Below are 71342 nucleotides of genomic sequence, written 5' to 3' on the forward strand. Positions count from 1 at the left end.
CTGAGCTTTCCTTAGTCTTCAAAATGGTCTTGTGAGAAGCGCCAGGAAACCTCCTTCCTCAGAAGAACTTGAAGCTTGGCCAGAAGTCCATTTGTGCAGAACACCCCAACTTGTTACAGGGTTGGGTCCTCACTGGCCAAGCTCAATTCTTAACAGGTGAGCTAGTTCGACCCTTCATAACAGGGCAAGGCTTCATGCTTGTGCCTTTCACAGGGAAGTCTGAGCTTGGTCCTTACACCTGTCATTTAGCTCATTCAAAAAGGTGGGTGGTTTTTCCCCCTCTTCTTGAAAGGCTTGCAACTTGGCTTTCCTGGATGTTAGGGTAAAATCTCCCCAGTCCAAAAGCCCAGAAATCTTATGGGGTCACTTACTACACCCTGATCTCTCAATCTATCATCCTAATGCCCTCAGGGGGAACCGCGGAGATGAGGGAAGGTTAATGTGTGTGCAGAGTCTTGCTCCAATTCTCCTGTTGATACAGTCTCCAGCAAGTCATAAACCTGCTAAACTATGTTTTTATCACCAGTGAGGTGGAAGTAAAATGAGGCTCTCATAGTGTTGGTGGTGGGTTAGTAGAGGTAAGTCACGGTAGGCATGGAGTGCGGCACCTGATATCACATGAACACTTTATAGTTACTGTCTGTTATGGGTCAGCAAAAGCTCTGAAATCCTGTGCTTGTCAAAACCATTTGGAAGTAAAATCCTGTCCTCGCACATGGCTGTAGTGAGATTTTATTAATCCCAGGCAATATGAATGTATACATGTTTCGCTGTGGGAATGTTAGTGGAGTGGTCATACTCTGGATGTTGCTGGGGTCATAATGGGATATATTGAACATATACCATATCTGTTCTCTAAAATATACAGGTTTTGGAATTCCCAGTCTCTGGAGGGAGTTGAGGGTGAGGGGAAAGAATATGATGAAAATATATGGTATATAAAAAATTGAATAAAAAAAAGCATAGTGGCATGCCCCCCCAAGTGAGTTCCAAGGGAGTATCTATCAACTCAAGAGCTCTGAGAGCCCAAAACTCTCAAAGTATGGATTCTTTCTTATCTTCTTAAGGAATTATAGATGCTACTTAAGGGCAGAATGAAGTCTACGGAAATAGTCATCTCTTGTTCCTTGCCTCTTCTAATCATTAGGGGGATTTCTATAGTGGCTCAGTCCTGAGTGAGAAAACCTTTAAGAACTATTTCAATTCCCCAGTTGCAGTAATGGGTAACACCCTTGCTAGTTGTTTTTTTGTTTTTGTTTGTTTGTTTTGTCCAGCATTTTGTGAGGCCAGGCTTGGGACAGAGGGAACAGAACAACTGTGCACCCCCAAGAAATCTGTGTTGTCTTTGAAGATTCAAGAAATGGAAACCTTAAAGTAGTAACATGTTAGGAGGTCAGACTAGCTAAGGATAGCACATATTAGAACACGCAGTTAATTTTCAAGGGAGTAACCAAGACGGTGGCTCCACAGGCATTCAGAAAAGGGATCCCAAGTGTCAGGAAGGTAGTGTAAGGCCAGATAACTCCTAGTAGAGCCCCCAGGAATGAGTGAATGAGAAAGGAGAGAAGAGGGAGCCTGGGGAGATGGCTCACCCAGTGAAGCTTGCTTTACAAGCAGGAGGACCTGAGTTTGATTCCCAGATTCCATGTAAGTAAAAAGCTGGACTTAGTGGTGTGCTTCTGAAATCCCAGTGCTGGAGAGGCAGAGAGAGGCGGAGCCTTGGGGCACAATGACGGGCATCCAGTCCAGCCTGCTTAGCAAGGTCCCTGCTAATGAGAGACCCTAACTCACAAAGAGAACAAGGTGAATAACACCCGAAGTTATTCTCTGGCCTCCACATGCATGCACACACTTGTTCTTCCCTACACTTGTGTGCATTTGCACACACACACACACACACACACACACACACACACACACACACAGAGAGAATAAAAGGAGAGAAGAGAAACTAAGGATGGAGTAGAGCAAGAAGTAGGACTTTGAATTTTCATTCCCCATCTATTTACTAGGTGACTTGGACAACTTTGCTGACTGTTTTTATTTTCTCACTTAAAATACATTTATTTTTATTTTCTCTGTGTGAATGTTTTGTCTACTAGTATGTATGTGCACCATGTGTGTTTCTGGTGCTAGCAAAAGTCAAAACATCCCCTGGAGCTGGAGTTACAGATGGGTGTGAATTGCTATGTGGGTGCTGAGAACCGAACCTGTGTCCTCTGCAAGAACAACAAATGCTTTTTACCACTGAGCCATTTTTCCAGCCTCTATTTCCCATTTGTATCATGGAGATGGTTATATATCTAACCAACCATGATTATTATGAGTACTAGAATGTTCTCTTATTTATTTGTTTGTTTATTTAATTATTTATTTATTTTCAGTAGCCACAGTCCTTGGAAATTTGGCTATAGAATCTCAATTCTTACTGAGTCCACACTGCCGGTGAACCACAGCTGGGCACTTTGCAGACTGGTTTAAAGCTACATACTCAAAAACTGTATAAGTCAGGGAGACAAACAGCCATTTAAGCATCAAAAAAAAGCATACAAATAACTCCTTAAGTCATGACAACACATGAAATGCTTTCCTTCTCAGACCCTTTCATAACTCTACTAAGGCATGTCCTTAGGCCAGCAAAGGAGAGTGGAAGCTGGTCCACTCCTGGGACCTTTATTTTCAGGTCAGAAAGTTTTGTTATGGAGAGAGCTCACTTCGTCTGTTCTTAGAACACTTGGCTTCCATGTAGCACAGCACCACCCCTGGCTAGGTTCTTGTGGTGGGTGATTGTCCTGGTGTCTTGGTTTCCATGTCATTGCCCAGTCTTAGCAGGTCACACAGACAACCAAACTGCATGAACCCTGTATGTCTATGAGGGGAGAGGTGAAAGGGAATAAAAGTCAAAAGGCTATCCTCAGCAGACGTGGAGGGCAAGAGAGACCTAACCCAGAAGGGAAAGTGGAAGAAGTTTCCAGAATGGAATTAGTATTAGAGCCTTCCCCACCAGTGGCGAGTTCAGAAAGAAAAGAGGGAAATGTTCTTAAAGAAAAGAGGGAAATGTTCACAGGAAGAAGGACTCTAACACTGCCATGTCTTACCTGGTCCAGAGGGCTTCCCCAGATTCCTCATCTCAGCCATACATGATCAGGTTCATGCACTGAGAAATACGTATCATCATTAGTTAGAACAAACAGTCTTGGCCCCTCCTCCTAGCCCACCTCCATCCCCTAGGCATTTGGTTTCTTGATGTGGGCTCAGGGTCCCCTTAGTTCCTCCCTGCTGCCCCTTTCAGCTTTCCTTTTAGCCCATCTCAATTCCTCTGTGTGGTAGTTTGAATGTAATTGGCCTCCCATAAGCCTATAGGGATTGGCACTATTAGGAGATGTGGCTTTGTTGGAGTAGGTGTGGCCTTGTTGGAGGAAGTGTGTCACTGTGGGGGCGGGCTTTGAGGTCTCCTTTGCTCAAGCTTTGTTCAGTGTGACACCAAATCTATTTCCTGTTGCCTGCAAGATGTGGGACTCTCAGCTACTTCTCCAGCACCATGTCTGCCTGCATGCCGCCATGTTCCCTGACATGATAATGGACTGAACCTCTGAACTGTAAACCACCACCCCAGTGAAATGTTTTCCTTTATAAGAGCTTCCATGGTCTTGGTGTCTCTTCACAGCAATAGAACCCCTAATTAAGACACCCTATGACTACCAATGAGCTGCAGAATAGCTCTCTATAAGTGACCTCACAGCTATGACACTTGGCTGGGACTCGGGAACCCCACACTGGCTACACTTGGATAAAACCTAAGCGAGCAACAAGAACCAAAGAATGGAACAGTCACCCAACAAAGATGAGACCAGGAATGTACACCACGAAGCACTTCAAATGTCATCACTACAAACGCCTAGATCCCAGGGTGAAACCACAATATGAACAGCCAAGATAAAATGCCTCCTCCAGAAGCCAGCAACCCTATGGCAGTAGGCTCTGAAATAAGCAATTTAGTTAAAGCATGAGACAAAGACTTCAAGATAGCAATCATGAATATGTTCAAAGACCTTAAAGAGGATATGAATGAATGTCTTAATGGAGATCATGAAAAGACAAATAGTTGAATGAAATAATGAAAACTATTGAAGACATGAAAGTTGTAATTGGCATTTTCTTTGGGCTGCCAATCAGCTCCCAAATAAAGACACAGAAACTTATTATTATGAATGCTCAGCCTTAGCTTAGGCTTGTCCCACTAGCTCTTTTCACTTAATTTAACCTGTTTCTATTCATCTATGTTTTGTTTCTGGGTTTTTAACTTTTCTTTCACTCTACATGTCCTACTTTGCTGCTTCCTCCGTGTTTGGTTTGCTGGCCCCTGGTGTCTTCTTGGCATCTTTTTCTTTCTTCTCTTGGCCTCAATTCCTCCTCCTACTTACTCTTCCTGTCTGGAAGTCCTGCCCATACCTCCTCCCTCACTATTGGCCATGCAGCTTTTTTATTAGATCAGTCAGGTGCCTTAGGCAGGCAAGGTAAAACAGCAACACATCTTTACATAATTAAACAAATGCAACAATCTTTACATAGTTAAACAAATATTCTGCAACATAAACAAATGCAACACATCTTTGCATAGTTAAGTAAATATTCCACAACAGAAAGTAGAATTTAACAAAAAGACGGATTTACTAAAGGAAACCCAAACTGAAAAATTAAACCTGGGAATGAAAAAACTTGGTGTCAAACAAAAACCTCTGAGGTAAGATTCACCAACAGATTAAAAGACGTGGAAGAGAGAATTTCAGGGGCTGAAGACAAGGTAGAATAAATAGATAGCTCAGTTATAGAAAATGGTAAGTCTAAAAAAAAAAAAAATCCAGGAAATACGGGACACTGAAAACACAAGAACAATATGTATAAAGGAAGGAGAAGAATCCCATACCAAAGGCACAGAAAGTATTTTTAAGAAAATCATAGAAAAGTTCCCCAATCTAAATAAAGAGATGCCTATCAAGGTATAAGAAGCATACAGAACACCAAGTAGACAGGACCGGAAAAGAAATTCCCTACGGCACACAATAGTCAAAACACTAAGTATACAAAACAAAGTATATATTAAAAGCAAGAGAAAAGACCAACTCACCTATAATGGAAGGCCCATTAGAATACCACCTGACAGGGCTGGAGAGATGGCTCAGAGGTTAAGAGCACTGGCTGCTTTTTCAGAGGTCCTGAGTTCAATTCCTAGCAACCACAGGGTGGCTCACATCTATAGTGAGATCTGGCGCCCCCTTCTGGCCTGCTGGGATACATGCAGACAGAACACTGTAAATAAAATTAAAAAAAAACATACCACCTGACTGACGGACAGAGACCCTGAAAGCCAGAAAGGGCCTGGATAGACGTTCTGTACACTCTAAGAGATAAACCTTGATGACATCTTTTTGTTTTTCAGTTGGTCTTATGATTTATTGACTTAAATTTCACACACAATTCCAAGTGAAATTCACATAACATAAAGCCAATCATTTTGAAATGAGCAGTTCAATGGCATTCAGTATTTCCACAGTATTGGGCAGCCATCACCACCATCTAGTTCCCAAACATTATCAGACAGTAAAACTTCTGTCATTACGTACTTTGTCTCTAATCATACCTCCCTCCGGGCTCTGGGAGCTGCCAATTTATCTTTGATCTTTATGATCTCTTCTGAACATTACATACAAATGGGCTTGTACAATATGTGCAGTTTTTTGTCTCTGGTTTCTTTGGCACGGCATGGCATTATTAATGAGAATGAGTTTATAGTATGCACCAGTACTCCATTCCCCTTCACGGCTGAAAACTGCTCTGTTGTGTGGATATACCACATTTTGGTTATTTCACTGACCTCTTCATGGAAATTTGAACTATGTCTATGTTTGAATACTTAAATAGGATGAGTATACATATTTATGTGCACTCTCCTGGTGACATCTTAAAGATAAATGTTTTCACATGTCCTCATATGTTCCTTCCTTGGATGCTGTAGCTAGCCAGACGTTCTGAAACATACATAAGCAGTCAGGATGCTGCTTTCAGATAGTAGTGAGCCATGAGTCTCCACAAGCAGCTTAGGCTGAAGACTGCATAGCCCTCAAGCCAGGGAACCCACTCCAGCTTTGCTCCAAGCTCTAATAACCTGAGAGGCAGTGTGGTCTGATCGAGAGCCTTCTGGGTTGGAGCAGTACATATTCTGAAGTTTGAGGAACTGAGCTATAACTCTCAGGCTGCAGATTAGGTCTCTAGACCTCAGCTTCCTCCTCCTTCTCAAAGGGGTGGATATTTGCTTTTCTCACAGAGCTGCAAAAGGGCCCAATAACAGTCACATGTATGGGTGTTTCTCAAGAGGCCACCAGATCACACCTTTGTGCTGTGACTGTTAATCTCATTCAGAGTCACACAGGTGGCACTTTCTGACTCTGACTCATGGCAGCAGTCTTTGCTGCTAGTCACCTGGTGTCGATGCATATTTTTGTGGGTGTTGGTAAGTGCAGATCTGCCAGAAGGCCACTGAGGAGCCCATGGAAGTTGGTGGGGATATGAATAATTGGTCCAGAAGGGTAGGGACCAAACAAGGCCTAGGGCCAGGGGCAGGACCGATTGCTGTAGTGGATAAGCTGTGATCCTTTCTCTGTCTTTGCATCACTCCACCAAAGCTCAAAATTCCAGGAGAAGGGCTGACTGATGGGCAGGCTTAACTAGGGAGAGGCAGAGAAGAAGCCTTGGCTGACAGTTCCATCGAGTTACGTATCCAGGAAGAGGTACTGAAATCAGGGGACTGTTTCTCAGAAGGAAACAGTTGCTAGATGCTCCCAATACCTCAGTGGTCCACTGAAGATATGCTCATTGAATTCCCTCTGCAGAAGCAATTGCAGACTGGTACCCTGAGTCTAAGGCACCGGGACCCAATCAGAAGAGAAGAGCCCAAGTTTGAGGACTCATACCTGTGTGTCCTTGTAAGATGTTCTCAGCCTACACTGCCTACCATACTTTAGGTCCAGCAGCTAAGGCCCCTGAAGTCTGAGACTAACTGCATCTAGCAACTAAAAATATCCAGGCCCCAGGGAACCATCGGAGTGAGCTTTTCCGAAGGCAGCCCAAGTTCTTAGTGTAATGCATGTAGGAAATTATTCATCACACCCTGTGTTCAAGCTGTCTTTGCACATCAAAAATAAATAGATGTGAACCAGGGCCCACCCGGCCTCTGCTTTCTTTAACTCTTCATCTCGGAAATAGTTGGTAACCCCCGCTGTCCATGCCCACCAACAGGGGTTGCCCTGCTCTCTGGAAAAACAGGAATTTCTTATCTGATCAACAGGAAATTCTATTTTTACTTGATGTTCATATTAAAAATATCACAGAGAGAGAGGAGAAAGAGAGGAGAGAGAGAGGAGAGGGGTGAGGGGTGAGAAGAGGGAGAGAGAGGAGAAGGAGAGAGAGGAGAGGGAGAGAAAGGAGAGGGGAGAGGAGGGGAGGGGGTAGAAGGGGGAAGAGAGGGGGAGGAGGGGAGAGAGAGGAGAGAGAGGAGAGGGAGAGAGAGGGATCGATCTTCTCTTTTGAAGCCATGCACTGAATTTATCCCTTGCTGGAGAAGCTCTGCCCCTAAACTATTGCTATGAGGGTTTCCTCCCTCTGAGCCTGGCCACTGGTGGCAGGAGAGGCAAAGCACTCGGATACCTCACCTTTGTTTCTTCCTAACTCTGGGTAGCCGTGCTGCTGAGCTCATGAAGGGAACGTAAGGTGATGTCACTTGGGCGGCAGGGTTGGGCTCGGAAAGTGGCTCCGGAGTTTCCCTCGAAGAAAACGAGACAATGCAAAAGGCAGCACTTAACGCTCACGACTTCCCTGGCCAAACTGGGCCCTCATGCGCAGCCACCAGGAGAAAACGCAGGCAGAGATGATTGAGCCCCGACAGCGTGCCTTAACACTGGCTCACACGGGCTAAGCCACTGTGTCTGTACGGTGGACACCCTGCAGGAGTGACCATTGATGACGTCAGCATCCTCCTTCATCTGCAGAAATAGATGCAGAGGTTCCTCATCAAGGTTGGAAGCCAGGTTGACCTTGAACTTCTGATCCTCCGGCTTTTATCTTCTGAGTGCTCAGATGATATCACTCTCTGCAGGGCTGGATATTGAACCCATATGCTAGGCAAAGCTCTTTACCAGCTGAGCCACATCTCTACCCCTTACCCTGGCCTCAGTTCATCTTGATTATAGACTCCCTCTCCCTCCCTCCCTCCCTCCCTCCCTCCCTCCCTCCCTTCCCCTCCCTCTCTTTCCTTCCTTCCTTTCCATCCTTCCCCCCCCCCCCCTCCCTCTCCCCCTCCCTTCCCCCCCCCCTCTCTCTCCTTCCTTCCTTTCCATCCCTTCCCCCTCCCTTCCTCTCCCTCCCCCACTCTGTCTCTCTTGCATTTTGTTCTAGGTCAAAAGCAAAGCTAACAGGTCCAGAGTCTTCTAGGGTGGGCACTACCCGTTCAACGACTGGCAGCCTGCTACAGATCCTGTCTCTTGCAAAGAGCGCCTATGTGTTTACAAGTTCAGCAGCTTTTTGCAAGACTTGACCAGTAGCACAAATCACCCCTGCATTTAGACAGTGGTTAAGAAAATTCCCTCACTGCCCAGCTGGCTACAACCTGCCAGTCACATGACGCGGCTTCTTGCAAGCCTGCTAAGATATCCTTAAGCTTTGCAAAGTCCGAGATTTGGGTAAACCAACGCCTTATTTGCTGAGTGTTTTCGGCCTGTTTGTTTGTGTGCTGTGGTGAAACAGCAAGACAGAAACAAAAACAAAACCCCACCATCGGGGCTGGAGAGACGGCTGTTGGGGACGATTAGGAGGACGTAGGTGGACAAAGAGTGACAGTGGACTCTCTGAGATGATGGCTTCTTGTGTTCAGGAGACATCGCGAGGAGAAATGGCAGGAAGGCATGGGAGTGGGTTTCTAAATGGGACCAGGAGGGGGAAGAGTGGACCTTGTGAGCCCTGTGAAACACCCAGGTAGGGTCTGTTTCAGCAGACGCCCAGCCTTAATGCCTGCTCTTTCTGCCCAGTGTCTCCAAGCCTGTGTTCTTTTGTGTTGGCTTGTTTTTAATCTGTTCTTTATGTTTGTGCCCCCCTCATGCCCTGGGCACCTGGTTTTGTTTTGTTGTTTGTTTTGACTTTTTAGTTTCTGTGACAAAAGCAAGCAAAGGACAAAGAGCACCCCCCACCCAAGTATCCTCTAAATTATGGGTAAATGACCCACTGTGGAGGCATTTTTTTTTTTTTCAAAAGGGTCAAAGATAGTATTTACTCCAGAGGATTCTTTTTAAATGCTGGATCTTACACAGGCAAGATATGGTTAGGGATTCATGAAGGTCACGGTGTATTAAAGAGTCTTATGATAAGAATAGGCTCCCCTTCTGTCATGGTCACTAGTGAGGAAGGAGGGGATACAGGCGCCCATGCCCATGTCAGTAAATCTCCGGAGGATGCTCTGGAGAGGGAGATGAAGAAAGTCTGGAAAACATCTCCAAACATGTTGTTTTGTCTTACAGAGGCGTAGTCCTCAAGCAAAGGGTCCCTCAGACTGTGACCTCACCCATTGGAATCTCTTTAATCCATGGCCTTAAGAAGCACCTGGTATTTTTTCTGTATACTGGCCTGGCCTAAAAAGTGGCCTTTAGTGGAAAATGCCCACCAGACTCTATGAAAACTGACAAGGTAGAACATCTCCACAGCTGTAAGCAGCCATGGCTGGGGTTGAGAGCAAAATAGGCCAGTTTCTCACTGGGTGAAGGTTAATGGGCTGTTACAGGTTCGAGTCTCTCCTAAATGTAAAGGAAGAGCCTCCAGGAAAGCCCCCAGAGGCGATGGAGGGGAGCATTAGGTACAGAGAAAACTGCTCCCCCCCCCACGACAACAGGGTCAGGAGGACAAGAAGGAGCTGAGCTCTGGGGCTCTGGAGTCAGACTGACTTGTTCTGAGCACCCCAGGTGAGTCTTTTAGGTTCTGGCTTCCCATGGTTAAGAGGGTTTACCACCATGCCCAATCACCGGAGTTTGATTTCAAGGCCTGCATAAGTGGAAGGAGAAACGACAGTTTGCTGTTGACCTCTGTTTTCCACTAAGTTTCAGGATTACGGGGGGAAAAAAAATATGTAACACTGTCTAACAATGAGCTTTGCATATGCTTCCTAATAAAAACACACTATTGTCTTTCTCTTGATAAAAGTGAGTTGTCTAGTTTCACTGTTCTTGGTGGTATGTTTCCACCTTGGCCTGACCCTGGGCCTGGATGCTATAGCCAGGGGATTTCCAAAGGTCAGGGGATGCTATTCTCCTCTCAGCCAAGAGAGTCCGTTCTGATGTCCACTAGTTGTACCATAGACCCTTTCTACTCTGATGACCCCTGGGACTATGGCTACTTTTGCCTTAATTAGACAGTCCCTGCCCCATGGAATGGCTTTTGACCTCTTCCCATTGAGGAGCTGCTCTCTGTGACTACTTTATATGATACAGGGTTGTACTGGCTAATTTTAAGCCAGCGTGACACAAGCTAGAGTCATCTGAAAGGAGGAAACCTCAGTTGAGAAAATGCCTCCCTAAGATCTGGTTCTTCATTAGCAACTGATGGGGGAGGGTCCAGCCTACTATGGGTGGTGTCATCCCTTGGCTGGTGGTCCTGGGTGCTATCAGAAAGCAGGCTGATCAGGCCACGAGAAGCAAGCCAGTAAACAGCATCCTCCATGGCCTCTGTATCAGTTCCTGCCTCCAGGTTCCTGCCCTGGCTTCTTCAGTGATGAACTGTTGCCTGGAAGTGTAAGCTAAAATCAACCCTTTTTTCCTCAAGTTGCTTTTGGTCATGGCGTTTCATCACAGCAGTGGAAACCCTAACTAGGACAGGATTCTACTTGTTGTGACCTCAAAGTTTTGGTCTCATGGTTGTTGAATGAGATGTAATAGGTAATGTGGGTGTGAATAGCCAGTTTCTCTAACAGGTTTTTTTTTTTTTTTTTTTTTTTTTTTTTTTGGTTTTTCGAGACAGGGTTTCTCTGTGTAGCTTTGCGCCTTTTCCTGGAACTCACTTGGTAGTCCAGGCTGGCCTCGAACTCACAGAGATCCGCCTGCCTCTGCCTCCTGAGTGCTGGGATTAAAGGTGTGCGCCACCACCGCCCGGCCTCTCTAACAGTTTAAGGTATCACACTCCCTAGATATTAGACTCAATACCATATGAGACATTACTTAGACAACTATTTCTCACTAATGATATTTTCCTTGAGAAGTGAAATAAATACTGCCCAGATAAATGATGTCATGACTTTGGCTCAGTTCAATGCTGTAGGACCGATATGCAGCCAAGAGAGAGAGGCCCACTACTGTTTTAACCTAAAAATCAAATTACGGCAGAATTTCTTCTCTCTCTAGCAGCCATCCTGGAGTGGTCTCACATTGGGATGCTAGTCACTATGATAGCCATCAAAGTGGCTCAAAGCAGATGCTGGGTTCATTACTCTTAAGATGGGTCTTATATAGATTGCCACTATCCTGGATTTCCCGAGAAACGGCGACCCCTCCTCAGGGCAATACTGTGATGGCTTCTGACATTCTCTTCTCCACTCCTACAGCCCCTCTGCTTCTGCAGATGGTTCTGCAGACAGAGCACTAAATTCACTGCCCACCAGGATTTCACCACAGATCCTCTGAAGTGGTCTGGCAAGACAGCCTGCCTCCTAAAAAATCCCCTCTCTCGTGGACTAACATCTCCAAGACTCCTCCACCTTTCCCAGCATTAGGCAGCCAGAGTGGCCATGGCTCCTCTCCCACAGAGCAGCTGGTGTCAATCTCTGGGAGGGGGGAAGTGAGGAGAGTTAGAGAGACCGAGGTAGACAAGGAAGGTGATATTGGGCTCTCTGAGATAGCAGCTTCTTGTTTCAGGAACACATTGTGAAGAAAGAGAAATGGCGGGAAGACATGGGTGTGAGTTTCTAAACAGGGCCCATAGGGGACAAGGGGAGGATCCAGGGGTGCTATAAATACCAAAGCCAGTGTCCAGTTAGTAGACTGCAAGCCTTAGACCTCTCCTATCACAAAGGGATAAAGCTATTACTTTTTCTTTCTCCCTGGCTGGTCCTTTGTCTTTCCTGGACATTCAGTGCCCATGACTGTGCCAGGCAATGAACTTGGCCATCCCCTAGCCAACCACCAGCACGTCATTGCATTTTCGAAAGTCAAGGCCTTGGGCACCAAGTCTGGTGATCTGGGTTCAATGCCCGGGACAGGTGGGAGGGGAGAATCAACGCCCGCAAACTTAACTATGACTTTCACATGCACACCATAGTGTGGGTGTGACACAAATAAACATAACTTTAATTTTTTTTTAAAAAGAAAATAAGTGATTGCAGAAAACCTGGACTTGGACCTTGGTTCTGAAATGGGGTTCTTTACAAAGTTTACTGTATATATTAGGTTTCTCAATTCGTATTATTAACAGTCTGTTAATAATGTTCTCACATGGTGGGCAGAGAGTCCTTTGAGCCCTTTTAACTAGTCCACTAGTCACTTTCAAGAAGACCATCCCCTCATGATCCAGTCACCTCTGGAAGGTCCTATCTTTGCCTTAGAATTTTAATAAATGAATTTTTCTGGGACATGAACAAGCAGTCCATGACAAGCCCATCTCTAAATATCATACATCGGCTCCCATCTTCTCTATTACCAATATAAAGAAGGGATCATTTGTGATCTGAGATTATCCCTGCAGTGGGGATGACCACCCCTAAAGGGAGCTGGGCCTTTGGCCACCTACCTGTAGACTGGAATTTTCGACTTGGAGCACCCAGTCCAGGATTGAGAGATCGCCTGCCACATTTTTCAACCTTGACAAATAAATTTCTTAACTTCAAAGAATTGATTTCATTTGCACAGAAGCAGACCGAGGAAAGGAGATCAAAGGGAAATAATTAGACATGATTGTCCTGGGTAGAAAACTGAGTAACAAGTCAAAAGTCTGGCAGCTCTTAAAATACTCAAGAATTAGGGCACGGCACAAAACCCGGCTCGCACCTCTCACTGTGAGGGGGTGTGCGTCATTACCAAAGGCAGGCTACTCAAGGAATCAGCCAGAGACTTTGCAGACTAATTGAACAGGTGACAATTAATCCAGGCCTGGGTGGACAAGAGGCAGAAAAAAATTTAGACGCTTGTGGGCAAGAAGAGGTGGAATTTAGAGGGTTAAAAGTTGGTTCAAGATAAGTCAGTCTGGACTTTGTCTCATTTTAGAAACATAGGATTGGTTATTCCCATAGTAAAATGAGACATCTTTGAGACTGACTGCTAGAGGACCTTAAGTTCCTGCTGTGTGCCAAGCATCATGACAGTTACTGTGGAGAGGAAGAGGCGTGGAAGGGTACACAGCAAGATCTTGTCTAGGACTGGCTTTTCCCTCTATTCTCATTTTAGAAGTGGGAAACAGATAAGAGCAGGAGTGAGTTACCCCCATAACCAAGGAGTCGAGGGAAGAGGTTAAGATCTGAGAGCCCTGTTAGACTCTTCTCTCCCAGCAGCCTACAGGATGCTGTCGTGGAAGACACATCGGACTGGCGATTGGAGAAATTGGTTGTATTAGTGTCTAACCAGGTGAGACTGGGCAAGACATTTTATCTCCTCTAAGACCCAGTTTTCCCACTGGTAAAATGCAGTAGGACTGGGGGACCTTTTCGTTCCCATGCTATTAGAGTCAGGATCAGCTGGATTTAGTACTGATAACAAACATCCCCTCGATCCCAGTGGCTTATTTCTCATACGTGGCCATTATGAATACAGGCTGTGTTCACGGGAGTTTAACAGCGACTCAGACTGATCATGGCCAAGTGACATTGGCTTCTAGGCAGTCTGGCAAAAAAATGACATGTGTTCACTTCCACTTACAATTTATTGGCCAAAGCTAATCACAAGTCATCCACCATGTGCCTAGAGGGAGAGAAGAATGGAGATAATAGATGACAGTCTCATTACCTTCATGGTGCCTAGTATGAGGGGAACAGCACTGAGAGCTGTGTGGCTCAATGGGATGGGACTCCTGCCCTGAGTAGATGTCATAGAAAGACGATGTCAGGCTGCACTCAGAGGCAGATACTAGCAGGCTCTGAATCTAGAGTGAATAGAAGGAGCATGAGCAGGGTCTGGGAAAGGTCAGGACATGATGATTTAATGGGCACCACCTGTTTGGATGGACATGTAGAAAAACAGGATTAAGAAGAGAAGCTAGAGGGCAGATCCCATAGGGCCTTAAAGATGAGCTGCACCAGGGTCTTGGGGAGGTACGTGTCTTGTTCTCTTGGCCCTGGAGTTTCCAGGCCAGTTTGAGCGCTTACCAATCATTGTCGGGGCATCATTTAGAAGCTCTGTAGAAGGTTCCTGCCCTCCTTTCGGCAGACAGGACGAAGGTCAGAGAAGCAGACATAGCAGAAGAATTTGGGCAAATGCAGAGGTTACCTGTCAGACCTAGCGAGGCGTAGCTTGAATTGGATGATTGCTGGAAGCCCTGTGAGGAAGGAGAACTGAAGATGGGCAGGATGAGTGGAGTTCGGATGCCCAAACAAAAAGTGTGCCATCCACAGGAAGATGGAGTTAAAGAAAGGCTGGTCTGGAGAGATGAGGTGAGGGGGAGTCTCTGCTCCGGAAGCCAGAAGTTAGTCTCTTAGCTGTCTTCACTGGGCATGGGAATGTAGGGAGAGGGGATCCAGTTGCTAGAATGTTCAGTGGGGCTGAAGTAGGTGTACAGTTTCAAGCCAGCGCAATTCCCTAGGAAGGCTAGGAGGAAGCATTCAGCCAATGTTTTCCAAAACTGGACCTCGTATCCAGTGGCCATGGTATCCCCAAAGGGCATTGCCTGGGCTGCCCTGACAGGTGCATTTTCCAGGGCCATAGAACGAAAAGGGGATAGCTCTACTCATCTTATAGTCTGGGGGAGCTCCTTCCTGAATCCCCGGTACAAACCAGGATGAGATACGTGGAGGACACTCTAGCCAGTCCAGAGTCATGGGCAAAGGCCCTGGCAACATTCAGCGCCAAACCAAGATGGGGACTAGAAATGTCAGCCATCCATCTCTCTAAATTACTTGTGGGCATTCTACTCTCCATGAGGAGGCACCAAATGCTCCTCAGAGACAAAGAGGGGAGGCAAAAGAAGTCTGTGAATTCATCTGCCAAACCCCCCACCATGAATGGCTGACAGAGCATCTGTCCCCATTTGGCAAAATGAGAATCCCCCAAAAACCATGTGCTCAGAGCTCAGAGCTCACAGGACAGCTGTGCTGGTACCAAACCGTCCCTCCAACAAGGGCCTGTGTCCGGCTGGTCATTGTGTGCATTTTGATCATTCCTAAAGCTACTGCTATCGCTCTGGAATTAATCTAGAAAAGATGCTGACATGCCTCTTAGCCCCCGCTGCGTATGATTCTCCCTCAAGACTCAGAATATGATTATTTAAAGTAATAAATGAAAAACAAAACAGGAAATTCTTATCCGTTCTGGCCGGAAATTCTTCAGCTGCATGGAAGGTACTGCCCTGAGGGTTTGCACCCTCCAGGAACTGTTTAGAAGTGATTTATGGTCCAAGATGGCGCCAGTCCTTCCTCAGCCCACTGGCACAGGAGAGGGAGGGGCGGAGCAGACCCTGGGAAAGCTTGGCTCTGCATTATCTTGGAATGTACATTTCTGTTGATAACGTGGTCCACAAGTAACATAGGAGCCTGTTTTTGTCTTGCTCTGGGGTAGGAAGTACTAAATCCAGAAGCAAAGATGTTCCATTTGAGACTGCAAAGTTTCACTCTTTCATATTTAATTTCGTATATATTAAAGACCTAGGTAGTAGGTCTGTATATGAGGGGAGATAGACATTTTTTCCAAGATAGGAATTCTCTCTCTCTCTCTCTCTCTTTCTCTCTCTCTCTCTCTCTCTCTCTCTCTCTCTCTCTCTCTCTCTCTATATATATATATATATATATATATATATATATATACACACACACACACACACACACACACACACACACACAACCCTACATTTATATTGAGTTCTCTCGTTAGAGGTATTACTTTCTTCATCTCACAGATACGGAAACTGAGGCTCACTGAGGTTGAGTACACCGGTCAAAGTCATGTGAATAGCAAGGGGTGGGGAAAGCATGATTTCAGTAGACTCTGAGGTCTGCGACATTGGGAGGTGGCCCTTGCCCGTTGCTAGACCCTCCAGACCCGACCAACCACTTGCACTGCAGGAGGGACTTGAGAAATGGTTCTTAATCAAAAAATTTAAATTGTGAGAGTGGAGGACAGGCTGCTATTCTGCTATACATCGAGACATCCCTAGATCAGGTCCATGAAGACTTTCAGTCTAGAAATGATTATGAAAATCTAGAAATGTATTAGGAAGCCAAAGATGACAGATCTAAGGAAAGCATGGAGGGATGGTTAGATGTCGCCAGACGCTTCCTGGCTGGCTATTTCTTTCCCTCTCTCATTATCTTTTGGGTATAATATCCTTATATTGGCTCTTAGGCTATTACCTCAAATTCCTATAGGATTCTCTGTTTCAGATCTTGCATTAGGACAAGGCTGTTCATGCCAAGTGAGGATTTGTGTTTATGTTTGTCTTGTTCACACCACTTTCTCTCTTTTCCACTGTCCTGATCATGTGCTTTAGAGTGTGTGTGTCTGTTGGGGGTGGGACGTAACAGGACTCCCATTAACTGGCAGGGGCTTCTGATCACTTAGCCAGTTTCTCACATGTATCTTGTTTTACTGGCAGAAGATCTTGTTCATAACTAATTTTAAAATGTCTTTATCTAAAAGGACACATGAGCTCCATTTGATCACAAGTCCAGCCCTTAGGAACGGCTTAAATTTGCCTGGTTGACTGATTTACGTTTGGATGTAAATCTTCAGACAGGACAGCTCCTCCAGTACCAACAGTCCTTGAATTTGTGGTTTTAACACAGCGTATCATGTCCACTCACCTGGGCCAGCATCCTTACTGAAGAGGTTTCTAGCCAAAAGTATACTTTCCTTCATTGTGAGGCCCCCATGTCCTGAGATCCTAGTACCTTGCCCGTCTTCATGCTTTAAGACTTTTCAGATTTTTATATCCAGGGGCTCCCAAACTAGTATCTGGTGGGTCTGGTTTTCAGACCTGGAATAGTTAGTATTGATCAGTTTTCAGGTTGATCATAGGCCTGACCAACCTGAGTAACTTTTCCTTCTTTCTTTCGTTGATCCTAATTTTCACAGCGTTCAACAAATATTTATTGTTCATGTTCTGTTACATCTTTTCAACTCACTGTGATCTTTGGTGTGCCTGAGAATCCATGAACTTTCTTTGTTTTCCCTTCTAACCCAACCTCTGGGCTAATGTTTGCAGTGGGCATTATATGGTTGTCTTAGTATGTTTGGGTTGCTATAACAAAACACCAAAGATTGTCTGGCTTGTATCCAATGCAAATTTATTTCTTACCATTCTGAAGGCCGGTGCCCGGCGAAGACCTGTTTCCAGTTCATAGTCCTTCCTTTGTAGAAGTGGGGAGGCAGATCTCTAAAGTCCCTTTTACAGGGGCACAAACTCCATTCATGTGGGCTCTGCCCTCATGACTTATTTTCCCCAAAGTCACACCTCATAATATTATAGCTTTGGGGGTTAGGTTTCAACGTGTGACTTTGGGAGAGGGGGGACACTAACTCTGTGATGACTGCATTGGGAAGAAACTTAGAGGACTTCAGTTCTCTGCCCAGAGTCACATGGTGGCCGGTAAACACAGCCAGCTGCTATACCCTGCTCATCTGGTTCTACTTTCTGACCTTCTGTTTGCTTCTGACTCTTGATAGAATTCTTTTGGTAGCTTTGTGGAATTCCTAAACGCGAAGAAAAGGAACTGTCTACCTCAACTCCCATGAAACATCAGTGATAGTGGGCCCAGGATGAAAGAGGCTAGTAGAGGTGAAATATCAGAGAGGTTTGAGAGTGTGTCTCCAAGGGGATATTGATGGTAGGGGGAGGTAAAGGATGAGGGGCATTTGAGAAGCTGGTGTGTAAGCCTCAGATCTGGGGGCTTCCTCCTGTGAGGCTTGTGATCACCAGGGAAGACTCAAGGTTTTTTAGAAAAGGGCTCCGTGAAGCCATGGATACTGTTACCTGCTTGGGAGGGCAAGAAATGCATTTAGAAGAGGAGACTCCAGAAGACCTCCATGAAGAGGCAGAATCTGAAAATTGAGGGCATAAGCTTCAGGGACCTGCAGTATTTAGGAGCCAGGCTTTGATATGAAGAATGGGATCAGTCAATGACTCCGGTTTTAGGAGCATTTATTTTTGTAAATTTGTGGGACAGCACAGGGAGAGCTTGACATTTGGTTGAAGGACAGAGAGCTGAAAGTCAGTGACCAGGAGGCTCTAGACAACTCGAATAAGCTGACCATGAACATGAAATATGCACTTGTAGAGACTGGTCCCTGAGCCAAGCTAATGGAGCAACTGAGATGGTTTCTATAATTTATCAACCCATCTGTCTTTCTCAGTGTAAAGAAAAATGGTGCGTGGAAATCTTTCTTTCCAGGCTTAACCTTCCTACCTCCTTCCAGGACTCAGTCATTTATCTTGTTCTATTCCTGCCTTGTCCCCTTTGTGTTTGGTAGGATGTCCCACTCATTCCTGTTTGCCTGGGACTTTACTTGTTTTAGCACTGAAAGTCCTATATCCCAAGACATTCCCAGGTCACACATAAACAAGGACAGTAGGTCGTCCCAAAGGTCTTTTCCTTTCTTAGCCCTCAACCACGCCCTTGTGTGTGAATTGTTTATTAAACAATGCTGCTTCCCCTGAGCTCCTATCCATATGTTTAAACATATGGATCACTAAACTTCTGGTCATAGGCCACACTGTCAATGTGTCCCCTTGCCTTCCTGATGGCCCCTGACCCTCTCCCTATCACACACACTCTCTTGGAGACTTCCCAATCACATTTAGCACCGCTTGTTTCTGATATCACATTCTTTACTCCCAGCTTAAGTCTGGAGACTGAGCTGTCCCTTCGCTTGTACTGACCATTTGGGACACGATTCAAGACTCAGATCTTCATCCCATGTTCTGGTGTCCACAAAAGCCTTCAAGAGTTGGGTAGAAAATACAGTTTGTTGGGCAGTGACTGTGCTTCATCTAACAAGCTTTTTATGTCCACGGGGCTTTCAAAAGAGTTGGCCCCACTTGGTTTGAATATACTTCTGAATTGTAATAGTTTGTAAACTTGAAGAAGGCCACATGATGCTTCTAGAGAATGATGTATTTCCACCAAAGGTGTGGTGGTAAATTTGGATCTATTTTAAACAAGAAACCACTTCTCAGAGCTTTGGGGAACATCTCGTCTTTGACTTGGAAAAGAGTTCTTGGGCTCACATTGGGTTAAGAAGGCTCTTTTCTTCCTCTGATTTTGTTTGCATCATTCCCCACTTTTTAGTAAATAACTAGCAAGTTTCTGTTATTTTAGATAACCTCAAAGATTCAGGTCATCTTTGAGCAGTCATAACCTTGATGGAAGCACGTGAGGATCAGCTGGTCAAGTCCTGGGAGCATTTTAATGTGGTAAAAAAGAAAATCCTTCTAGCCAATGAAGGTTACATCACTCAACACAGATTCATTCATCTTTCCATTGCAGTTAAAGGGCAGAGTATAGCCACCAGCTAATGAATAGATAGATAACAGGTAGTTTAAGCCGTGAACAAGGTCAATACCTTGAATCTCTTAGCTATTTTTAGTATTAACTATCACAAGTCTAGAAAGGAGTTATGAAAAGTAAATTATTCTTCTGGCGTTGCATATGTAAATAACATCATATTCTCCATTCAATTTTTATTATTTCTCTAATGACTTGCCCTTGAGTAAAGAAGTCCTCATTTCTTCTTTGTCCCTTGTGTGATTGTGTGTGTGTGTGTGTGTGTGTGTGTGTGTGTGTGTGTGTGTGTTTTCTCAAGCTTATGTTGCTAGGTATAAAGGCAGTAGCAGTGTGTGTCTTTGATAAGTCTTTGTTAGAGCTGGGAAGAGAAGATATACCTATGAACAATGGGAATGTCTTCCTGTTGTTAACCCCAAGTCTATGTTTAGTGGATGATAACCTCAGGCAAACAATTTATTTCTCATATCTCATTGAAGGCTGTCTCTTCAAGGTTTCATTTGCACCATGGGGACATAATGACAATACTTGCCTTAGAGGATTATTTAAAGGTTTGAATAAAAAGCACATCAGGAACTTAGCCAAGTGTATGGTATGCACTTAACAAATACTTTTGAGAGTTATTTTTTATTTGTGTGTGGGGGTGCACACTCACTCACATGCATGCATGCCTGTGTGTATGTGAGCGCTCACACTTGTGCAGGTACCTGTGGAGGCTAGAAGAGGGTTTCAGAACCTCTGGAGCTAGGGATATAGACTGCTGTGAGCTGTTTGACATGAGTGTTGAGAACTGAACTCAGGTACTTTGCAAGAGCAGTATGTACTTTTAATGACAGCCACTTCTCTCATATGATTATTAATAACTTAATAGTAAACAATAAATTATTTATAATAAACTTATTTAAAATAAAATAAATAAAAATAATACTAAATAATAAACTTAATCCTCACCAAAGTCTCTGATGACATTACCATCATCTTCCAGACTGAGAAAATGGATGTTTAATTACTCAAGACATGGCAAATAGAGGTTTTCAACTTGGGCCTGCAGATACCAAAGATAAAGCGTTCTCTTCTTGATGATTTTGCCTTGTTCCAATCACACACACACACACACACACACACACACACACACACACACACACACACTCCACAGGGAAGCAGATTGCACTATAGTTTGGAAGCAAGGGATGGGTACAAAAGCCGAGGCTACATGAAGTCTCTATGGTCTCTTGGGCATAGGGGAGCCCTAGTAGGAAAAGAAGTTGAAGGTGAACGCCTCCCACCAGACACACTTTTGCCTTCTACTTGCCTGCCTCAAGTAGGAGGGCAGATGCTTGGGAGTAGGAAGTTGAGAGATACTGCTTCTGTTGTGAGACCCAGTTCACCAGCACTCAACAATGGCTACACAGCCACACGAGGCTGGGAGTGTCTCTACCTGCTGCCTTATGAGCTGTCACTCACGGAGCCTGTGCAAGTTTATCCAGCACCAAACACCTGTAGATCACTGCCGATTAGTCTAGACGGCCGGCAGGACACATCGGCAACAGGAAACACTAGCCAGCCTTCCCTGGCTTACACCTGATTGGCAGACAAAATAAAGGCACTTGGAACCCTTAGCAAGCGAGTCAGTCATGTGCCATCAGGTGTTAAATTTGTAGGTGCTACCGAGTTCAGAAAATGGCTTGCTCACTGTGGACTTTGGAGTGGGACTGAAAGAGTTAAAGGGTGATAACCATAGTAAGTTCATTCCCTACCTGCCTTCTGTGGGAGGCTGTTGGCAGGTGACATTAGGAGGAAATGAGGTAAAGATCCCAGGACCTCAAAGAGGGGAGGGAGGAGAGGACAAATGTTATTCATCTGCTCTGGGTCCATCACAGGCATGGTCTCAGGGCATTCTCATCAGAACCTGGTGGCCTTCATTACCTGCATATTACAGACTTGGTTCAAAGAAGGGCCTGGCAATGTGCTCAGGTGACAGGCTGCAGATGTTCTTGTGCAGATGGGCTTTGTGACCTTGAGAGAAACTTGCTCAATGACACTTGAACAGTACAAGATTCTGAATCTTCAAATGATTCATTGCCCTTTTTGATGTCCTCCTCCAAAGCTGGAGTGTGTACTAGACACAGGGTGGGAAGGTTCTGGTGAGATTCTTTCCAAAGTTGTTCACAGGTACTGTCCAAAACTGGTACATCATTGAAGAAATCAACACACACACACACACACACACACACACACACACACACACACGCACAGAAGTTCTGCAGACACTGTGGTGTTCTCAATATTATTTTTTAAGAAGTTGGAGGAAGGCCAGAAACTATCATAACAGAACAGCTCTGTGTGAAGCCACTGCACGCAGCAGGAAGGCAGAGGAAGGACACGGAAAGATTTATTTCACTTTTTAACTAATCCATGTTTAATTAATGTTCACAGAGAAGGGGGGGAGGGGGAGACTGGAACCGACCATCTTTCCCCCATTGCAAAGCAGCCCTTTTTTCTTTTCTTCTAATTTTAGTCTGGAGAAAGCAATGAGCTGTGGCTTGGAATACGTGAACGATGTGTTGAATTTCAAGGAAAATTTTAGTTTTGCATTGGAGGAAAGTTGAAGAGTTTGCTTTTTAAAAACTTATCTAGAGAGTTGCATTTCCTGAACTGCAGGGGAAAAAAAATTCTCTTTCCCCTTCTCGTGACTTATCTCCTTTCCCTCCAACAATAAGTTAGCCTGGTTATTTTTTTTCCACACATGGGTCGAATGAGACCAACAGCAAAAAGAGATGTTGGGACATAATGATCTCAGGGCTTGGTCACGGTAGAAAGGAAGGCTCTCAATAGGAACTGAAGTGGGGTGCAGACAAGGGGGGGCTGTAGAAATCAAGTACTCTCCAGATGGGCTACAGTTGTACGGATGAATCCATTTACAGGTAATTAATGAACTGTTCAGGCCTCAAGCCCCAGCTCATAGTAGAAACAACCCCTGACAGTGTTTAGTGGTGACTTGTTCCTTTTGTTTTCTGAGATGGAGAAGAGACACCAATGGACCCAACACCACTGGCTTCTAAGCTCTCGCACCGGCAACCATTTCCTCTACTGACACAGAGAAGGCTCCAGTGTTTGTTTTAGTTAGTGAAATTAGTTTTTTCAGAGTAGTTTTAGGTTCACAGAGAATTCCCACAGAATCCCTCTTTCTGCATGCCCTCAGCCTCTCCTATGGTCAACTTCCAACCTGGGAGGGGCTGTTTATTACAGTCAGGGAGCTCACGTAGACTGATGGTTATTGCTAAAGTCCATAGTTTGCACCAGGACGCGTGGGTCTTGCAGTTCTCCAAAGAACCTGATTCCTATAGATGTGTATGTTTCAAGGGCAACATGTTCTAATTATTAGAGAGTCACTGGTCATGGGTAGCCAGCAACAGCCTCAAAAGGATGGGAGTGATGATTTTCAAGGTACCGTCCAACCTCAAGACCCCAGGATTCTATAGTCCAATGGTGTCAGTCATGAACAGACTTATGAGGCATATTCCAGAAGGATGATTCCTGCTCACTCTGCCACTAGGGTCCTTGTGACCAAGAGCAGTTGGAATTCATTGTAGCCAGATAGCTATTTGTTTAAAAGGAGTGAAGAGAATTCTTTCAAGGCTATGGTCAAAGATTGAGGCTATGGGATAAGCTCTGCATGAGTCACTAACCTGTTAGCTGTGTGCTGTAGCTGCTTGTTTGTGGAATACACAACACAGAACCTGTCACATGGCTCTGGAATTAAACATGATTCCTCTTCATTGAGGAATTGATGAAACTCTAGGATGAACATGCTAAGGTTATGAACCAGGAAAGACGGGATTGACTGTGCGAGCTCCGGTGGATCTCAGAGTCACACCATAGCTGTCTCCTGTGCATTTGTTACCAACCCACAGTCATCTGGATTTTGAAAGCAGCTGTAAATGTTCCAGTGCTCATCCATCCAGTCTTCTTTGTTTGCCCTGGTTAGGCAAAAAGATCCACTGATCTTATATTTTCCATAAGTCAGCATCTTAAAAAAATCTCTGTCCTTCATCATCAGTCCTTTTCTGTTGAAGGTCAAGAAATCTGTCTCTATGTGAAATGTTTCTAGGCATCTGCTTAAGAACAATATTGTTACAGTGTCAGTTTCACTCCCAGGGAAGCCTCCTGTGCTATAAGGCTTTTTTGTAAAGCTGAGACTGGAGTTGTACCTCAAAAATGCAAACTCTCTCACCTGCTGGCCTTTTCCTCTCTGTTCATGTTTCAGAAGGGGGGGGGAGGGGGAGTATCTTGCTTTCCCAGGAAAAGAAACTAGACATTGAGATAGCTGAAAAGAAAAGATTCTCATTTTGCGCAGAATATGAGTCCCGTGGCTCTTTGTATCAGTCACTGATAGCCACTCGGAGTTGTCAGGGGCTGCCCAAGCAAAACTCTCGGACTCTTCTCATTTTCTCTCCCATGTGTTCCACGACTCAAGACTCTCCTGCTAGTTCACAGCAACCTTCCAAGAAGAATCTGATGTCATGTAGCACTTACGTTCTGGCAAAGTCCTTGTACCTATTTGCATAGTCAGCTAACTAATTCCCACGAGGTCGTCTTAGAGTGGCTTCGTTACCAAGCAGTTGGCTTTTCAATTATGCAAACATGTATTGATCGAGCATCTCCTATTTACTAGACACTTTAGCAGGCTGGGCTGCCTGGAAGTAGATTCTGAGCTGGAGTCTTGGGAATTTTCCTAGAAAGTGTGTCTGGGTCTTGGCCTTGGAAAACAAAGAGGGAGAGGGCAGTCACAATGCATCACAATGCCTCAGCTCGGCCCCATGGGAAGTTAAGAGGCTTGGTAGAGCCTTCCATGAGGAGGCAAGGGGGCTGGGTGCTTCTTCTGTGCTTCCAATGACTAGTCACGGACTATAACTGCCCCAGACAATGAGCCCAGGAGGTAGATCTCTGTCTCTGCAGGAAGTTTCTGGAGACAGTTTGAAGTCCAGAGCGAACAGCTGTCAATACAGGCGCCATCTGGGGAATGAAGTTCTTGAGCCTCAAGTAAGACACAGCAAGATGTCTGCTGCTCTGAGCAGAGAGAATTCTGTGCTCACAGGCATTGGTGAAGAGCGCAGGGAGCATGGGTAGAATTAAACAAGCATGCACGTGATGAGATTTGGAGCGGTACTTGGCAGGTGGAGGGATCTCCTGATGCTTTAGGCATTTGCCAAGGACAACGGCGGTGAGGAAATCACAGTTGAGGTACATTTGCATTGGACCTTAAAAGATGCTTAGCTTAAGAATCTTTGTCATTCTTAAGTGAAAGTATAAAAGTTTAAATCCATAGTGGGCAAAGCAGGGCTTCTTTCATATGCAACTCCAGGGTTAGGACATTGGACTGGAAGCAGAATGAATCCGTGTGGCTAAGGAATGACATCTGGCCAAGTGTTGAAGGTCAGAATCTGTTTGCTCGTTTTTTTTCTCCATCCCCAGAAGTTCCAGGAAGCACTGTGGAGGAGGTCACGGCCGTCGGTCTCTCCGGCCGCAGTTCCGGTGGCTCTGGACATACTGGGGTATCGAGAGGACAAGCTGCAGCTGCTCCAGGGCTGGAAGGGTCACTGTGCTCAGGGCACGGAGTACCCGCTGGCTTCCCTGCAGCGGGTTGTGCCTTTTTGTTCCCTTACACGTTGCTGAAGACGTTTTTGGAATGAGAGGAATTGCTTTCTCCAGCCAAAAAAAAAGCTGAGGAGGCATTTAGCAAGTAGGTGAAGACCTAAAGGGAATTCTGCATGTAAACGTTGCTCAGGGAGGGGTGTTCCTAAAATGCCTGCTTGAACCTACATCTCTCAACTTCTCTGCCTGCGCGCTTGACAGGGGCCCTTTAGCCTGGCTCATAAAGTTCCGGAATTATGGCAGCAGTGACTCTCCTTATGGTGCCCCTGCAATCTCCTGGTTCCTCAAGTCAACCAGCATGCTTATAGCAGTACCTTTCAATTGCAGATGGAGCAGACATGGAGGACAGGAATGGATTAATAGATTACTGACCTGGTAAGGACAAAAGGTCCAGATAGTAGAGGATTGGTGCATCCTGGGACAGCATAAACAGTCAATGGGGGTAAGGAAATGGAGTGTCCTTATGATGAAGGACACCTAGACCAAAGTTAGATTTCACTAGCATCCTCATGAGGCCAGTAAGTTCTTTTTAATTCATTCAATGTTGAGCCAAAGCCTAGTCCCCTCCTGTGATAGGATCAGGAGGCAAGGAAGGTCACCTCCTCCCTACAATGACCTATTTGTCCCTGTTAAAATTTGATAGGTCTCCATTAGGCAGCCCTGGCTGGCCTGGAACTCATTATGTAGACCAGTCTTGTCTCTGCCTCCCTAGTGCTGGGATTGGAGGTGTGTGATTTTATGCTCAGCTTGACTGTCTTAAACAAGGTTTTAGAAACAGACACAAAAGTCGAAACCCAGGTGCTTTCATGAGGGTGGATGTTTGCCACGGGAGTCCCGCTTTCAGCATCGGAGCCTCTGCCATGGCCTCTGGAGTTCTCAGGTGGTCTGCATTGCAGCCACGACCCTACAAACCCATCTAGTGAGTGTGTCCACTGTTCATAGACTGCTCGGTTCCAGATCATAGTGGCTGTGTGTTTTCCTCACACACAGTGGACTCAAGAGTCTAAGGTCACAGGTACCACCCAGGTAGTGGACAGGCTCCTGAACACTTCAGGTATCAATACTAAGGTACTGCTCTGTCCATCACCTCCTCAACTCTTGTCTCCCTCCATGCCTTTCCTGGGGTTGGTTGGTTTCCTTTCTTGATATGGATAGAATTCTCCCGTTCTCCAATGCCAGCTTCCTCCTAGTAAATACCAACAAAACTAACCCACGTAGAATGTTGATATTAGTGGTGAGTTTTTCCACCTTTGGTCTCTGCATCCTCAAAATGGTTCCAAAAGACTAAAATGAGCTCTCCTTAGGGGAACAATGGATGGAGGCACAGAGAGCCACATGGCTGGTCCTATACTGGAACTCGGGTCACCTGAGATCCCAGCACCTGCTCTTCCCAACCTCTGCCTCTGCAGCTACGTGTTTACGTGCTAACCCACCCTCCAGTGGTGGCTGCTACCATGATGCTTCAGTAGTATTTCCTGGCTTAGGGAAAGGGACCTAGCTCATGAAATCCTAAGGCAAGCAAATTGAGCCACTGTTTCTAACATGTCTTATTTTACAGTATTGAGTATAAGTATACCCAGTCTCAATCAATTCTTAGAAGAGGACTGTTTATTATGTGTTCATGCTGTGCACATGTGTGTGAGGGTGCACATGCATGTATGTGCACATGTCCCGGGAGGTCAGAGGTCAGTGTCAGGTATCTTCCTCAGTTGCTTTCTGCCTTTTTTGGACAAGTTCTCTCACTGAACCTGGAGCTCACCAGTTAGCTAAACTGGCTAGTGAGCCCCAGGGAGCTATCTGTCTCTTTCCCTTAGCTCCCCAGTGCTAGTGGTCAGGGTGCACACCACTGTACCCTCATTTTTACATGGGTGCTGGGGATCCAAACTCGGGTCATCATGCCTGTGCAGCCAGCACTTCAGCCAATGAACCATCTCCCCAACTCTTTGAGGAAGATAATTTGAACATTCCATGCCATTCTCTCTGGAAAGCTTTGCCATGCCTGATCCTCTTCACCTATCCAGTAAGCAGCACTTCAGAGTGCCCTCCCATGCTGATCCCAACACACAGACAGATAGGCACACACAGACATATACACAGATACACACATACACAGACACAGACCCACAGACACAGAAACACACAGACCACACACAGATGACACACAGGGACAGACATACACACAGACACACACACACACAAACACACACACACACACAGATACACAGACACACACACAGACATGAACACAGAGACAGCCACATACATAGCCACACACACACAGACATATACTCAGACACACACACAAACACACAGACGGACACAGACACACACAGATACACAGACACACACACCATCCTATCCACACCGCCTCCAGGCTCCCCCAGGGTTAGGTGGGCAAACACAGGTGGCTGGTGAGCTTCCACAGCGCCATCTACTAGCATGTTGCCCACTGGGCTATTTAACCTTGCAAAAACCTCTGCTCACTTTTTCATGGAAAAAAAGCTAGCACGGTCCCCAGAGGCAAAATTCTAATCATGCTTTGCAGTCTTCCTAAGTCTGCTATGATTTGGTGGCCTGGAAACACTGTCTAGGTTTGTATAAAAATTCTATCATCCTTGGATTAGGAGGGAAGGAGAGGCTGGCCAAGACACTGGCCCCAGAACTCCTTCTGGGTTCTTGGTAAGCATTTCCAAAGAAGGACAGAGATCCTGGGTTCCACTGGAATACTCAGTGAGCAGGACCTAAAAATCATCTCCTGAAACCTGGCTGTAAGGAAACCTGGGAATCATGGTTTTTCTTTCCAAATGACACACCTGCCCCTGTGTAACTCCAGGAACTAACACCTGGTCCCTAAAACCTATACTACTTAGGTGTCTGCCCTCATCCCAGGCTTTCTGTGACTTCTTTTACTCTGTCTTGAAGGCATTTCTGACTCCTTTGAGTCCCCATGTTGCCCCCTCTTTCTCTCCCCACACTACCTCTTTGTATTACCAGTGCTTTAAATACCCATTTCTCCACTAGGATGTGAGCTTTCAGACACTCTAGATGTTGGTTTGATTCATCTAAAATAGACCTGATGACACACGTGGACTTCATTAAGTATTTCTGAAAGGTTCAAAGAATAAATGTCTATGGTTTTCCTAAGAATCTTTCTGTGGGAAGTGCTGAGGGTCTCTCAAGCGGAAGACGGTACACAGATGGATGGACAGAAGGGTTTGAATATGTACAAAGGCCAGTTGGCATGTCATAGGAAGAATGAACAAGCTATTTCTCCCCCAGAGAGTTCTTGATGAACAAATGTACACATACTAGTTCTTGGAACAGAGGGACTCAAATGGGGCAGGGGGTGACTCAGAGAAAACACTCGCCAGTCTGTGAAGAGAGGCCACACCCTACTGTGGTGGGCTGCTCACCTAACTGCACAAGTATATAACTGTGTTTTGGTCAGGACTTAACTCTTTGGTACAGAGGCAAGCTTCACTGGGCCAGGATTGTGGGATGTTTCTGCTTCACTGACTCTGGCCTTCATGGTCTAGACTGACTATATGGGAGAAAGGAGATGTAGAAGATTTTGTAAATGCCATGGCCACTATGTGTCTTTGTTTCTCATGTGAAATGTCCCCTTGAATGAGGCATGGGATCGCTGCAAATCTCCAGGTCCTGCAAGGGGTCAGCAGGCCATAACAGCTGGAGCTGGAAGGGTACTGCCCAAGAGAGAATAACACACACACACACACACACACACACAAACACACACACACACACACACACAAACACGCACGCACGCACGCACGCACGCACTCACACCACATTGAGAAGAGACCTGAGCACTACCTCCTTCCAGATGGCAGAAAGAGAATGTGGAATTCTTGTACCCTCCAGATCCTCCTGGGTGGTCTTAAAGACAAGATGGAGAGACAGGGATATAGAGAAAGGCAGGTATGTGGTATGACATCATAAACTGTGGTATGAGACTCTCACACATCTGCTATCATAAGTAAAACAGACTTCATCTGCTAATTTCTTAAATTACCTACAGCTCAACACAAGGAATAGGGGAATGGCTTTTCTGTTGGGTACTTTGGGGCTGTCTTCTGAGTTGAGACTTCTCTGTCTTGGCCATCCTCTACTATCGACGCAAGAGAAATGTTAAGTTTGCTGAAGCAAACATCTCCACTCCAGAAGAGCAAGAAAGAGTGACCCTGGTAGCTTCATATAAGCTGGCCACTAGATAAGAACACGAGCCCAAGAGAAGGCATTGTTCGTGACCTTTGAGTGGCTGAGCCACTTTCTTCCAAAGTTCCCACTAGGCACCCCGTGTCAGACTCTAGTCCTAGGCAATGATGCTCAGTCGCCAAAGGGGGTACCAAAGGATAAATGTTTTGTATTAACATGAATCCTAACGACAGACACAATGCAGTTATAAGCACATGGTAGATACACAGAACAGTCTCTATATAGTCTGAACATCGATACAAAATAAGTTACAGTCGCTTTGCTTTCCATCACAGTAGGAGTAGAGCAGACAGTCACTGGACCAGTGGCTGGGGAGCAAGGCAAGGGAGAGGCCACAGAGGAGGATTCAGGGCACTGAGCACAGTTGGGGGATTGTTGCCAAGGACACCAGAGTCCCTGAAAGTCTACAGAGAACAAGGTCCCGGTCCTCTCAAGGTGGCCTTCTGAGAACTAGCACGAAGTCCTGCTTGGTGACATCCAGTGGCTGAATTTGAGCTGGGATGCTCTAGGTGAACGGACGGGAGGCTCAGTGGGAACAGGAACACACAGCATCCAGCAGGCCAGCCCACTTTCCTGACGGCTTGGTTGGACTTCTGTGATGTTGGGAACACGAGGCACAGAGCCAGAAGGCACAGTTTGCTTCTAGGAGGTGACAGATGGCCAGATGGATGGCCCACCAAATGCTGGTGAGCCCTCTTGCCTTGCCTGGATGCTCTGGGAGGCTGTGTGAGGAGGGGCTGTGTGCTCAGACAGTTCTGTGCTTGATCACCAAGTGGCAGCGCTGGGACCTTTCATCCATCACAGAACAGGGACAGATGGAGGATTGGCATCCTCTCTCCTTGTGACCTCAGAAGTTCGGGAAGGTCCCCTAAACTACTCTGGGCCTCTGGCTCCTCACCTGAAAAACGCATGTCGGGGGTGATGTATACTTGGAAAGGGCATTAGTGAAGGCCTCAGGAACCAACATGTATAAAGTGCCTAACACTGTCCCTACCACACAGGAGGGCTTTACATAAGAAACTGAGTATCCAGACAGCCTAGGCTTGATAAACCCGTGAACTACAAATGCCCTGTTCAAGAAGACCCCAGGGCAGCTTCCTTGTGCTTTCTACCAAGTTTTTCCTTTTCTCTCCCCATCTGGGATTCTTTGACACAAAAATGTCAGGCAGTATTCAAGTGTGGTGAGGAAGACAGAGTGTCTTCGGTTCAGAAAGATACAAAGAACACGGGCCAGTGTCTCTTCAAGTCTGGGATGTAGTGCCCCAAGGAGGTGTCTCCATTTGATTATCTTCCCCCAGCTTCTCCTCTTTCCCTCACAGCTCCCAGCCCCTGAGTAAATTTCTAATTAGGAAGCTAAAGAAGAGAAATAAAAGCACAGAACAGAAAGCGAACTGTCTATTCCATGAAAAGCCTTTCCCATCTGCTCAGAGCGTAGGTGCGGAGGCACTGGGGGATAGGGAAGGTTGGGCCATCTGTGGGCCAGGCAATTGCCTCATGTCTCTGGGGAATGAGAGATAGAGGGGAAATTTGGAGACACGGGCTTATATATCCTGGGACAGAAGAGGTACAGCTGCCCTTCTTCCAACCCTGGGAACTTGAAGAGGTGTTCAAACGAGGATGGACCTTTCTCGTCTACAGTGTGACTGTCAAGTCACACTCTGTGTGTGTGTGTGTGTGTGTGTGTGTGTGTGTGTGTGTGTGTGTATGGTCATCATGCCCATTCTCTCTTCTAACACTGCCCGTCTGAAGTTACCTGGCTCTGTCACTCAGGTACTTTCCTCTTTGATGGAGGAATGAGGTGGGCAGGCAGCTCATTGGGCAGTTCATGCCCCTCCAGCTTGACTTTGATGAGGTGGTTGGCCAGGGCAAACTCCTCGTCATCCAGCATGCCATCCTTATCAATGTCAGCCAGCTTCCAGATCTTGCCCAGCACGCTGTTGGGTAGCTTGGAGCGTACCATCTCCTTTTTGGCATTGGCGCCCGTGATCTTGCCGTCCACCGGGGACAGGGTGTAGAAGATCTCATCATACATAGGCTTGTCTCGGGCCACCACCCACTCGGCATCATCAATACCTTCCCCGGCTCCCTCTCCATAGCCATGCCCGAAGGGGCCTTGTAGGGTTCCCTCAAATGCCCCGCCTTTCACCATCTGGACAGGTCGCTGGGTCTCTTCCTGGCGCACCAGCACCATGAGCTGGGCAATGTCGTGTGCCAGCATGTCATCTACCACCTCCAGGAGCTTGCTCTTCAGTGGCTGGAATTTGCTGAAGTCCTGGGCCTGCAGCTGGTCCTGGGGAGAGAAAGGCGGAAGTAGAATACAAGGGAAGCTCTTCCAGATCAGGGAGGGTGCTTCCTGTTAACTATAGAATGCTTTCCCAATTATCTTTCTAGTGAGCAGTGAGGTCAAGGGACTGTGTGAGGGGAGCAGCAAGGGCCTGAGGGGCTATGGATGGGTCTTTATATGAAGAACCAGAACAAGAGCAAGAGCTGGGGAACCAAGGCAACAAGTGCTGGTTTGTTTGTTTACATCTCTTTAAATATTATTATAAAAGGTAGCTAGCTCATACATTTCTTGCCAAGTTTTGGCTGTCAAATGCTGACTCTTGAAGATGGTGGCCCTCTGAGATGTGGGTCTCCAGGAAAGCTTATGTTTGAAAAACACACAAGCAAAGTGCTTTCATTGTCTGCCCACTGGTTCACTCTTCTCGATACCTGGGAGGTAGAGAAGTCACATACCATTCATATGTAGTGAGGGGGTCAAGGTGACGGGGATTGAAAGTTAGGGTAACTAAAACCACCACAGAACCTTAGAGTTCGCAATTAGGATTATTCACTAGAATTGCCTGGCTGGAGGTCTCAAAAGTCTGGACCCCTGCCGAGAATTCTGACCTAGTAGGCATGGGCAGGCATGTTGACCTTACAAAAGCTGTTTCCTTTGCCAGGGCTATCCCGCCCACATCATAAAAGAAAGATGCTCTCCTTTGAAGACCTTTGCAGTCTTGAAAGGTCCTCAACCTAGAACATCCCATTTCAACTTGCTTCTAGTCCAGTGGTTCTCAATCTTCCTAACGTTGCAACCCTTTAATACCGCTCCTCGTGATGTGGTGACCCCCAACCATGACATTATTTTTGTTGCTACTTCATAACTATAATTTTGCTACTGTTACAAATAGTAATGTAAATATCTGTGTTTTCTGATGGTTTTAGGAACACCCCAGTGGAAGGGGTCACTCTGTCCCAAAGGGTTCATGACCTACGTGTTGAGAACCACTGTTCTAGAAGGACACAGTTGCTCATGCTGCCCTAGTCTGGCCACAGCAATCTCGTTACGTGGGTGGGGAAGAGGCCAGGAAACAAGGATGGGCACATCGAATCCACTGCAGAAAATGTAAAGGCTACCCACAGCTACAGTTCAAGGGCTGGCAGGCTACTTCTCCTCTCTAGGGCTGGGCCAGGAAGAAGGGCTGTGGAGAAAACAGGGTTCCATGCTAAGGGCCTTGCAGACAAGATATTTCACTGGGTTCTTAGCACTTGTGTACAAAGCCCTTTGCAGCCGGTTTACAGATGACATGAAGGCTCAGTGTGAATCTGGTCTCTATGGCATAGCGGCTTCTTGCTTGGCTCCTGGGGACAGTTCCTGGCTTTTCTACTTAAGGCTTATGTGACTGCTTTGCTGAGAAAATGCTAAGATCTCAGGTGATTCTTGTATAAAAGGCAGATGAAGATGCTCCTTCTGAGAACTACAAACACACACACACACACACACACACACACACACACACACACACACACACAAATCCTAAGTGGCGGCCCTAGGTTCAAAGGCTTGCAACATACCCCAAAGATGCTGTGTGTCACAAACTGTTCCCAGGAAGGAGTTCAGAGGTAAACCTAAGCACTTAAGGGTCTGTATTATTATTCTAGACATAGTAGAGATGTACCTGTCACTAGATGAGGTCTTCTATGTCATCAAACACACCCGTGTCTTTGGGGACACTGGACTATTTCTCCTCTGGCTCGGCTAGGGCACTTGCTGTGAGTGACGGTTCATCAGGAAGGACATGCCTAATGTCACCTCCTTGCATTCTGACTTTGGGTTTCTCCCAGGAGCTCTGTCAGCCCCCTTCATCCTCTGGCAGCCAGCTAGGGTGACACTGTTTCTCACTGTAGGGTCCCTGACCCTCACTCATTACCTGCATCCTCTTCAGGTTGGGGAAGTCCCCGGGGGAGATCTGGTGCTCCCGCTCAATCCGGCCATAAATCTCAGCCAGGTTGTTCACCAGCTCCTTCTTTTTGGTGTCCTTTCCAAACACCGAGGGCATCTCTTTCTTCAAGGAGCTGATGATGTAGGCGTGGACCTGACCAAGAGGGACAGAGGACAACCTCATTAGGAGCCTGAACTGGCAGCCCCTCTAGTCCTTCCTCCTGCCTCGGCTTCTGAAACCATTTCTCTCGCCATCCCTCACGGCGCTGGGCTAGCACAGTGAGAATATGGGGAAGGAAGGTCATAGAGGTGGAGGTGAGAATACGTCATGGCCGCTGCTGTTGTAGACACTGTCAACCCACTGAGCATCAAGGCGTCTAGTACAGTGATGAAGGTTTTCACACTCAGTTTCTCTTCATCCTCCATCAGTCCATTCAGTTTATAAATACAGAAAAAGACACAGAGAAACTGCAAAAACACAGTCATCCTGGGGATCACTGAGGTGGTCATGGGGTCAACCTGGCCATCTAACCCAGAGCCAACAACAACCACCACCCATACTCTCCTATCCAAGGGACCTCAGTTCTTGCAACTGACCCCTATCTATGAAACTGTCTATACTTCATCTGCTGGGGGTAGTCTTACCTTGGCCAGCCGGGCCCTCTTGATGAGGTCATTGAGCTTTCGAAGGGCAGCATTACGGGGTAGACTCTGGATGTCTCTGAACAAGTCCTGCTCTTCAGCTTCAAAGAGCTTCCGGTTGTCAGGAATGAGGAGAGGGTGGGACCAGAAGGAGCCAATGTAGACCCGGATCACCTCCGGTGTGTTCACGATCTTCCCCAGGGACCACATGAGGGCCCCGTACACCCGCATCAGCTGCTGGGTCTCAATCTGGTCCGCCTTGTTCAGCACGACTCGCATCTTGTCCTCATGGTTCTTGAGAGCCTTGATGACTTCGGAGAACTCGTCAGAGATGTCCAGCTTGTGGGCGTCAAAGAGCAGGATGATGCGGTCCACCCGCTCGGCAAACCATTCAAGGACAGCAGCAAAATCATACCCTGTGGCAGAGTCATAGTCAGTGGGAGGAGCTTTGGGGTATGGAAGTATAGTGAAGGGTCTGATGTAAGACAACACAGTCTTGGAAATAGTTTTTGAGTTTGGACGCTGGCTCCTCCCATGTGGTTGTTTGACCTTGAGCAAATCTCTCTCTCTCTCTCTATCTCTGTCTCTCTCTCTGTGATTCAAACTCAGGGTCTCATGCATGCTACACAAATGTTCTTTCACTGAGCTATATCCCCAGGCCTCCTTAGCATTCTCCGTCTACAGAATGGTCCTTAGGGAGTATCTGGCTAGTAGGATGAGGGTGATGATGCTCAGTAAATGCTGGATTCTATCATAAGCATTGCTACTCCCATAAAGGGCGGCCTCTATCCAGTTATCTTCTTATTAAAGTTAGGGGCCAGGGCTCCTGGTGGGAAAAGAAGTCTAGGCATTGTTTTTGTGCTGATATTTTGGGGGTCTTACTGCCTTGCATTAGACCACACTGGCCTTGAACTTCCTTTATAGGCCAGTTAAGCCTCAAACTTGAAAAGCCCCTGCCTCAGCCTCCAAAGTGCTGAGATTCCAAGTGTGCATCATCATGACCACCTTGGACATCTGTTTTGAAATGAAATAAAGACTCAGAAATTCTTCACAGGGTACAATCAGCAAAACAGAAGATACAAGTGACCGATGCAGGTTCGGACCACGCCCATTCCTAGTTGGGACGACGTCAGAGTTCTTGTTACAGACTGAAGTGACTGGTTCTCCTATAGCTCCCAGGCTCGCTTCCTTCCTCACTCATCTGCTGTGGCCCCGAACACTCAGATCCTATTCTGTACGGGAGTCCTTCCTGAGGATGTGACTGGGCCGCTGGTTACCCAGCACTGAGTTACTTCAAATCTGCTGGTTCCAGGAACTCTAGAGCTCTGGTTCTATTTAGTGCCAAGCAACTCTTGATCGGGGAGAAGAGAGAAGATGTCATGGTTTGTCTATGCAGTGGGCTCCAAAAGAGGGGGCTGGTTGCCAATTGGTGGGCTTTTAAGAAGTGAATGGATCATGGGGGCTCTGAGATAACCAGTGGATTAACACCTCAAGTCTGATCCAGGAGTTTGGGTAGGCATTTCTTTCTTTCTTTCTTTCTTTTTTTTTTTTCCCACACCTGGTGTGTGTGTGTGTGCAGGTATATGCACATCTATGTTCATGAATGTGGATGCCAGAGGCCAACCTTGGGTAGGTTATTCTTCAGGAACCATCCTCCATGATTCTCAATACATATTATCTCATCGGCCTGGAACGAATCAAACAGGCCGTGCTGGTGCCCAGAAAGCCCCAGGGATCCACCTCTCTTAGCTTCCCTCGTGCCAGGGTTATAAGTAGAAGGGGACACGATCGCTTCTACGCCTAGCTTTTTAATATGTGGGTAGCAGGTCCTCAAGTTTGCATGACAAGCACTTTTTACAAACTGAGCTATATCTCCCTAACAACATTGGGTACCCATGTCCCTCATATAATTAGGGAACTCTCCCTGTGACCCCAACCTGAACAAAGGAGACTTATCCTTCTTCATCTCCCCTGTGCTCAGGGTGCGCACGGCAGGTACTCCATCGGCATCTGTTGCACACAATTGACATAGAGTCCTTTTCTATGATGTTCTGCCTTTTACATCTGGGAAACAGTGAACAAGCCATCTCTGGACCTTAGTTTTCCACTCTCTAAATCAGGACCCACCAATGCCTTGACCTCAGGGTTGTGAAGATCAAATCTAAGAGTGGTGACATTCTTACTTATGACCTTGACCAAATGCCCTGCCCCTTTATAAAGAACTCCTCGGTGTGTCGCCACGGGATGGAGCTTGCTCTGCAGGTCTGTGTCTCTGTAGGATCACTGGCCTGGGTGGGTTCCTTGTAGTTTCTGCTCAGATTATTAACTTGATATGCTGGGCAATGGAATCCCCTCGCTTATCCATGGTCTCTGTTTCCGGGATGGATGATCTCTGTGCTTCCTTTCTTGGTTTACAGTTCTCTGTGTCTACATCCAGAGGTGTGAGGATGGGGAACACAGTAAGATGGAGATGAGACACAAGGATGCCTTTGTAGCTAGGGAGAGAGGAAGGCTGGAGGAGGCTGCTGCCTCTGGTGCCCTGGGCATGCCTACAGGAAGCCTACTCCAGTCTGCTGACAAGCAGATGGCTTCCAGGAACCTTTCCTATGATGTAATAAGCACAGAGGCCTCCTATTAATCCTCCTACATTTGCAAATTCTGCAAGTTCTGGTAAGCTGTTATCAAATGACAAGCAGTGAGAAGCCTCCTCTGGGGTGTGTGGTTGGGAAAACCTGGAGACGGAAGCAGTGACTCCGCAAGCTCCTTCAATGCTCTCCCTCCTACCTCATGCTCTACCTCTCTACCCCAGTGCTCACCCTCCCAGCCCAGGCTCACCCTCCCAGCCCAGGCTCACCCTCCAGCTCATGCTCACCCTCCCGGCTCATGCTCACTCTCCTACCTCATGCTCACCTCCTACCTCATGCTCACTCTCTAGCTCATGCTCACCCTTCTAGCCCAGCTCACCCCCCAGCCCAGCTCACCCCCAGCCCAGGCTCACCCCCAGCCCATGCTCACTCTCCTACCTCATGCTCACCCTCCCAGCTCAGGCTCACCCTTCTAGCCCAGGCTCACCCTCCCAGCCCAGGCTCACCCTCCCGGCTCATGCTCTCCCTCCTACTTCATGCTCACTCTCCCAGCTCCTGGCTACTCCAGGGACCCGCACAACCTCTAGGATGAATGCTAAGTTGCTTTCATAGCCTGGACTTATGTGTAAGCCCAGATATAGAAGAACAGAAAAAGGCAGAGACTCCCGGATGCAGTCAGAAGAGGGAACAGGGCTAGCTTTGCCATTTCTTTTCTGAATGGCCTTCTGTAAGTCTAAACCTCTTTTACTCGGCTGTAAAAAAACATTGATAGTAACAACTGGCTGAATGCGGGGCCCCTGGTGTAGCCATGAAAAGCAGACCTGATATTAGGAGGAGGAGAGAACCCTGTCTGGATGGAGACTGCCCTAATGCCCAGTATACACGGCATGCCCAAGGTGACTACCTGATATACCCCTTTATCTCAGGAATGGCTCCGAGACTCTCACTAACTACTCCTGAACACTTTCAATAGCCCGTGGTCTCTGAATCATAGGTCAGTGGGCGGAGAGAAAGAATACAGAGTGGTCCTTCCTGGATTCCTCCTGGAATGTCTGCTGGCACCCAGGGATAGAGGGTAGGCTCCAGGCCAGTGTCTGGGAAGCCTGGGAGGACCTGCAGCTCCCACCCCCGGGCTCCAGGGACTGGGAAGAAAGCATTTCTAATTAATGCCAGGCAGGAGGAAATCAATGAGACAAACTCAATAAGCAAGGCCACTCCTTAATAACCCAGCACTCGCTCGCTTGCTCGCTGTCTGACATACAGTGGATTGTTCTTTGCATTTTCAGCTGCAAAACTGACCGCGCTGGATCTTTTACAGCCGTCCATCACCTGGAGTGAACAGGGTGTATGCATCTTAAACAAGAGGGAGTGGAGATATAGCGAGGTTAAGGGCATTCCCAAGTACACAGCCAGAGCAGGTGCTGGCAAATGTAGGCTTAGAACCCTTACCCACACCCTCTTCTTAGCTCTCAGCCCTGGGTAAGCCTGCAACCCAGAGGCCTGGGGCTTACTTGTGGGGGCCATAGAGGATAACCCCCCAAATCTGTTAAGTTCTAGGGATGTTTAAAAAAGAGAGAGAGACACACACACAGAGACCTGCGGCACCAGAAAGGGGAGCCTTCAGCTGACAATGAAGAGGAATACCCTGGACACCTCCTGGAAACAGCCTCAAAGAATGGCCCAAGCAGACTCACCACAGGCCTCCAGATGACCACAAAACTGGCAGGAAGGCCTCCCAGGCATCAGGGCTCAGCGGCTCTGCTGAGTACCCACACATGCATGGGTTTACCGGCTCATCATCTGAGCAACCCTGGGAGCCCGGAAGTGCTCAGGGGTAGGCTAGGGATGGAGGCTACTAGTATTGGCACAGACGCCAGAAGTCTCAAGAGTTAACTCGGAGGCGACAAATTAGCCCCCATTCCTGCCTGGTCTTCCCTAGCAGGTTCTGGTAACGTGCCGAAAGCTGAGGGCTGGGACCCAGGAGATCAGGGCTTGCATCACCATTGTGTCACCTGCTCTGAGCCGACTGAGCGCTTGGACCAGGGGTCTCCATTGTGTGCAGTCATGGGATGAGGGCATGAAGCCCCTGGAGTGGCTTTCCCCATTGTGGAACTGGTGGGGATACAGTCTGAAACACAGTCGGGAGATGTGCCTTCCATGTGAGAAGGTATGAAGCCTTCCGGAGCCCTCTGCTCTCCCCAGTTACTGCTACATCCGTGCTCCTTCCCAGTAATGAACCAGGGCCAGCCACATCCTGCCCTTTCCAGGAACAGCTTTCTGTCTGCCTTTCCTGCCTACCCTAGAGTCTCTTCTTCCAGAACTGACTGCTAGCCGAAAACTTCATTGACTTGTCTTCTCTACAGACATACACTCCCCCAGGCCTGGACAGAAGGCCACCCTGAAGCAAGGATCACACTTCGTTTTCCATTAGCCTAGGGCAGAATGCTCATCCCTAGGATGCCCGAGGCCCTGGGAACCCTAAGGAGCAGCCGCCTGGGGTTGGGCAGTCTAGAGCAAGATGTCTCTGTGCTGACTTGATTCCAACTCTTCTGCTAAGCCATAAGTCCTGAGCCAGGCAGAGGTATGGTGAGGGGGACTGTGGGCTATTAATGACCAGGACCGGACCATCTGAGGAGGCCCGGCCCACCTGGGCTTGAGGAGTGTGCCAGGAAAGTACCAAATCTACTGTGGCCAACCCCAGGAGTGAAGAAAGTCTGGGCCATCCCCTTTAGATCTGTGTAGACACTTGTGTGGGGGTGTCAGGAGGTGTGGGAGAGGCCAGAGGTGTGTGAAGAATGTGTGAGTAAAGGGGGCGGTGTCTGGAAGGGCTTACACTGGAACTCTGGCTTTCTGGCTAACCACAAGGAAGGATGGAAGAGCCTGTGCACCCAGGCAATGTTCCTGAGTCAGGTGCCCTTATCATCACCACCACCTGGACCACTGGGGTATCTGATGTCCTCCCTGACTCTGGTTTTCTCAGGGTGCTGAAGTCAGCACTGCCCCGGGCTGGTGGCAGCCCCACCCCCACTCCAGCTCCTGTTTGTCTCACTGGCTGCTTTTGTCAGCAGTTGCATCAATCCAGACTCAGGATGGCAGAGAATCACCCTAGCAGAGCCCTTGTTGGCCCGGAGACGGGAAGAGCCCGATGTGTTATCAGTTCTTGGAGGGAGGGGATGGGAATATAATCAAGATCACGAGTGCCCAGTCGGTAGAGCAGCCACTGAGGTCTGAAGTCAAAGGCAGGAGAGAGTGGAGAGAAACAGGAAAGAATGGAGCAGGTCAGGGACCGAGGAAGACAGGCGTCCCTAAAGACAAGGCTACACACCCCAATGCAAGGGTGATGAGTCACACAACTGACCCCGGAGTCACGTAAAGTGGAGCCCTGCCTGAGAGCCGCTAACGAGGGAAGAAGGGAGCCCAATGGGATCCAGAACCAGAACTAAGGTCTGTGGACTTTGTAAGAAGGTTCTATGATGCATTTCCCTGAGACATCCGGGACTCTGTCCGTCCACAACCCTGAACTGCTAGTCTAGTGCTGTTGGGCCCCTAAAGGCTGTCCTCTCCAGAACTGCTTGTGGGCCAGGCCGCACTGGCTTAGCAGGTACATGAGACGCACCGCCCCTACAGCCTGCGGTACTACCTCTCCCATGTTCCCCCAGCAAGCTGCGGACTGCCCCGTGGGCCCGGAAATCCTTTTAGGCCTAGACTCCGACCCAGGCTTCTGTAGGTGCAGACTGACTGCTCCTCATTCCACCAGAGCCCAGAGTTAGGTAGGGGCCAAGGGACCCGGCTTCCTGGACCCCATCACAGGTCACCAGTTACAGAAACTGGGAACACGGTTTTCCAGGTGCCCTTCCGGTTCAACTGCTTCCTTCCTCTCTGCTTTCCAGGTTTTACCTCCTGGGACAGAGGGAGTTCCTGCTCAGACGCTTTGTGATGTCTCCCCCCAACACTGCTTTAGAAGGGGGACTCTAGGAAGGCCTGCCTGGAGCTCACCTAGAGAGACAGAGGTTTCCCAAAGGGTTCTCTGGCGGTCTCTCCCATTGCTTATGCTCACACACAGCTACTGTGTGCCCCCCAAGGAGCTGAGCCTTTCCATACTCACATTTCCTAGAGGAGAGTTCCTATCCTCACAGAGAAGCAGAACAAGAGCTCAGGCGCTCGAGAGAGAAGTCCAGAGCCTTCCCTGGGCCAATGGTCTGCACTATTAAGCCTCAAGGATCCACAGCCACGGCCATATGCTTGTTGCTCCATGACTCTCCTCTCTGAGGTTTTGGGAGTAAATGGGGGTTCACCTGTACAGGCCACGCCCTTGAGGAAGGGGTTCTTGGGTCCTTTTGTGATGGCAAGATAGATAGATGGGCACACCTATGCCAGTGAGGAGTCATGGAGGCATGTGTCACCTGAGGTCAACTCAGAGAGCCCTGGCCACTTCCCAGAGAGGCTTGCCAGTACAAGGCTGACCCTTCCCGGAGGCAGACTTCTGAGTGCTAATTTGGCCCCCATCCAGGCTGCCAGCACCAAGTTCCGGGAGGGTGCATCTCCTCTGATTTTTCTCGCTAAGGATACAAAGCATAGCACAGAAAGGATAGGGCAGCTGGGTGTTGAGGTACAGACCCGTAATGCCAACACTTAAGAGGTAGAGACATCTAGAGGATCAGGAGTTCAAGGCCAGCCTGGGCTGCCTGAGACTGTCTCAAACATCCTAAACCCAAAGCTGAAGCGGGTAATGGGCTACCCAGGGGCTCATAATAGACATGGCAGGAGAGGCCAGGACTGGGTGACTTAACACCACCACCCACCAGGGATGCTGCTCACCTCGGCTGATCCTCTGTTTCTCCCCGGAGAGGATCCCCGGTGTGTCGATGACACTGATGCTTTCCAGCACGGCATTGGGCAGCTGGGCACACACAAACCTGCACAGACGGCGAGAGGAAGGCTGTGGTGAGCCGCCGAGGCACCTCGCTGGTCCAGCCTCAAGGGTTCCATCTCCCGACCTTCCCACGGACTGCAGGGTCCCAGGTCACCCGGTGGGGGCCTGCTAGGTATGCTAGCTAATCCAGGGAGTGAGTTATGGTTCTCTTGCCGTCTGCCATATCTTGTTTTGAAGTCCTTGGTACCATGTTCGCTGGCCAACAGGGATACTCCATAATGCCATCCTACCTCCCATGGGTGTCCAAAGCCTTGTCATAACGCTTGTGGCCCCAAGTCTTTAATGATCCCTGGCCAGCCCTTCCTGCCTTGAAAGGCTTTACTTAGCTTGGCCAGATCCTGACGGCCAATCAGAATTCTACCTCCTCTGCACAGTGCTCCCAGTCACAGGGAAGAGGAGCCTCGAGATCTGCACATAGTTGGGGTATGGGAACCCTCTTCTGACTTGATCACTATGCATCCCCCCCCATCATTGTGCATCCTGCATGTATTTGCATCTGCAAGCCTTATTTAGCACAAGGTACAGAGCAGAAGACCACAAGCCCACACAAGACCGTGCAGAAAGTGACTGCAGTATGCCCAGAGATCTGTTCTGTGAAAAAATTCCCAAGGTGATCGACGAGGCAGTCTGGGCTCATGCTCTGAGCCCCTAGTTTCAAGATCCCCATGGCATACCAATTTTAATCCCTGCTCCTGGTGGTGGAAAAAGATGCTATACACAATAATGACAAGCCACAGTGCGGAGGGGTCAGCATCCCAAAGTCAAAGCAGGGTTGGTTAGAACCCAGGCAGAGAGATGACTTTGTTGGGGGGGGGGCTTCTTGGAGGGAGGTAGCATCGGGACTAGCCTTGAGAGATGGATCATACCACTCAGGAGTGTGTTATTTGGGTATCTACAGGACTAGCTCAGCCAGGCATTTCTCTAGGATGGCTATCTAGCCGTACTCAGGAAGAGCGGGGCTGGTCACTGACACAGAAAAGGTGAAGAACAATCTACAGCCAGCTCCAGACAGAAGAGTGGCCACCACTGGCAGGCCCCAGTTGGCTCTGTCAGCCACTGTCTTAGTGATGAGTGCGCAGTATCACCCATCCTCTAGTTAGACGGTCCTACACTGAGCCCCTTCCTTTTGCCTCTCCCTGCTCATAGTTTTCTTCCTCTCTTCAGGTTCTTCTTCCTGGAATGCCCTTTGCTCGCCCTCCCCTTCATGTGTCCTGTCACCCATCCCTTCATGCCCATGTCAAATGCCAGCTTTCCCACATCGCCTCTTGGGATGACTCTCCCCCGCTGTGAAGTACTGTGGCTGATCTTCCCGCAGGTGCCCAAGGGCTAGACACAGTTTTCACTTCCCCTGCTGAGCTCACCCAAGCTGCTGCCGCCGAGGCCTGGAGTCTCTCGCAATAAAACATGTACCCTACCCCCTGGTACCACGCCTGGGGGATGGGACACCTGCTGTCCTCCCGCGGTCTGTTTCACCAGAGCAGCGCCATACAGGTCCCCGTGGCTAGCAACCCCGCAGCGGGACCTCACCGGGGTCTGCTCCTTCAGACGGAACATTTTAATCACCGAAAGCGAAAGCACGGCTTTAAAGAGAGATGGTAGGCCCCCTTAGAGGCCTCATCTTCGGAGGACTTCCTCCCCCTGACCCCACAACACCTTCCACGTCTATGCTTTGTATAAGTTATTTTCAATTTTTTTTTAAATTATGTTTTTTTACAATTTAGAAAAGAAAGCTCTTCAGCAAGGCAGACAATGAAACAGCATCTTCCTCCATCCTCCTCCCACCCCGTTTCTAAGTGTGAAATCCACACAGTGACAGCTACAGGCTCTTGAGATGTTTTTCCCCCTCTCGGGTTTTCTTTATGTTTGTAGGAAGACAGTGGGGGGTTGGGGGGGAGGGGGCGGAGACTCTGTGACTGGCATTTTGTCATCTTCTGGATGAAGACGGCAATACTGAAAGAGGTTACGTGTTGTTGGCCAGACTTGTCACACACAGGCTTCCTTGGTTTCAAAAGTCCAATCAGAAAGTCAGCGGGCCCTGCTGGGTTTGGCTAATGACATCTTTATGTCATTAACCTCCTCCCCCAGGAATGTGCTGGCTACTACGGTGATTACAGAAATCTGTTATCATCACTGACCATCTGCCGTCACATATAGATGCTATTATCACTGTAAGCACAGTTATCCAGAAAGGGGGTTAACCGCTGACCTTGCCCGCCCGTCTCTACTGATGACTGACTCTCCTGGACCCCAGGTTCTTCTCCTCTCTCACCTGGAAGCCAGCTCATCTTTGCCTTGGAAGAATACGGCTCCTTGGCTGACTCACAGTCACTGCAAACTGAGCTATCCAAAGTGGAGTGCATCATGTCTCTCCCCGCAAGCCTTAGTTCACTCCAGGCTGACTCATCCTTTTACATCAAATTCCCCTAATACATATGTATTCCGTGTTTTAGTATCCCATGGCCTCTCTTCCCCCTTACCTAGATCAGGCCTTCTACACTCAGCTTCTACACCAGTAGAAACTCCTGGTCTCAAGGACCCCACCCCAATGCACCTCAATACCCACCACCTCAATCCATTTCTTTTCTAAGAAGTCACGCCCACCTCCTGAGGGTCCTCCCTACTAGACGGACATCTCACAAGTGATGTCTTGTCCCCCTGGCCCTGCTTTGGAAACATGTTCTGCCACTTGGCATTCCACATTGTTCCATATACCAGGTCACTTGTCCCTTCTTGTCTCAGACTATTATGGGTTACATGTCACTACAGGAAAGTTTACAGGATAAGAGATATTGGGAAAGTTTCTGGGCAATAAGCCTCAATTTCCAGAGACGGAAATGGTATCAGTGGGTACCCATTTCTCTCTTTGAATAATTATGAAATCAATTTAAACATTAATTTAAAATTTTGTAAAATGTGTGATATGTGTGTCTGTGTTGGGAATGTGCACATGATTTGCAGTGCCTATGGAGGCCAGAAGGCCGTCCTGGATCCCCTACAATGAGCCATCAGAGGTCGGTGCTGTGAACAGAACTTGAGGCCTCTGTTCTTAACCTCGAGCCATCTCTCCAGCCCAGGAATCAAATTTAAAAACAAAAAGAAAAAAAACAATCCACTCGGTAACTACCCATCCTTACCATAACCTACCATTTCTATTAGTTACTAAGTACCAGACACCCTACCTTCTGTTCAGTCTCTTACTCGCCTCTGCTCCAACTCGTCAAAGATTACCACCATCCTCTACTACATGTGAGCAAAGTGAGACACAAAGAAGTGTGGTCACTTGTCCACAGCTCAAGGTGGGATCAGATTCCAGGCCCACCTGAAGCCAGAGTTCTTTCCTTTTACTAGAAACATCTTCAACAAGAAAGAGCAGCCTTGAAACTGAGTGCTGTGTACATGTAAACTGGATTAACCACATACAAGTACAACCAGGAACCTGTCCACATTCCAGTTAAGTGCAGTTATAACTGGAATGAAGGCCCAGATTAGCTTGTCATACATGCTCTAGAGCAGCGGTTCTCAACCTGTGGGTCACGACCCTTTGGGTGAACGACCCTTTCACAGGAGTCACCTAAGATCGTTGGAAAAACAGATATTTATATTATGATTCATAACAGTAACAAAATTATGGATTATGAAATAGCAATGAAAATAATTTTGTGATGGGGGTCACCACAATATGGGGAACACTGTATTAGTATTGAAGGGTCACAGTGTTAGGAATGTTGAGAACCACTACTCTAGAGGTTTCTCAACCCAAAACCTCATGATGACCTTGGTATTTTCAGGCCTGAACTCATCCTAGGGGGAAGGAGGTGACCTGCCCAAGGTCACACAGGGAGCTGAAGAGAACCACTGGTCAAACGCAAGGCCTCTCTCCTTTAAATACAGCCTTCTTTCCAGGTTAGAACATTCAGGAACAAGAAAGAACCCTTTATTGCTCCCTTCTGCTTGGACAAATAATCCCAGGCATAGTGTACGCAAATGCTGGGAAACACGTAACTTCCCTTTAATGCTTTTATTGGGGTAGGGCAGGGGAGGGCCACTTGATCCAGGACACTGCCAGATCTTCCCCTGCTCCGTCATCAGGTGGTCTCAGCCCAGCGCTTACAGCCGTCAAGTCCCACAGCCCATGATGAGTGACTAAGTTACACTCAGGAGACAGTCAAGCTGCTAGAAAAGACAGAGTCTCCCAGGACCACACCCCTCTGCTTTCACCCCCCCCCATGCTCCACAAAGAAGCAGAGAGACCACCCAGCAGTGCATACCCCGTCCTTTCCCCCAGCACCCCGATTCACCTGTTCAAGAAGGCATTGCCGAAGGCATTGAGCTTTCTGAAGGGTTTCTTCGGATCCACCACCAGGGCGTTCCCAGGGATGATCCCCTCTACGTCCCCTTGCATCACTGCTATGAAAGAATCAGTGGTCGGCTCGGGCCCGATCCTCATGCCTGGGAAATCCTGTTCCAGCAGGTACCTGCAGGAAAGAGTGCAGTCGCATGTTGGCATGGTGCTCGTAGATGGCCCCGTCTGTCTACCACACAGCTGGTTATACACATGTCACAGGACAGGGACAAACCCAAAGCAAGCACTGTGCAGAGGAGGTTGAGATTCTAGCTCAGCTCCACCTGCTCTGTTTTCTTGGTCCTTCCTGCCTCTCTGACTCAGGACGGGGTGAAGGGAAAGCAAGGTTTGGTCTCGGAAGCCACCCATGGACTGACGCTGATTGCCAACTAGGATGTCGGAGAGTTCACAGTTCAAAGTAGCTGACTAACATTGACAGGCACAGGCAGAGAATCAGACAATCCCGAGGCTCTTCTGGCTTCTTGGAGACCATTGGTTATGCATGACTAGTTATTTAATATAGAACGTCTATATGCCATATAATGGAAAAGCAGCCTGAAGGGTAAACGATGAAGAAGGAAATCCCACCCACCCTAGATTTTGGTCCAACTATTTTTTGGGTTCTGTAGAAATATTCCATTTATACACATACTATAGCCTTTGTGATTAGGCATACTCACATATAGATGAGTGGAGGTTTTTCTTATTTTTATTTATTTATTGTGTTATAGCTTTATTTACTTATTTACTTATTTATTTACTTACTTATTTATTTACTTACTTATTTATTTACTTACTTACTTACTTACTTATTTATTTATTTATTTATTTATTTATTTATTTATTCATTCATTCATTTATTTATTTATTATTTATTTATTTATGTGTCACTGTGCCTGTGTGACAATCAGAGGATACTTTAATGAGTTGGCTCTCCTCTTCCACCATGAGTCCTGGGATGGAACTCGACCCATCAGGCTTGGTGGCAGGAGTCCTTACCCTCTGAGACGTCTCACCGGCCCACTGAAGCTTTTAAGCAGTCTATCCTTTCCCTTCTTGTCACTACTCAACGGACACAAGCTTCTAGCGTGAGACTCTATTCAAGACACCCTGCATGTACTTACACAAGAAGACACATTCGCTCCCTTGTGTCCTTTGGCGCCGGGCAGTTTTATTGCCAATATTTCAGTTCATGGAAGGGCTCTTGGTTGGAAATCCTAACTGTGCTTTCTTTTAACACGTTTGGCTTTTATCTGACGCTGAGTCAAAACTTACCTTTTATCTACTGATGTTTTTTCTATTTCACCTGACACCTACGTAACACACGTACCCTGCCCCCAACTTACACGGGCTTAGTAACCACAGAGGATGTGGTGCAGCCCTGTAGGTGGGAATTTACATGCTCTGCAACCCTGCTGATTATAGCTATGCTCGGGTTTCGGTTTATGCTTAACCCATCTGGGAGACGGCAGTCTAGATTTACTTCAACCCTTGTTAATAACTATGTAGAACCCCCTGATATGGATTATTACAAACGCTTCTTAGTGAGCTTCTCCTTGCTATCTGGTAGCCGTTTCTATTGTCTAGAAGGGAGAGAAATGGCAGTTCTGAAATCGACACATCTCAGTGCAAGGAGGAGAGCCGAGGAAGAGTGGTTGCCTATTTTTAAGGGGTGGTTTTTTTTTTTAACATGTTCACTTTCTACTTCCTACACCTGATTCTGCTCACTCAGGGGCCCCCAAGCAGGCCCCTTCCCTGCTCTGAGCCTCATGGTCTGTGCTACTAGGACACTGGCCAATGTGATCTCCAGAGTGTCTTCTGTTTCCTGGGCCACTGTGCCGGGAAAGGACTTGTGGAATTCTGTCCATGGCATGGCGTGACAGATACCTCTCCGTTCATCTTTAGGTCTGGGCAGTGAGAGCCCAAAGCTACCTGCTTCTCCCACTCTGCTGCTCCTTGTAGAGGTTATGAGCAAAGGCACATGCTCACCCAGGGAGTGGTCACTAAGGACAACAGACAACAGAGCCCTTTAGGCTCCCAGGACAAGTTTGGACACAGCCGACGGGAGGCTGGACTGAATACCAGTGCATGGATCTGCCCTGGGGTAGGACTGGCCAGACAGAGGACAGTCCCCGAGCATCTTTTGAGAGTGCTAAGGGACACTGCCTTTGTAGGGCACACACCTACAAAGTGAGGGCTCAGGAACAAGCAGCAACAAAATTAATTTTATGGTTGGAGGTTTGGGGGTCGTCACAACATGAGGAACCATATGAAAAGGTCAAAGCATTAGGAAGATTGAGAACCACTGCTCTAGAAGATTCCAGCTGATTCAGACACACAGCCCGGGCATGCTGGCATGCTCCAGCTCCATATTAAGCCTGTCACTTTCCTGGTAATAACCATTGATGGGTAATAGCAATTCTAAGTGTCCCATTTTATTCCGAAACTCTGATAATGTTGTCTCTTTTGTCCCTGTGGTGCCACTTGAGGTAGGCACTGACGGACCTGAGAAGAGTTCCATAGCTTTCTCAGAGTCCTGGGGCTGGAACCCAAGCTCCTATCAGTGAGACGTTGGTCACTCTTCTACCACCTTTGACTCCCCGGAGAAATAAGTCACTTCCCAGAAAGCTGAGCAAGGCCCAGGGAAAAGCAGAGCAGCTCGGGAGCCAGAGGCCCAGTTTCCCTGGCCCAAGCCTGAGCTCCTTGCCATTCTTTTGTCTCCAGAGTGGGCAGGATCCAGGGAGGCCTGCTGGGTTTCCTCTGGGTTCCCAGCAGCCTATTTGTGCCTCCAGGAAGCAGCGTTTGGAGCTGTACTCTACTCCAGGGTTCCCAGGCTGTTGAGGTTGGGTTGCTATGGACTCCGTCCCCAAGGAGCCCCATGGAGCAGCTGCAGGAGTCTCGCCCCAGGGGAAGCTGCTGACTTGCTCAGAGCCTGGAGTGCTGTTGCCCAAGAGGCTAACTCCACAACAGCCGTGTGGGGAAGCTTTGGAAGTCTTGGTTACCCTGGAAAGTCCCTCATACCTTGACCAGCCCAGCCCAACAACTGGGACAATAAAGGAAGGATTTCTTCCAGTCAGAGGGTCATTTGGAGAACTTGCCCTGGAGCTGTGATGAGAATAAACACAAAAGTTCCACATAGGGCTGTGCTTTCTGCTTTCTTGGTGACCCTTTCCCCTTGGGGACTTCCTGGATGAGCTCTCTAACTATAAGGGGTATGCCTTTTCAGAAGGTACCTAATTTAAACACTGTGGCCTCAGCATCTCCCACTACCACATAGGGTATCATAGTTTAGACTTACTGCTTGCCTGCAATATGTTAGACATTGTCCTAGATGTTCCATGGTTCACTTCATTTCATATTCTTACCTACTGGGTTGTGAGTGTTACGATCCTCCTTGTTAAACACACCTAGGGAGAGGCTGGGCAGTGGTGGCACATGCCTTTAATTCCAGCACTCAGGAGGCAGAGCCAGTTGGATCTCTGTGAGTTCCAGGCCAGCCTGGTCTGCAGAGCGAGATCCAGGACAGGCACCAAAACTACAAAGAGAAACCCTATTCCAAACCCCACCCCACACTCCCCAAAAAATGTACCTAGGAAGTAAATCCACCTTGTAGGCTCAGAGAGTTCAGTGGTTTACATGTGTTACACATTGAACTGGTACCCGATACTGAGCATCTTTTCCCATTTTAGAGGGGAAGAGACAAAAGTTAATTTGCCCAATGTATATATCAGTTACAGATAGCCTAGGATTTGAACCTGGTATTTGGATTTAAGAACCCATGCCTTTAATCACTATACCCACTGTCTCCTTCCATGGCTTAAGTCTCTTCCAGGAAATGCAGCCACCTCTGGGGACAGGCCAAAAATGATGCCCCTGCCCCATGCGGAACTAGAAACAAAAAGTGAGATAAACTACGAAAGTATATGATTTGGCAAGAAGCTGGCTTAGAGCCTGGGCCTGAGGAAAGGGGAGGCTTTGGGACCCACAAACCCAGGAACACACACGTGTCTCCAGAAACTCAGGCCCTGGGTACACACTCAGTCTCCATGACTGCAGGTGCATACAAAAGCTGTTGCTATTGGGTGACAGGAGCAGGTCTTGGCCCTGTGATTTTTCAAAAGGACAATTAGCAACAGTAAGGCCAGATTCCCTGTGGGAATCCATGTGCTAATCTGGGACAGTTGATGTTGGCAGCTAAGTCTTATTCAGACCTGTGGAGGAGATAGGTGTGGATGAGAACTCTGGGGAGAGCTGACCTAGAGGGATGGTAAGAACCACTCTGAGGCAGCCTCAAAAATGCCCAGAATGAACAAGGCCACAGCAGCAATGAGCTCTGTTCTTTAAAAGGCGTCTCAGATTCCAGTTCTGGGAGACATGCTGTACTTACTCAGCAGATGAACAAAGGGTGATACTGCCCAGCCTAACAGGTCAGCTTCCTGGGGAGTTAAGGAGCCACCGCCTGAGATGGCTAGGCAAAGGGCCTTGGGCTGGGTCTGTTGGCCTCTTATTCTCACATGACCCAAAACATGCTGACCACACATGGGTCCGGGGAAACTCAGGGTTGAAGGAGGCCCCCGGCAGCCCCGGAGGCTACAGTCAAGCCAAGCAGGGAACTGGATGGGATAAATTCTCAGAGACATTTGGGTTTGTCTTACGGCCCTGGGTACCCCTCAAACAAAGCCACCACTGTGTCCAGAAAGGAAATTCTATTGAGGGATCTCACGCACTGCTTCTTTGCGGGGAGTAGGGACAGATCGCCTCTGTTGCTGGGTGAAAACATTCCCACAGCTGTGTAAAAAGAAAAGTTAATTCAAGCCTGGGTGGGACAAGCAGAGACAGAGACACATGAAATAAGGGGGGGCGGGGAGAACACTGAGATTTCTCCATGTGGCCAATACTGTTTGCTTCTATCATCCCACGTCATCAGCCTTAGCTGCGTGCGCCATGACTTGAGAACATTAGTTCAGTTTTACAGGGGAGGTCAGCTAAGAACTAGTACGTCTAAGCTCAGGGCCAAGTTTGAGGTCCCAAACACTGAAAGAATTTTGGTGTCTCCTCCCCTTTTGCCACCCAATGCAAAATAAATAAAAGCTAAACCATAAAATATGTGTGGGGAAAATCAACACAAATCTGATTTTTTTCCCCACGAGGGCGATTTTTCTTCATATGCTTCTTAAGTAGAAATTACTTCATAACATTTTCCTCATTTTTTTTTTTTATGCCCTGCTTCGTTGGCAAACTCAGTATGTGGTCTCCTTTCCTGATGACCTAAGTATCCAGTGTTCGGCATGGAGCCAAGAAATCTCAATGAGGCCTGACTTTCAGGCACCATCTCCCCAGGGGGAGGAGGCCCAGGCTTTGAGCTGCGACTGAGACTAAGCCCTGGGGGAAATAACTACAAAGGCTGGGGGGCTGGGAGGGGGAGGGGCTGCATATACTGCTGCTGGAGGCTCTGGGTTGGGTGCCCCAAGTCATCTGGAGAATCTGTCCTTCTCTGGAGTGGCTTAGGGGGCACCCACACAACTCTACCACCGCCAGGACACTGGACAAGGGGCCCAAAAGAACAGCAGGGGACAGCAAGATGGCTCGGTGGGCAAAGCTGCCACCTGCCAAGCCCGACAATGGCCCGAGTGTGATCTCTGGCATGGTGGAAGAAGAGGCCCGACCCCGGCAAGTTGTCCTCTGACCTCCACATAGGGTACACACACACACACACACACACACACACACACACACACACACACAGACACACACAGACACACGCACACGCACACGCGCGCACACACGCATAGGGAGGCACACACCCATGCACGCATGTACCCACACACTAAGTGAATAAATAGGTAAGCCATTAAAAAAATTTTTTCAAAGAATGGCCTCCGCCTCCCTGACTTCTAAAACAGAGAGACATCTGGTTTCTAATTATGGCAGCTAAAAAGTGAAACTGTCTGAGGTCATTCATACTTGAGTTTTGGGATAGCAAAGGCTACAGCAGGCTTTTCCCACAATGGCACAAACAATAATTAGAGAGAATGAACCCTTCCATGTGGCCTGCCTGCAGGTACTTCGCACATCCCCACCTCATCTCCAAACCCAGTTCAGATGCGTCCTCCGTGAAGCCTGAACAGATTCATCCCCACCTCACCCACAAACCACACACCCTCTCCCCTCTCTTGGGCAACAGGAGACCTCAGGGCTCCTCCTCCACACAGCTGTGCTGTATTATGGGCTTTTGTGTTATACATCTGTATCTTGGGGTCACCCAACCATGGATCCTTTCACTTTAAAAATAAGGCCAGGATAATTCTTGTCCCATCAGCCTGATTGAGTTTTAGGGAGACAGTAATGTCCACACGCACAGGCCCAAAGTGGATGGAAGACTCTCTATGGCTAGGTTAAGAAAAGCTAGCTCCATGCCCTAGGCTAACTGGCCATGGGGCCATGCGTGGACAGGACCCTCAACTATGAGAAGAAGTACTTGCAGGAGAAGGACAGTTTAGAACTCGGATCATCCGGTCTTAGTGTTCCTTTCCTGGCTCCACCCTGTGACAAGTCGGCCCATCCGGGACACCACTGACTATGGCATTCTGCCTTTCTGTAGTATGGAGAGGCAGGATGCCCTTACTTTCATCAAGCTGTGGTGGTGCTAGAAGGAGGCTGTCCCCTACCTCCTGAGGGTCAATCTCAGCTAGAAAGAGGAAGGGAATGATACTATCCTCCTCACGGTACCTGGAACTAAACGGTGCTGAATTGGTTACGAACCCTCATCTTCCCATGAGATGGTTACTAAGAGGGTCAGAGAAGAACGGTGGTGTGACCCACCTTATCCTTTATCAATCTCCTGGCTAGGAAGTAGGGAAACCCAGGTTCTGCTAACCTAGCTTGGGTTAGGACCTTTGTTCCATAGCCAATGGGGATGGGATGCAAATCTTTCTCTAGTGATGTCTCTGGTACCCTCCAGATGCCCGGCTTCAAGGTGATTCCTCAACTGGACCCGAGACAGGCAGATACAGCCACTCTAGTCTGAAGCTTTTTGTTCCCATCAGTAACCAATGAACCTTGGCGAGAAGCAACTGAATATTCACCCATTTGAGCCCAACAGACCAGGGCCCTTGACAATAAAATGGCATCCTTTGACTCAGGATGGCAGGACCCTGAAGTGACGTAGGTACCTTTGCAGGTAGAATTGAGTCTACAGATGAGTGGGTCTCCCTGGGATGGTGGCCTCTTCACCTTCGGTTTCTAAGGAAACCATCTTTCCTGGGGTGATCTAAAGGCCAGGGTAAGGGTTGGGTCCCCCTCCGCATCTATCGTGGAACTGATAGGAGATGGAACACCCAAGGAAAAATGTTACATCCACCATCTTTGGTGGAAGCTGCAGAGTTCTTGAAGAAGTGTGAGCAGTTCAAAGGGCCAGCGAAGCTGAACTCGCTTTGGAATACCCATGACCCAGTAGTTCAAGGCCTACTACAGACAAGGCTCAAGATCAACCCAGACATTCCAGTGGGGGTTCTGAACCTCAGACCTCTCCATGTCAGCCTAGGCAAGGTCCAAGGAGGCCACAGTAGCAGCTGGTACCTGGGACACCCTTGTCCACCTCTACCACCAGCAGACAGAGGAGGCGAAGAAAGTAGACAGCAAGAGAGGGTGGCCAGGGGTTCTAAGAGGACCGAAGAAGGAGGGGCCGAGAGGCGCAGGCCAGCAAGAGAGACAGCAGAGGTGGAAGCAGGCTGCCGGGGGACACAGAGCTACTGTGCTCCAAAGAGACAGGCTGGTGGAGGCAGCAGCCCACAAACCAATTTATTGTTTATTTTATGACTCTGGGTTGCCGGGCCTTAGGCCAGGGAAGTTATTTCAGGCAGAGATCACAGCACGTTAATTAGTTATTAGAAGAATGTCCTTTCTGTGTGTTCTTCTCGAGACAAGAAATAGAACTTGGTGATGTGGGTGAAACTGAACTGAAAGTGGGTGGACACTCAGGGGGGCAAAAAGCCAACAGTGAGGGGAACCAAGGGGGCCAATCCTTGTTTCTGGAAGGGAAAGGTTCCTCTCAGGGTCGGGCCTCAGCCAGAGATGGGAAGGCTCCTAAGAGCCAGACAAGGGCAGACTTACTGGGGGGGGGGGGGGGGGGGGGGTTAGTTGTGCCTACTGCCATCTTGTAGAGCAACTCTTAATACAGAAAGATTTTTTCTTTAATTAAATATTTATGAAAAATGCTGCACAACCTTTGGCCCAGTAACTGCTTCTGGGAATCTCTGGGAAAAATAAAAAGGCCGAGCTGTAAAGGAGATGCTATTCAGGGTAATCTTGCCATAGCAAACAAAGTAGGAACAACCAGAAACACGAAAAAGCAGTATAGCTAATTAAGAAATAAACTGCATCTATACAAAGTGAAATATTATATAGCTGATAAAAATGATGATTATGTGGGGCGTATTCACGCTATAACTATAACAACTAAAAAAACCCTAGCATACAAAATTATATTCATAGCATAACTTCAACAGAGTATAAAACAGCTGTAAGTACAGGGAAGGTAAATATATTATTTTTAACGTTTTCTCCTGGGTTTCAGGTTATGGACAGTTTTGTTTCATTTTCAAATTTATTCTCTTCTTCGCTTTCTAATGATAAATGAAACTGTTAGATTTCATGAGAAGGAAGAAAAATGCGCAGTTTGGTTTGGGAGAGCCCTTGTGTTACAGCCCCCTTAGCCTGTTAGATAACTTTCCCCCCTCCTGCCCTGCCAGATGACTCTCTCGAGGGGAAACAGCTTTGGAAGCATGAGCTAAATTCAGTTACTGGTGTGAGCGGAAAGAGGGACCCCTTGGGCTTGGAGGATAAGAGAAGGGCGGGAGCTGCCCCCCCCCTTAGCCTTCTGTCCCCCTCAGATAAGGGATAATGTGGGGTGCCTCACCCAGCCACTTGCTCAGACCTAGTAACAGCCAGGGATGACTCAGGCAAAGTCAGGAGGGGCATCTCCTACACACTTCAACCTTTCTCTGCTCAGGACCCTGCCCTTAAAACACTCGCCTTTCTTCTTCCCTCCCATTTTGCAAGATGGCTGTTGGGAAATTTCTGGAGCTGAGGTCCGGAAGAGAGGCTACCTTGCAAGTGTCCTTGCTGTGGGAAGGAGATGTTCCAATAGCTTAATGTCCTTTGGGTCATGACCAAGGATGATCAGAGGGCCAGGGCGGGCTGTGCAAGGCCAGGAACAGTTTGCAGGTGGCCCACACTTCCCACGAGGGAAAACCCAACAGAGTGGAGAGCGGTGATCAGAGGATCCCCGTGTACCTGCCACCTAGGTATCTCTGAAACACATTTGGTAGCAATCGGTGTTTAATAAAATGAAGGGCTGATCTTGAATCCAAGATTCTCCCTCTGTGTTTCCAGTTAAATCCACTCAACACTGCAGGCAAATTTAGGGTATACATGTATTTTTTCTAAAGATAGCTCGTTACAGCTTTCATGAGTGTCTTTTTTTTTTCTTTTTTTAAGGAAAGTGATTTAGATTTAGATTTTTAAAAATAAAGTGAAAAGCAATGGGTTTATCTCTCATATTTAAAATAGAATCGACAAACCATCATCCCCCGCTGGACCGCCACTTGGGAAATCATCTGACCTTGTCAAACTGCAGGTCAGGTGGACAGCCCAAGACTGTCCACTCCACAAAGACAAACTTGACCTGGTGCTCTGTTCGGATATGACAGGTTAGCAGGATGCACAACACTGCTCCCAGAAGTCCAGCAGTGAAGAAAATGAGTCACTGGGCTGTCAACTCTCCTGGTCTCCTTACCAAACAAAGCACATGGCGTCACAAATGCCAACCCAGAAATAAAAGAAGCTTCTGCGGGCAAGCAGCCTCGACTCTAGGAGGGTACCAGACCCTGCCTCCACACTTTACGAGTGTGACTCTCAGCACACAGGCCCACAAGTACTCCTCCACCTCTGAAAAAAACAGCCTGGCCTGGCAGACTGTGCACACTGAGGACACAGAGAGAGGCCTGTTCCTCCGAGATAGGGACGTTCCTGACTCTGGGGGAAAATACACAGACCTCTGTCTCTGAATGCCTGCAGACTTCTTGAGGATGCCTCCAGCCCCTACATTCTGTCATTCAAAGGAAAGGAAGACACATTCTTCAGGTTATCAGCATTTAGCTAACATTTCCTCACATGCACGGAGGGCTGCATCCCAGGTCTGCATCCACACGCCCTGTGGCTCTGAACCATCCCTTCCCCTCCCCATCACCTCTGCTACCTCACCTGCAAAGTCAAGGGGCATGTCAATATCTCCTCTAGAGTCTTTAATATTATTGAACTATTAAGATCAAAGAAGGAAACATTATATATAAAAAAGTGTTCTCTTTCTGCACTTGCTTCATATCCTTTGAGTCTCTAAGAGATAGGCCTAGAAGCTCTGTCACACAGGAGGGAAAATGATAAAAGAACAAGTGGCCCCAAGGTCCACAGCCCACCCCCACTGCCAGGCCTGTGACCCTGAGAACAGCTCAGCTGCAAAGGTAAGGCTGCCACACAAGAGGAGAGGTCCTGGCCAAAGAAAGGGTTATGACACCCCCCAGGTGCATGAGGAGCCTGGCTCCTTCTGTGCCTCAGTTTCACAAGGCACAAATCAGACAACAGAGGTGATTCTTCATTTGAACGCGTCAAACTGACCAAGGGCTAAGAACACGCAGGACTCAATGGGAGACTTGGTAGCAGGGTCCACTTTTGGGGCCTCCCACAGGGACTTCTTCAGAGCCCTTAATCAAGACTTTTCATGTCACCCCAAAGGCTCAGCCCCCAGCCGTGGCTCACCTGATGAAGGTGGTCTTCCCAGTAGAGTACTGGCCCACCAACAGGACCATGGGCTTGTTGTCGAAATCAGCATCCTCCAGGGCGGGTGAGTGGAACTCATGGAAGCGGTAATACTCTTCCAGGGGCAGCAGCTTGCTCTTGTAGAGTTTCTTGAGCCCCTCACTCACCGTCTGGAAGACCTCGGGGTCCTTCCTGCGGCGATCATCGTTACCCAACCAGCTGAACATCGTGGCAGCTGGGGGAAGACTCCAGGGAGAGGCACCCGCCTGGGTCGAGCCGCGGCCACCTCACCGGAGCACCAGGCTCAGATGCACCATGGCCGGAGCTGCCCCAGCTGCTGGACCCAGCCCAGCCCCTGCTTCATCCGCAGCTAAGCTGGGAGGAGGATGCTGCCGGCTGAGCCCAAGAGAGCTGCAACCTTGGAAATTAAAAGCAAACCTGTCAGGGAACCGGTGCAGGGGATCCTGGGTCTCCCCAGATGCGTGGCTAGAGGATGCTCGGGCTCCCCTGCAGTGGTGCCCAGGCAGCTCGGAGTAAGCGGCGGCGCACACGGCTCCGCATCCGCAGCATCCCGCCGCCCCCGGCGCGCGTTTAAATGCCAGTCGTGCAGGAAGTCCCCGAGAACTGGCAAAGCCCAGCCGGCCCCACGGTCCGGGCGACGCGAAGCCGAGCAGGGCGCCGCCATGTCTGTGGGCAGGCGCTCTGCGGCCGAGCGGACTCTGTGCAAACTGATGCTTCTCGAGTCCTCTGGGAAAGCGCTGGCATTTCTTTCCCAGCCCTGGGGATTTGACTTAGGAGCAGCGCCCTCTCAGGGGCAGGAAAGGCGCCTAAGACAGCCTTGACCTACTACTACTCTACCTGTTTGGAGACCTAGTTCCTTTGGTTACTGAGGCCACTTCCCTGGGGACATTTGTACTGAGGACTGTTTATTTGGGAAGAACTCCACTGTTGGGGAGTATTTTTTTTGAGGGCATGGAAAGAAGGCTCTGATGCCAGGTGGCATAAAATAGCCAAAATTACCAGAAACTAAACTTTTCACTAGGGCCCGGGGTGAAGTCAAAACAGGTAAACCAGGAAATCACGCACCGGCAGGGAGTGTGTGCTAAGAGGCAGCGACATGATTTGCACAACTCCACGCGAAGCCGAGCGCAGCAAGGTAGAATTACAGCAGACACGAGAAGAGGGGCATGGAAACGGGGAATCATCTCTTGCTTTTTCTTGGAAGATCTGTAGGCGTCCCAGGAAACATGGCTGTGAGAAGATGGACCTTTAAGGATGAACCAATGGAGAGAGAGGAAAAGAAGGCATTTGGGGCCAAGTAAAGGGCCTTTGGAAAGGGGGCCGGGGGGTGGGGCTTGGTAAGTCCAGGGCGGTGTGAACAGTTTGGCAGCGCTTCTTTCAAGAAGGTGAAAGGGATGGTGAGGGCAGGTATGGCAGGATGTGCACACCAAGACGGGAGCTAAGCAAGAAATGGGAAACCAGCGGGGCGGTGGTGGCACACGCCTTTAATCCCAGCACTTGGGAGGCAGAGGCAGGCGGATCTCTGTGAATTCAAGCCAGCCTGTCTACATGCGAGTCAGAAAGCACAAAGCTACACAGAGAAATGTCTGAAAAAAAAAAAAAAAAAAAAAAAAAAAAAAACAAAAAAAAAAAAAAAAAACAAGAAATGGAAACCCACTTGACAGCATTACCAATCATTGCTATATTAACAAAATGCTCACCACTGAGATCTCAGAAAACAGAACAGCTTCAGCTCAACATCATAGCATACCCATGGGGAAGATCTTAGCACATGATCTCTAGCAATGCCAAGGAGAGTGGTAGACCAATGACCAGGTCTGTGTGTGTGTGTGGGGGGGGGCAACAACATCAAAAAAACTCAGTGACGGCATTGACACTATTTTATTTATTTATTTATTTATTTATTTATTTATTTATTTATTTATTTATTTATTTAGTTTTTCCAGACAGGGTTTCTCTGTGTAGCTTTGCACCTTTCCTGGAGCTCACTTGGTAGCCCAGGCTGGCCTCGAACTCACAGAGATCCGCCTGGTTCTGCCTCCCAAGTGCTGGGATTAAAGGCGTGTGACACTATTTTAACCAGTGCGATGGCAAATCGTCCCTTCCTGCTAAGGCAGAGGGCTCCCACTGCCCTCCCTTCAGCAGACAAGACAAATAGCTAATGGACCGGGTGGGGCTGGGGAGACTGGGAGCAGAGGAGGCTGGGAAAACTGTCTAGAATGTTAGGAAACACAGCAGTAATGGAGGAGGAGAAGAGGTTAGATTTAAGAGACTCCGGCATAGAATTGACAGTTTGATAAAGAGTGGAAGAGGAAAGGATGAGGACTCAAAGCCTAGGGTCATTTCAGATTTTTCTACAGCTGGGAACCAGGCAGTTGGAACAGCTCTTGCAGTAATGGAGGAAGTTGGCAAGGGGGCAGAATGAGTAGATAGAGGATGTGTTTGAGCTACAATGGGTTGTCCTCCAAACAGGCCTGGGTGAGTGGCAGGTGCCTGATATGCTGACACTGTGGGATTTCTGTGGGGACCATTAGAGACGCTGCTGAATAGAATTTCCTTAGTTCAGGTCTCCTGACACCCTTGTTGAACCCCAAAGTAGACTTTCTTCTTCTGAGCCCTGTAGCTAGAGCTGAGAAGTCACTCAGATTCACGTGTTACATTAGCCCCAACCTGCGAACCTAAGAGACAATATTACAGCTACTTGACGACCCAGTGGCACAGGAAGGGAAATCCAAACTGAACTGTCTACGAAAATTAACAAGGCAGGAGCTGGAGTGTATATAGAACCATGGTCCACAAATAGCTTAGATATTCCACCCACAAGAAGGATAGTGAGGAGGTAGTGGGGAGGAGGAACCGGAAGGAGAGAAACCAATTATGAGAGCAATGGCTGCACATAAATTATGGGAACTGGTTCCGGTGGATGCCTTTTCATGGTAGCAGTGTACAGGTAAGATGATGTAGTTTTAGCCCAGAGATAGACCGATGCAATACTAACAGAGACACCTGATATACACGGAAGTTCCTGTGGGGAATGCATGTCTGTTACCACAGGCCAGGAAGAAACCCTTAAACAAAACTCCAAATGCAAACAGCAAATGGGAAAGAATAATGCTTGGAATTAGGAAGAAATAAGAAGGCTGAAGCAGGAAAATCACAAGTTCAAGGTCTGGGCCTGGAGGGATGCATGGCAAGGTAAAGCCCTTGCCATGAAGCCTGAAGCTGGGAATTTAGGTCCCAGATCTCGCATAAAAGCAGGGAGGGTGTGGTGGCCTGCCTGTAATCCCAGCACCCAGGCAGAGACAGGGCATTCCTGGAGTATGATGCTAGTCCAACTTAACCAAAACTCTGGGTTCAACAAGGGACCCTGCCTCAAAGTATAAGGTGGGGAATAATGGAAGAAGACAATGTTGACGTCAGAGTTGGCATGGACGCAAACAATACATTCACACCCAACTCCCCACAGGTGTGTCCACAAACCAGCAAACACACATATACACATTTGTATATACCAGATATGCAGGTATATATTAAAAAAATCTCAAGGCCTGTGCTACAGAATGAGTTCAAGGTCAGCCTGGGCAGCTGTCTCAAAAACTTTAAAAGAGATGGGCTGTAATTCAATGGAAAAGCAAAGCACTTACCTAGAATGTACCAGAACTTAGGTTCACTATCCAATAAACACACACACACACACACACACACACACACACACACACACACACACACACACCTGAAGAGCATCTTGGTGCATTTTCCATTTCGAGACTTCATAAAAAGCATCCTACTTCCTGTAGGTCCCCTGGAACTCAACTTGGGTCCCACCCAACATTTTGCAGCAGCATTTATTTCTAAAACCTCTCGCTCCAACCCAGCAAACAACCCCTATGCTGACCGTGTGTGTGTGTGTGTGTGTGTGTGTGTGTGTGTGTGTGTGTGTGTGTAGGGGGGGGTGCTCAGTCATACCACCCGTAATAGAGTCCAGGTTCTGCCCCCTTGGTCTTTGGTAGGCACCTCTAAAGGCAAGCAGCTTTATATTCAGGCCTCAGCTCTCCCGTTTGCAAGGGTGGTGGTGACAGCGTTGTTTTTCTGGATTAAAGGAGTGAATACTCAAAGCATGCTTAGCCCAGTGCCTGGCCTACGAAGAGAGACTCTCTGTATCATTAGCGCTTTAGTATAATCACTCCAACTTTTATTCACTTCATGCTCCTGCCCTGTGTCATGTTTAATAAGCTATTTAATAAGCTACTGATAAGGTTAATACTCAATAACTTTAATATTTAATAAGTTACTTAATAAGCTAGCACTTAATAGGCTATGAGCGGCTCCATCCGGTTCGTTTGTGTTCTAACTGAGGGTGGCTCATTGACTCCAAGGAATATAATTGCTAATAGCGGGAGCTGTGACATTCATGCAATCCTTTGGGATGTCCTAGGAAACGGGCCTTTCTCTACTCCTTTCCTTCCTCTTCCCTTTGGCTCCAAGACCGCCAGCATCTGGAAAGAGGAAAAGGGAGAAGATGGAAAGTGCGGTGGCTTGAGCCCTTCAGGGGGAAGTTAGAGGAATCGAGAAGTACCATCCGGGCACAGCTGATCACCTGCAATCAGGGTAATTTTAGGTCCCCCTCAGCTTGTCGCCACCCGACCCCTGCAGCTCAGTGAGCCTCCTAGAACTTCACATGCATAAGCAAGGGTCTTAGTTCTGAGACTCCGGCTTCTACCATGCATAGTTCCTTAGAAGCTCTGTCCTCAGTAACTCAGTCCATTCCGCATCTCTCTGATGGGCTGCCTACATCAGGCTCCACTCCACCCTTCAGTGTCTGTTCTGAAGAGTTGAGTCGATACCTTGACCAGAAGAGTAAACTGTGCTCCTCCTCCTCCTCTCCATTTCCAGACCACCTCACATGATCCCCATGACTTCATTCATCCCACTTCACTGTATGTGTGTGTTGCAGCCACTTGTCTTCCAAGGGGACAATGTATGTCTTCCACCTGGTACCGTAGTCTAAACCCCCCCCCCCAAAAAAAAAAGAATCCCAGTTACTGTAGAAAATGCCCCTGGCTAGCCAGTTGTTTCTACTGAGAATCATGTGAGCTGTATCATTCTGAGTTGTGCTGCTATAACAGAAAACCCCAGGCAAGGTGATTCGTGGTGACTATAAATTTATATTCTCATAGTTCTAGATGGCGGCAAGTCTAGAATCCAGAGGCAGTCATTTGACAGATTCTTTCTGCTATATCGTCCCATACAGGAAGGTCAAAGAGAAGTTGAGAGAGTAGGAGATTAAACTTGAGGCCTCAAGGCCTTTTATCGTTCAGTACCAATTGATTTTTTTAAGGAGAGGATCATCAAGGACCTAATCATCTGCCATTGTGTCTCCAACACCCACTGTGTCCCACTGTGTTCTGCATCGGGGATTAGGTTTCCAGTGCACTTAGTTGGGAGGCAGGTGGACCATATCCAAGCCATAGCAGCTGTGTGACATCTGTTATGAAAATGTCCTCACATGGGTGACCAGGTCTAATATTGATAATTCACAATTAGGATGAGAATCAAGTGAATGTGCTAGATCAATGCAATTTCATACATCTATAGCAACTCTGGAATGTTGTGGAATATTATTTTAAGGTGTGTAACATTTATTTATGCTGTGGGACATTTGCTTTAATGATGCAAGGATGTGTTGCATTTTTTTTAATGTTGTGTTTGTTTAACTCTGTGAAACTGTGTTACTGTGTCTGTCTAAAACACCTGATGGTCAAATAAAGAGCCAATATGGCGGCAGAAGAAAGGATAGGTGGGGCTGGCAAGCAGAAAGAATAAATAGAAGAAGAAATCTAGGAGGAGGAGAAGGAGCCAGAGAAGGAGGAGGCTGCAAGGGGACAGCCACCCAGCTACCCAACCAGCAACGAAGTAAGGAAGAAAGATACACAGAAATAGAGAAAGGTAAACACCCAGAGGCAAAGGAGGATGGGGGTAATTGAAAGTTAAGAAAAGTTGGCAAGAAACAAACCAAGCTAAGGCCAGGTATTCATAATTAATAAGCCTCCGTGTGTGATTTATTTGGGAGCTGGGTGGTGGGCCACCCCAAAAAAAGAGTAAAAACAAACAACGATGCTGGAACAAACAGTAATTTATTTTGCTTTCCAATGAGTGAATACTGAATGTTACACATGGAGGGAAGATGGGGATACAGATAGGACATGGAGAACTGGACCCTTGTGTTGGCTCGCTTTATGTCAACTTGGCACAAGTTAGAATCATCTTAAAGGAGGGAATCTCAATTGAGAAAAGGCTTCCACAAGATCCAGCTGTAGGCATTTTCTTATGTGGTGATTGATGGGGGAGAGCCCAGCCAGTTGTAGGTTCCTGGGTTGGTGGTCCTAGCCTCTATAAGATAGCAGGCTGAGCAAGCCATGGAGAGCAAGCCAGTAAGCAGCTCCTCCCATCTGTGGCTTCTACATCACCTTCTGCCTCCAGGCTCCTGCCCTGTTTGAGTTCCTGTCCTGACTTCCTTCAGTGATGGACTACAGTGTAGAAGTGTAAACCAAATAGTCCCTTTCTTCCCCAAATTGCCTTTGGTCATAGTGTTTCATCGCAGCAATAGAAACCCTAATTAAGACAACCCTGGAAGCCTGTAAACCTGAAAGCAGATCAAGAAAGCCCAGGTGGAGCCCAACTGTTCAATTGTCCAGGAAAAATAGTCCCCCCATGACAGCTGTCATCTCCTCAACATCCTACTTATTGGGGGCATGCCTGCTGTTGGGGCAGCAAGATGACATCATCCCGTTGTTATCCCAGATATAACAAACAGAGCAGCATTCGCCTGAGAAACCCACCATTTCAAGAGGAAAGCCCATCCCAGGGAGGCCGTGGAGAGTATCTCGTTTTGTGAAAATGGTAGCCGAGTGAGCTCAGTTTTCTCTCGGAGAAGCTCCAACTTCAAAAGGTGGGACATTTGTAACTGATAAAGACGTAAGCCCTAATTGGAGAACCTCTTCCTCGCCCCCACTGACATACTCCGCTTTCATGGCACTGTGTTTACGGAGAGAGGTGCCACCTTTCAAGTATGGCATTGTCACAGCAATCTCAGAGGGGAAGGGAGGATGCTACACAGAGTATTCAAGCTCAGGGAAGCCAAAAGCTTTGCCTCCCTGGGTACCCTTTCTTGAGCAGTCTTTTATCCTGGCTGCTTACTCCTTCCCCTTTGGTTTAACAAAAAGCTGCAGCATTCTAAGAAGTAAATTAACTCTTGAGGCAGCAGCTATGGGGGAATAGGCAGGCAGGTCAATGGCACAGTGCAAAGTCAGTGGAGAAGGGAATGTGAATCCACCCTAGAGCTGACATCTAATTTAGGTCTCAGCAGAGTTCTTCTCCTTCTTCTTCTTCTTCTTCTTCTTCTTCTTCTTCTTCTTCTTCTTCTTCTTCTTCTTCTTCTTATTATTATTATTATTATTATTATTATTATTATATCCTTTCTTTTTCCTCCTCCTCTTTCTTCCTCTTATTGAGACAGGGTCTCACTATATATCTCTGGCTGTCCTAGAACTCACTTTGTAGACCACACTGGCCTTGAACTCACAGAGATTCTCCTGCCTCTGCCTCCCAAGTGCTAGGATTAAAGGCGTCCAATATGATGCCAAGTCTCAGAATTCTTCTTGATTAAAGTAGAACCAGGACCAGGCCTGTATTTTCAAGCCCAGATGAGTCAGCCTGTCCCCACAGAGCAGGATACTGATTGTAAGAGAAACACCCAGAGCACAAAACCCTGGGGCCAAGGACAGTGATCCAGAGCCAGTTTCTGAGCCTCTGTTTTGGTTGGTCAGTAAGGTTTCTGTGTCTCCCTCTGGAGGGAGCTAGAGAAAGCTCCAGGGGAGGGGCCCTAGCTTCTAATACCTGGTCCTGGGCCAGTGCAGGCTGCATCCTTCACTCATTGCTGGTGGGGCTCTTGTTAAACAAACAGGAAGCGTGGAAATGTGAATTGCCTGGAGTTGGCCAATGATCATAAAATCGTAAGGCTGTGGCTATCATGAAAATGTCTACAAGTGCACAGAATCTGATAGAGGCAGAAGATAAGAGCGTAGATTATTTAGAAATAGAAAAGCAGACAGGAGTGGACTCAGCCTGTTCCTGGGGAGCTGCCCATGTCTATTCTGGTTTGCTACATACACATCAACCACTGCCTACTTCTCTGTTTTAAACTTGTACGTCAATTCTTTACATGTTTTAAAAGGTGAAATTTGTGTGTCGTACTTGGGCCAGTTTGAAAATATTCTATTGCAAAGGCTATTGATTTTATTCCCTGTGGTTCCTTACTACAATCAGAAAGTGTTCCTCTGTCAAAAAAAATTTGAGAAAAAAAATATTTTTAAGCTTTACATTTTTGTTTGTATCTTTTATAATCATTGTCTTCCTTGTCGGATGGTAATCTACTCTAAAGGATTTCTGGCTTTGTTATTTCTTTCAGTCGAGCTATCTTCCATTCTCTTTTGGTTGGTCAATACTTCTTGAAGGTAAATTGTTGTTCAGGGCCGATAAGCCCCTTTCCGGGTTGTCTGATGTTTCAGTGAGCCTGTTATCCACGTTTAGTAGCGTGACACTTAACTCATGGAAACTTTATGATCCTCTCTGAACATGGCTTCCATATCCTCACTTTCTTCCCGTCATTCTCTTCCTCCTCTTTTTCCTACCCTTCTCCAATCTTTCATTCTCCCCAACTGAAAAGTAATGATGAACATTTGGGATCATTTTATTTCAGCTTGTTTTCTAAGCACACTCGTGTAATCAGTTATGCTTCTTGTTTGGTGCATCGGTTGCTTGTGAGTAGCTGTGACTAACCTGACTGACACAAGCTGCTAAGGGAGGAGGGGTTAATGTTGGCTCATGATTTCACGGGGTTTGGTCCATGGTCGGTTGGCTCCATGGGTTTAGATGGAGCATCCCAATATCAGGAGCTGGTGGCCGAGGTACTTTTCTCCCACCTGGACAGGGGAAGAAAGGAGGGCCTGGAGGGCTTATGTAATCTTCAGAGTCATGCCTAGTACCCTCTTTCCTCAAGTTAGACCCCATCTCTCTCCATTTACACAACCTCTTAAAATAATGCCACCAGCTAGGGACAACACATTCAAACCATCAGTCTCTCTCTCTCTCCCTTCCACCCCCCCCCCCTCTGTATGTGTGTAGGGGGTGCCTATCACATTCAAACTATTGTCTGAAAAGAAAATCTGCAAAGGAGAGCATGTGTACTGTAGCCTCGCCTCAAATTTAACACACATGTATTGTCAATCATGCCTGACATATACGCAGTGTCTCCTGGGTGTTATTTCTGGGATCCCTAGGCAGATGGTAACACCATTCTGAGAACCTTGGACTATCACTAGGCAGGAGGCTGGAGACATTGTCATCAAGGGTCTCTGTAAGGTGGAAAACCCTGCCCTGGCATTTCCTCAAAGGGCTCTTCCTTTATATCATGGGACAGAACACACATGTTAAACATACAGGAGATTCACTTGACAGAAAATTCGGTGTGCATCAGGACTAAGATGGAGCTGCCAAAATGATCATACAGTCTTCGCTGCCCAAAATAAACCTAGGAAATAATGGCTATCAGTGTTGACGGAGCGTTTGTGTATACAGCACTTTCAAATGAAGTACTTTAATTTTTGTTCACAATGGTATCTCCAAGGGTCATTGTTCTCCCAGATTAGGAAAAAAAAAAAAAAGACGAGTCCTAGGATCCAGACCGTAGCAGAGCAGGGAAGACATACCCATTTTCCTGACTATTCCCTCACAGCTCACAGCCAACTCTGTTACTGCCTTAACTGCCTAGGAGGCTCCAGATGGTGTCTGCAGCAGCTCATTTGACGGTGAGGGAACAGGTCGCTAAACTGCATTGTGAATAACTGACCGTGTTACATTTTAAGAAGGGCTATTTGAAATGGCTGAATCCAAAGCAATCCATCCATCACTGTGGTATTAGAGCTTTCTAGGTCTCAGTAAGCACCCAAAGGCAGATACTCTCGAACATTCCTGTACCTACCTGTACCTGCCCCTTTGTCTCAGCACTCTAGGCTGCTGTGATCAAGTAGGGGGGCTTATAAACAGATGTTTATCTCTTGCAGTTTGGCAGCATAATGTCTGGGATGCAAGTATCGGATCAGTCAGGGGTCTCGTGAGAGCGTCTTTCTGATTGTAGACTGGTGGTTTCCATTCCCACACGGCAACATGCTGTCATGGAGAATTCTATAGGTTCATTTCGTAAGGGCATCAACTCATCCATAAGGGCTTCAACCTTGCTGACTGAAAACCCCTTCCTGAAGGCTCCACATCTGCATCCCTATCAGCGTGTGGGCTAAGGTTTCCATCTATAAATGGAGGTGATGTACCAAAACTCAGTCTGTAGCACCTTGGTGTCTGCTCTCTTTCTCACACATTCACTTGTATGTGCAACAGGCAAATCACACTCGGTGCCCAGGGTAAAGACTTCCCACAAACCTCTCACCAAGTTGCAGATCCAATCAATAAGGAATTATCACACCTCCGGGATAAGTGTTTTATGCTCATTGGAAATGACTATTTGAATTTCCCCACTAAATTATACAAAGTATTTATTACTCCCATTTTGGAGATGATAACACTGAGGCCCTCTGTGGTGCTTTAGAGGACTGAGGGCACCAGGGGGTGGGGGTTTAGGTTCTTGGGGCTGCTTCCTCATTGCTGAACGTTCTGACTCAAAGCCATGGGGTTTTACGCCTTTGTCGTCACATGATCGGATGGTCATGCTTTGAAGGGCACAGGACAACCTTTCTATGGAACTTTGGGAGGAAAACGTCTCAGGATAAATCCCCGCTATGTTCCTTTTGAATGTTTTTGCCCATGTAATTCAATAAAAGCGCCATTTCCTGAGGAGCCAACCCCATCATCTTATTATAGGCTTTAGGACAGCTAAATGGCATAGCTGTGAAGGTGAGGAATTCTTGGAGGGATCTAGAAGCTTCCATGCTAAAGACATCTCCCTGGATGGTTACACGAGACAACACCGATGAGTGGGTTGGCAGGCTGCCACCTCTCTATTGGACGCGTCACTCTGGTTAGGAGGCTGGGAATCCGAGGGCTTTGCTATACCTCCGTTCCTTGCTTGTTCTCGGCATCAGACACCTTTCCTCACTCACCCTCCCACCCCGGGGGGCTTGTCGTGGTTTGTTGACCATCAGGCCTCCTTTCCCACTGGTGCCTTTCCACTGACAAGAAGCAGAACCCCGCCCCCACCCCTCCCCCCTCCTGGAAGGAAGCATGGAAGCCACCCTGTTCCCTGGGGCCATCAGTCTTCCCAGTCGCAGGCTTCATAATGCCAAATGAATTTCCTGCCGAGGAAGATAGGCCAGGTCACAAGTGAAAAAAAAAAAAAAAAAGATCCAAAGCAGATGAGTAAGCAGAGGCAAAGCCAAGAGCCGTTGGGGAAAATGACGCCAGGAACAGAAAAAGGAATAGTTAAAGGCGTGCTTTAGGAGGGTGTTGATACTATTGATTTAGATGACGTATTTGACAATACCAAGCACACGAATAACAGAGGCAGAAAATGAGAGATTATACTGGAAGGGGGAAACGTCTAGACGTTTCAATTTTAGAGCCGAAAGAAGAGCTAAAGGAATTGGAAAGGCAGATCACGCTCGCTGCAAGGCCTTTTCTGGTTTCTCTCTCTGAGCATCCTTTGTTCTGAGGAACAGGCCATCACCTCACCTGATGTCTCCACGTCAATATTTTTTTAATGGACTCCCTGGCCCTTGACTGTCCATTATCAATTACACACACCTCTTGGTGAATAAGGTGATCCCATTTTTCCCCAGTGGTTGTGGGAGAAACATGTTTTAAAAAGAAGAAGGAAGAAGAGGAGGAGGTGAGCATGCTGGACCCGCACATGTTACATGAGCTTGCTAGAGAAATGCATACCTGCATGGCCTGTCTACTGAAATGTGATGTGCCTGTCATATGGGAGTGTGCCCCATGCTGCCTCCAAGTGCTATGCGAACCTGCTGCCCTGGACTGTTGTTGCATCAGAAGTGACAGCAATCGAAACAGAAGGTGGTAGACGGAGGTCCCTCCCTTCCCTTCCGTTTAACCTTAGTCTGGCCAAGATTCCTCTCACCCAAGACCAGGCAAGTACCTACAGTCCAATTGAGATAATTCTGTGGGCCCTTGAGACCTTGTTTCTTTCTTTCTTTTTTGTTTGTTTTTTGGTTTTTTGAGACAGGGTTTCTCCGTGTAGCTTTGCGCCTTTCCTGAAACTCACTCTGTAGCCCAGGCTGGCCTCGAACTCACAGAGATCCGCCTGGCTCTGCTTCCTGAGTGCTGGGATTAAAGGCATGAACCACCACCACCTGGCGGGATCTTGTTTCTTTAACTCTGCTCCTTACTTTTTTCACTTTCTACAGTCAACCATTTCCCTCACATAACAACACTGCTCAGAGCACTCTGTCTAGAGCTCCCTGTGCTGTGAGAGCAAGGAGCCCAGTTTCCAGGGAGAGCAAGGCCAGCTTCTGCCATAGACTCCATCTGTGCTCTGTGGCCAGGAGACTACAGGTGATTTAGGAATTGTCGGATGGCATCTGCCTGCCTGGAGTTGGACCTCGGTACATACATGTCTACATCTTCTTGTTCCCAGCAACCCCAGATGCCCTTGACTTTGCCTGGTATTCTGGTGTTCAGTTCATGCCCTCTGCCTGCACAGTTCCTGCTCAGCATCCCTCACAGTGTGTCCCCACACCCTTCCTGTAGGGAGCAACTTGCTTGATTTGAGTTCACTGGAGTTATGGGTTTCAAACAAATGCCCTTGGAATTCTAATTAGCTTTTGGATGACTTAGGAAAACAGCCCTCTGTTGAGAAAAACAGCTCGTCTGTTTTTTATTTCCAAACTTTACAATACATTTCTTAAAGAATACTTTCCTCATGACATTCTCAAGCTACTGTGAGGTGAAAGAATTAATAGAATGGGTCTTGGATGACTTTATGAGCTAGCTCACAAAGCCCCTTTTTATTATCTGGGTGTTTGGGGATAAATTTCTGATTCTTGAAAGGTATGTATATGGAGCCAGCGATTTCTCCCTTCATTCTTCTAGGCTTAGTATTGTTCTTCCTCCCACGCATAAGTCAAAGTTCTTCTTCTCGACTTGTTAAATCCTGGTTCTGAAAGCACAAAACCAAGTGAACAGCAACCAAAACAACAAAACCAAGTGCAGAGTAACACGCCCTACAAGTTGATTTTCTCAGGCTGAGAACCCCAGGTCCTGTCCATAGCACACTAAGAGGAATCCTTTGCAAAGCAGTGGGAGTTCACAGTTGTCTGGTTTCATTCTTATCTCTGCACACAAAAGGAATCAATGTTTATGGTGTAGTCATATCAGTAGTTTTCCTGTGCACAACTGTACTGCACCCAAGCATTTCCATTTATGTTTATCGTATGTTGAATCAAGTAGCATGTATGATCTGTGCAAGCATGGATGGATGCTTCAGGTAACTGTGGTCTATCACACCAGGGTACCTTAAGTTGTCCCTCAACTGGACCTTTTTACTTCTTTTACTGCCTGAATTTCCAGAAAATGAAGGGTTCTCTTAGATAAGGGAATTTATCTATGTTCAAAAGTAAAAATTCACGATGAGGAGAACTTCCAAGCTCTCCCCATAGTAGTGAAAACTGTGTCTATCAGAATGCTTTCTCGTGCTGAGAAGAAGCAAGGGTTTGGGCTGGAGGAGCCAAGGGGAAGGAGAAACTTTGGAGAACACACCTCAGTTGGTGAGAAGGAAGTTCGGCCCAGACACTTAAGCTCTCTTAAAAGGAGAGTGTCAGCAGGTGGGAAATAAACCCTCCGAACAGTCTTTCTCACCCTGTAGGTCTCGGCCCCTTGGCTGCATGTCAGCTATTTACACTACTATTCATAACAGTAGCAAAATGGCAGTTATGAAGTAGCAATGAAATAATTTAGGTTCGGGGGTCCCCACAACATGAGGAACTGTAGTAAAGGGTCGCAGTCTTAGGAAGGCTGAGAACCACTGCCTCAGAGGGTAACATAGACAAATTTAACTCCTATCAATGTTTGCTTAATTCAGTCCTGAACAATCACAGAATGTCAAGGCAGAACCCAGAGATGGTGGCGAGAACATCCCTGTTTTGTGTAATTGATGGAGA

The 71342-nt window shown here is 47.5% G+C and overlaps 1 protein-coding gene and 1 long non-coding RNA gene across 4 annotated transcripts in view; both read right to left on the reverse strand.

Moving 5' to 3' along the window:
• The window catches only part of LOC119086503, a 7401-nt gene extending 4248 nt beyond the window's left edge, over positions 1 to 3153 (reverse strand). The window contains exon 1 of the long non-coding RNA XR_005089802.1: positions 3099 to 3153. This is a non-coding gene — a long non-coding RNA (uncharacterized LOC119086503). The remainder of the gene's footprint in view (positions 1 to 3098) is intronic.
• A 26592-nt stretch (positions 3154 to 29745) lies between these two features.
• Positions 29746 to 57701, reverse strand: Ehd3 (EH domain containing 3). 3 transcript variants are annotated; one of them, XM_037198049.1, is made up of 7 exons: positions 57139 to 57701; positions 46280 to 46456; positions 41867 to 41964; positions 34467 to 34879; positions 33811 to 33975; positions 31371 to 31907; positions 29746 to 30515 (listed from the first exon to the last, which is right to left on the reverse strand). In XM_037198049.1, the coding sequence occupies exons 1-6, from the start codon at positions 57363 to 57365 to the stop codon at positions 31380 to 31382; spliced, it is 1608 nt and encodes a 535-aa protein (XP_037053944.1). In that variant the 5' UTR covers positions 57366 to 57701; the 3' UTR covers positions 29746 to 30515; positions 31371 to 31379. The 3 variants fall into 3 exon arrangements, with proteins under 3 accessions (XP_037053944.1, XP_028729518.1, XP_037053945.1); XM_028873685.2 differs by having other exon boundaries at positions 29746 to 31907; XM_037198050.1 differs by lacking the exon at positions 57139 to 57701 and adding an exon at positions 47448 to 47800 and having other exon boundaries at positions 29746 to 31907.
• Positions 57702 to 71342: the final 13641 nt, after the last annotated feature.

Source organism: Peromyscus leucopus, chromosome 22 (assembly GCF_004664715.2).
Source record: "Peromyscus leucopus breed LL Stock chromosome 22, UCI_PerLeu_2.1, whole genome shotgun sequence".
Classification (NCBI taxonomy): Eukaryota; Metazoa; Chordata; class Mammalia; order Rodentia; family Cricetidae; genus Peromyscus; species Peromyscus leucopus.

Excerpts from the sequence above, each read along its gene's own strand:
- Ehd3 (XM_037198049.1), bottom strand. The coding sequence starts at position 57,365 with ATGTTCAGCTGGTTGGGTAACGATGATCGCCGCAGGAAGGACCCCGAG. Across the intron at positions 46,457-57,138 it reads GGGAAGACCACCTTCATCAG|GTACCTGCTGGAACAGGATT; the intron begins GTGAGCCACGGC and ends TCTTTCCTGCAG. Across the intron at positions 33,976-34,466 it reads AGAGGGCCCGGCTGGCCAAG|GTCCACGCCTACATCATCAG; the intron begins GTAAGACTACCC and ends CCTCTTGGTCAG.